The following is a 64,761-nucleotide window of genomic DNA, read 5'->3' on the forward strand; positions in this document are numbered from 1 at the left end:
ATAGACATATTATATGAAGTGTTTTTTAACTCAGAAGGAATAATAATATTTTAATTCTTTCATGGTTTGGACTCTACAAAACTTCACAATTTGATTAAAAAAATCTTATATATAGGGACAGAGGGAGTATATATATACATTAATACATACTCTTTTTGTTTAAAAATGTAAAGCATTTTTAACCAGATTTCATTCTCTAATAAAATAGTTGCTTGTCTTTAAATTAATCCTATTTGTTTATATTTATTTCTATTTAATAGAGTGTTTTATCTTAAAAATATAAAATTATTTATTCAATAGGGGCGCTTTTTAAAAATAATATTAATTATATTTTAAAAAAATTAAAAATATCTTATATTTTTTAATATTCAATCTTTTAAAAAATATTTATATTTTTAAGACATGCAATATATATTAAGGATGGGACCAGACATCCTTATACTCATACTGTCTTTGGTTCCATCTCAACACTATTTTTGTCCTGATACTGTTTTGTCCCGTCTCAAATTGTTTTAAGCTAGAAAAAACCCATCATCGTGCATTCAATATTTTACCATAACAATTTAAAAGAAAGTTGATATTAATATTTTTAAATTGAATAAAAAACTTTATTATTTCAATAAGGGTGAATAGGATAAACAATCTAATCGTTGTGATTTTAGGTTAACAATTTTGAGTTTGTCAAAATCATTCGGTTTAAAATGGTTCAAAACAAGTTGATAACTAAAATGGGTTATGAATCAAACCGAATCTCTTTTACATATTGATGGCAGTCCAACCGTCTGAATCGATTTAAGTCTCAAAACACTACTTGCGCGAGGTGGTTACCAAAGAGAATGGGGGTGGCCATAATTAGGAAGCCCATTGGGCATCCTTAGGGATGATCTAGACCATTCATTTTTTTTTAAATAATCTTTGTCATTGATTTAAAATTATTTTTTAATATTTTTATTTTATATTTATTAAAATAAAAATATATAAAAATTATAATATTAAATTTGAACTATTATTTTTGCTTGGTAAAGGATAAATATCATAGTATTTATCACCCCTGATAAGATCTGTATAGTTTAAATTTAAGCTTTTTACTTTTATTTTACATTTATTAAAATAAAAATATGTAAGAAAAATATAAAATTTTTTAATAAATCTATTTATCTTTAATCTAGCTAGCACAGATTTAATTTGAGTGACCTAATTTAATATTATTTCAATAAATTTTATAAATTAACTATCCAGATGTATTTTAGATAGTATAGATATAATTTAAAAAGTTTTGAAGAATTTATAATTTTAACTAATTAACCATCTAGATATGCTTTGGACTCCATATTTAATATTATAATATTATATAATTTTTATATATTTTTATTTTAATAAATATAATATAAAAATATTTAAAAATAGTTTTAAGTCACCAACAGATCATTTCAGAAAAAATAAATGGTCCAGATCATCCTTAAGGATGAAGTTGGCGAGCATTTAATGCACTTCCCAAGAATTATCATCCGAATAAAAATATGTATTTAAAAGTAAAAAAAAAAAAAAAAAACTTGATGCTATTGCTTGGGGTCAAGCCTGCAAATAGTTTCGAGTTTCACGTGTTTAGATACGGAAAATTATGTCATGATCCATAAATGCATGCCATTCCACAGGACTAGAGGCCTCTAATATATTCTTTTTTAATATTTTTTATAATATCTCAACATATTAATTTTTTTATTTTTTTATATCATTAACTTCTACATAAAATAAAAGATACTTATATATCTTGATATCTCAAAATAATAAAGATTTATATTTTTTAAGATTTTTTAAAAATAAAAGGATGTATTTGTGATATTTTTAAAAAAAATTATAAAAAATATAAATTTTCACCATTTTGAGATATCAAAATATCAAAGTGTCTCTTATTTTATGTAGAAGTTAATGATCCAAAGAAAATAAAAAATAAAATTAAAAAATTGAAACATTACAAAAGGTATTAGGAAAAGGCACATTAGAAGCCTTTAGCCTCAATTCACATGGGTTTGGCAATCTTGTTCTTTTCAATATCGAAAAAATGAAAAAAAAGGGAAAAATTTAATCAAAAGTTACATTATGCCGAAAGAGTAGAAAATGAAAATAAGGTTGATAAATTTATATAAATTATAAAATTAATTACCTCGTAGATCTATCATCTCAGTATCAACCTTAACAAATTAGGATTTGTAAATTCGATTTGGAAATGTGAACTTAAAATCTAAATCAAAATTAAAGAAAAAGAACAAAAAAACGAAAAATTGTATCATGAATGCTTTCATTTTTTACATTATCACACAACATTTTCGGTTCTTATTCATTTCTTTTTTTACGTTTTCACAACCAACTCCAAAGTTGCAGCATTTCATCAATGAAAGAAAGAGATGCGTCAATAAACTAATTAAAGTTCGTGAATCATGTTCTACGGACTGAACCAACATTCCTTACAATGACTTTGACTCCAAACATGTATTCGCAACATTTCACTAGACCAAAGAAAGAGATGTTGCCATTTGCCAATTTCATGAATAAACTTCTTGAATCATATTCTTCTAAGTGAACCAACCTTCTTCACAATGAATTTGACCGATTGATTTCCATCCTTTTTTTTCCTTGCATGCATGAATTTTTGTATTAAATGTAATCATGTTTAAGTAATAGTCAAAAACTAAATATGAGTATCTCTCTCAAGGCCCCAGCAAAAATTTAAATCTTAATTTATCATATTGTAAAATATTTATCTCTTCTATTAGATCAAACTCCTATAAGTGATTTACATCAAATTTACTTATTTTAAATGCGTATTGAATAAAATTGGGCTTTTGAACTTTGAAGGCCCAATTCATGTATGTTGGCCCTCTAAACTCATTTTGTAGGTCGAAAAAAGAGAGCAAATTATTATATTCTTAAAAAAAATGTACGTGTTTTTTATCTTAAGAAGGCTTAGAAAGAATGGGTCATTTTCGATTAGCCCCATTTCTCATGAAACTCTTCCCAACAGCAAGAAAGGCCTCCCTTACACTGCTCTTATCTTTTAACATCTTACAAATTGTACATTCAAACAGTGCATCTAATCGTTAAAGAAAATGTAAATAAAGAAAAATGATCATGAATGAAAACCCGAAGTGCTTTGGCATATGGTAATGTTAAGGAATAATATTGTGTTTGGATATCTAAAAAAAAAAGCAGAAGATTTACATAACTGCAACATTTACAATACATACCATCAACAAAAACATAAAATAGAATATATGCTATTACATACATTACATACAATACATGAATTCAACTATTTCAGCCCAGCATTGCAAGCTATTGATAAAAGAATTGCATCTTATTTGGCCAACTTTTTAAGGTGGGCTAGCGAGGTTTGAAAAACATAATGAAAATGAATTTGGCATTAATAGCCAAACAGATTAGGTGAATCTCCCAATCTGAGCCACATTTATTATTGGGAAATATGCTGAAACTCAAATAGATTGATCTTACTAACAGTTATACTTTAAAGAAACCTTGTAATGCTAGTTGATATGGAAAGGCATTGTGGAATCTACTGAGCCTATAACCTCTCACTTAGCCTGGCAGGTGGGTGATAAAGAACAAATTCCTCTGAGTCATTGTAAATGGTGGCTATCCTTTAATACTCATATAGTCAGAGACTTGCAATTAAACATTGTTTCTGATCTTATCATCAATTCATCCAAGCCTTAGAGAAAGACTAAGTAGAACTCTGAGTTGCTCAATGACTTATACATTCTTATTGTGATTGAGAATGTTCTCAAAACTCCAATCTCTTTACACCGGGTGCCTGGACACCCGGTGTAAAAAATGTTTTTTAAATTCATTTCTCCCTTCATTCATCAGTTCCCTCGTCTCCTCCTTCTCGCGCCCTCCCTCTCGTCTCCCCTTCGTCCGCCCACTCCCCCTCTCCCTCGTCTTCTCCCTCACCGGCCGCCTTCCCCCCCGTCTGCCCAGCCTTCCCACCCGTCCAGCGAACCCCCTCCCCCCCCTCCCCTCGCCGCCCACTCCCCCTCCCCCTCGGTCCGCCCAGCCCCCTCCCCCTCGTCCTGTCACTCCCCCTCCCCCTCGTCCCGCCGCCCGTCCCCCTCCCACTCCCCCTTCCTCGGCCTTCCCCCTCCCCCTCGTCCCGCCGCCCACTCCTCCTCCCCCTCTCCCCTTGCCCACCCCTTCACTCTCCCGCCCCCCTGCCCCTCTCCCTCCCTCTTGCCCCCCTCCACCACTCCTTCTCCCTCCCTCTCAGTGTTGAGCCGTTGCTGCAGCTGCCACCACCCAGATATGTGTTGAATATAAATTTTTAAATTTTATAATGTTTAAATTTAGTTTTTAATGATATTGATTGTTGCTGGGAGTGCTGTTAGTGGCTTCATAAAGCCTCAGGTTGTTGCATGTGATTCATTTATTTGGTTTAAAATTGTTAATTTTTTCGTGTAAAATTTTCTAAAACTTTTGGAAGTCCAATTTTTAGGGGAGACTCTGTCAAAATTTTTTTTAATTTATTCTTTCCTTTAATTTTTTTAAATTTAGTTTTTAATGATATTGATTGTTGCTGGGAGTGCTGTTAGTGGCTTCATAAGGCCTCAGGTTGTTGTATGTGATCATTTATTTGGTTTAAAATTGTCAATTTTCTCTTGTAAATTTTTTTTAAAAGTCTTGGGAGATCTAATTTTTAGGGGAGATTCTGCCGAAATTTTTTCAAATCTTAATTTAATTAGGAACTTACTTTTTTAAAATAGTTTGAAGATAATAACATTAGTTATATTCTTTAGGAGGTGACATATGGATCGTAGTTGGATGAATGCTAGACGAACGAGTGACGAGTATGATAATGGGGTGAAAGAATTTTTAGAATTTGCTAAGAAAAATGCTGTTGACAATAGTGAAAGGTTCTATTGTCCTTGTGTTAATTGTTTGAATGAGAGGAGACTAGGTGTTCCCAAAATAAGAGAGCACTTAGTTTGTGATGGGATTTGCAAAAATTATACAATATGGATTTGGCATGGTGAACGATTGAAAAATTATAGTAACACATCTCAATGTGTGGGAGTTGATAATCTTGATGATGAAGTAGAAATGAATGAAGATCGATTAGAGGACATGATCCGTGATGTTGGGGAAGAGGCTTTTGAACGAGCACATGTGTATGATAACTTGTGCACTGATGCAGAAAGCCTCTATACCTGGGGTGTACTGATTTTAGTTTGTTATCTGGGGTGTTAAAACTAGTTACCTTAAAGGCAAGAGCTGGGTGGAGTGATCAAAGTTTCACATGGTTGTTAGAGTTACTTCAAATAATGTTTCCGAAGGGCAATGTACTACCAAATCGTTATTATGATGCCAAGAAGATCTTGTGTCCAATGGGTATGAAGTATAAAAAAATACACGCATGTCCTAATGATTGTGTATTGTACAGAAAAGAGCTTGAAGGGGAGGAGAAGTGTCCGAAATGTGAGGCACTACGGTACAAAGAGAAGGGGGCTCCTACAAAAGTCTTATGGTATCTTCCAATTATACCAAGGTTCAAGCGTTTGTTTGCAAATACTAATGATGCAAAGAACTTGATGTGGCATGCAAATGAGAGGATATCTGATGGAAAACTTCGACATCCAGCCGATTCTCCTCAATGGAAGAAAATTGATCAATTGTTTCCCGAATTTGGCAATGAGCCAAGGAACTTGAGGCTTGGACTTTCTACCGATGGAATGAATCCTTATGTAGTCTTAGTAGTATACATAGTTCATGGCCTGTTCTTTTGGTGATTTACAATCTATCACCTAAGTTGTGCATGAAACGGAAGTACATGATGCTATCCATGTTGATTTCGGGACCAAAACAACCGGGAAATGATATTGATATTTACCTAAGACCTCTGATTGAAGATTTGAAAGTGTTGTGGGAGGTAGGTGTGGAAATGTTTGATGCAAATCAGAAGGAGAATTTTAAGTTACGTGCTATGATCTTTTGTACTATAAATGATTTTCCTGCATATGGAAATTTGTCTGGTTATAGCGTGAAAGGTCATAAAGCTTGTCCAATTTGTGAAGAAAGCACAAACTACCATCAACTTCAACATGAAAGGAAGACAGTCTACCTTGGCCATCGGAGGTTTCTTAGATGAGATCACCCATATCGTAGATTGAAGAAAGCTTTTCATGGTCACCAAGAACACAATGATGCTCCGGATGCTTTGACTGGGGATCAAGTATATGAACGTGTGAAAAACATTAATATTGTCTTCGGTAAAACTAAAAAGAATACTGGTGCAAAAAGCATATGGAAAAAAAGGTCTATCTTTTTTGACCTCCCATATTGGTGCAATCTTGAAGTAAGGCATTGTATTGATGTTATGCATGTGGAGAAAAATGTTTGTGATAGTATTATTGGAACGCTTCTGAACATACCAGGTAAGACTAAGGATGGTGTGAATGCAAGATTGGATTTGAAAGAAATGGGAATACGGGAAGACTTACACCCAAGACCAGAAGGTAAATGAACTTATTGTCCCCCAGCCTCTCATACATTGTGCAAATATGAGAAAACAAGTTTTTGTGAGTGTTTACATGGAATCAAAGTTCCTTCGGGGTATTCTTCAAATATTATGAAGCTTGTATCTGTGAAAGAGTTGAAACTGGTAGGCTTAAAATCTCATGATTGCCATGTCTTGATGCAACAACTATTACCTTTGGCTATTCGAGGCATATTGAAAGAAGATTTAAGACTTACAATAACCAGACTTTGTTTCTTTTTCAATGCTATATGCAGTAAAGTTATTGATCCCCATAAACTGAAGAGTTAGAACAAGAAGCTTGTACTATCTTGTGCCAACTTGAGATGCACTTTCTTCCTATATTTTTTAACATTATGGTTCACTTAATAGTGCATCTAGTAAGGGAGGTAAAATTGTGTGGCCCTGTTTATTTGCGATGGATGTACCCAGTTGAGAGATACATGAAAATACTGAAAGGGTATGTCAGAAATCCATTTCGACCCGAAGCATTAATAGTTGAGAAATATGTTACTGAAGAAGCTATGGAGTTTTGTTCTGATTACTTGTCAAGTACAGAATCAATTGGACTTCCTAAATCTTGTCATGAGAAAAGGCAATATGGTCAAGGCACACGTGGAGTATCAGTGAAGAGCATGAATCATGATGAATTACAAGAAGCACATTTATATATCTTGAATAATATTGATGAAGTTAAAGATTACATATCTTCTCATAAAGAACTTTTAAAGGCAAAAAATTATCGAATGAGAATGACAGAACAAAAGTTGTTGAAAGAGCATAATAGGACTTTTGTGAATTGGTTCAAGCAGAAAATTTTGAATGAAAGTGGTGTTTCTGAAACAGTTAAATGGTTGGCTGGAGGTCCTAACTTTGATGTTATATGTTGGAGTGCCTATGATATTAATAGGTATTCCTTTTATACAAAGTCTTTGGATGAGAAGAGTACGGTGCAAAATAGTAGAGTTATGATAATGGCTGAAGCCGTACACTTTTCTAGTTCAAAAGATATGAAACCTAAACTAGCATCCAGGACTTACTTTGGGGTTATTGAAGAGATTTGGGAGGTTGATTATACAAAATTTAGAGTTCCTGTTTTCAAATGCAAGTGGGTTGACGTCAATAGTATTCGTGGATAAGTTTGGATTTACAATGGTTGATCTTAAAAAACTAACTTTTGGAGATGAGCCATTTATTATGGCAGACCAAGCTAAACAAGTTTTCTATGTCACGGATCCAGCAAATAAAAATTGGTCAATAGCACTTAAAGGAAAAAGGATGATTGATAGTAATGACGATCATGAATCAAATTTTGATATTTCTGAAACTCCTAACTTCTCAAGTGGGCTACCAATTTTGGATGTGGTAGATGAAGTAGATGATGAACATGCCATAAGAAGTGATCACCATGAAGGGATATGGGAGAATATCCCTATATGAGTTTAGTTTTGAAATTAAAGTATGTTAATTTAGTTCAATTAAATTTATGTTGTGGGATTGTTTTTCTTAATTATCTTATCTTTGATTATTTTTTTAATTAATTTCATTTATTTGAATTAATAGGAATATGGAGAATCAAGGTGATGACACTCAGAGCCAATCAATTGGTGATGTTGCTCCTAGTGGGGAGCTAAGTCAGGGCACCCCTAGTGAGGAGCCGAGTCAGAGCCAGTCTGTGAGGAGGGGGAGACGTGGCACACGATTAAGAGATCTGACATTAAGTAGAGTGCTGGGCGTAGGTTACCAATTCAATTTGACTGGAGATGGAATCCGATAGGGCCACATAAAGCCAAGTTTGTTAGTTTTCTTGGCCTCCTCTCGCGTACCAAGCCTCCTATTGTGTTTGAGGACTGGCCTGATGTGCCAGAACGTGTGAAGGAACAGATTTAGGAAAGTATTCAGGTAAGTAATTAAAAATTAAAATTTTTTTATAGTTATATATTATTGGGCAATTATTGATTATTATCTTATGTCTTCATTGTAGCTCACATATGATGTTCCATCTAATCAAGATTGTCGACACAAATTGATTTCTTACTGTGGAACACGTTGGAGAAATTTTAAGACTGATCTTGCTAAAGATATATCTTTATCGAGGTGCCAGAGGGTCAGGCTCGTCCCAATCCTCTTGATACATACCAGTTCCTTGATGAAGATACTTGGAAAGAATTTGTCAGGATTCAGACTTCTGAAAAGGCTATAGTTTGTTAACTTTTAATTTATTTAAGTTTTATTTAGATTTACTTTAATTATAAATCTAAAATTCAATTTATTAACAGGAAAAACGAGCTAAAGGGCGAGAAATTGCTCGGCAGAATCAATGCCCCCACACCTGATCTCGTGGAGGTTATGCTAGAGCTGATGATATACTGATGGCAGAGAAATAAAAGAAAAGAGAAGAAGAAGCCAAGTCTGATCCTTCCATACTCCTTTCTCCACCATCACCTGTCTCTCGAGAGGAGAAATGGAGATATGGACATCAGTACAAGAAAGGAGGCTATACAAGTGAGACAGCACGGAGATTGCCGAGAGGATTGTAAGTAAAATTATTATTCCTTGTCCCTTTAAATTTCTATACAATTGTATATATTATTAATTAATATTGTTATTTTTATATTATAGGATACTCTTAAGGAGCAACAAGCCCAAGGAAGCTTCATTTCAGAGGGCAGAAATGATATCTTAACAGTTGCTACAGGCAAGCCAGAGCATCCGGGTCGTGTGAGGGGCGTTGGATATGGTGTGGGCATTAAGGACTACTTTGGAGCACCTGCACGTCCCAATTCAGGAGGTGTAGTGACTAGAAAGAGCTTGATACATTGATATCCACTGTGAGGCAACAGACTAAGGATGAGTTTGAAGCTTCATTTGAAGCTCGGCTTCTACAAATGAAAGAGCAAATGAAGGAGGAGATGATGAGCATGATGAGCTCACGACAGGAGACAACTGCTGAACCAGTTCATACATCTCCTGCATTTCATAGTACAAAAGGGAGTAATATTCTTGAGCATGTGTCAGAGGGTCCTTCTGGTGACAACATTGGTGAACCATGTGAGATATTTCTAGAAGATCCTGATAAACGCTTGGTTGCTCTTGGTAGCATCTATAGCTTGGGGTCAACCATCCACCACAAGCAAATTCAAGATGATCAAGTAAGAGTGGTGGTTGCAGATCCAAAAGTGCCAGATGCTTTGGTTCCATTCCCTACTGATGAGGTGAAGACTGTGGTTGAAGCTGTTGGCAATTTTATCCTATGGCCCAAGAGACTTGTGAATCTAGTTCAAGCTGTGGTACGAAATTTTATAAATTTTTATTATGTAGCAACTTCCTAATATATGTTTTTTATTAACTATTTCTTGTCTTTTTATTATGTAAAAGCTTTCCTCGTCGAATCTCCCAAAGCTTCCACAACCCTTGTTGACTCCGCATCAGCGAATGATTTTAATGGCGTATGATTTATCATTCGAGTTCAAGAGTTTAGAAATGGATCCGGAGGTTGTGGGCAAGAAAGACATGATAGTGAACAATTGAACGGGAAGATTTGGTTCGACTTCTGTCAAATAATCAGCTTACCACACCACACATTAAACTATTTATGATGTAAGTATATTTTTCTTTAATATAATTGCATTGTTGTAAGTAAACTTAATCATCAAGTTTAGTAAACTAATATAATTGCATTGTTGTAGGTATCTTCATCATTTGTGCATTACATCGGGCAAAGGTGATAAGTTTGGATTCCTTTGCCCTCATCACATGACAGAGAAAGGTAATACTCCAGAGTTAAGGGCCGCGTACCTCCAACAGAGAATATGTGAAGTCAAAAAGGACATTTTTATGGCTCCATATGTGCACTCGTAAGGATCAATTTATAATTAATAGTTTTTTAATATGGATTTACTTTAACTTGTATCATATTTAGCAGGGACCATTGGCAGTTATTTGTTCTTTCAATGAAGAGCAACACTGTTGTCTTTTTATGCTCCCTCCATTACAAACTTGGGAAAGAAATGAAGAAGACGATAGACTTGTAAGAATACTTTTACTAAACTATTTAATTTAATTTTTTTTGAATATTTTTATTAACTTGGTAATCTTGATCATAGGGCAATGAGAACATATCAAAATGTAGTCTTACAAAAGCATGGACATGAGCTCAAGGATCCCACATGGATTGAGCCAAAGGTGATGCTATACTTTATTAATATATTCAACCATTAAGATTTCTTACTAATTTTTTATGATTTGTTTTTATATAGAGTCATAGACAACCGATGAGGACGAACTTGTGCGGTCTATATATCATGAGGCACATGCTCAATATTATCACATTAGGCATGACCGAATTTACAAATTTTAGATGATATTTGAAATATTTTTAAAAATTTTTAAAAATATATATATTTTTAAAAATTTTATTTTATTATGTTATTTGAAATTGATTAATATGCCTACTTTATGAATTAAATTTTAGATGTTCGACAATTCGGATACATTTTCTGAAGCTGAAATTGAAGACATCCGCATACATTGGGCAACCTATTTTGTGGAGAACTTGTGAGGTTTTTTGTTACTTTTAGACATGTTTTAATTTTGATAGTTAACACAATTTAGATAATTATTAGTTTTCCTAATAGTTAAATAGTTTTGTATAGTTGATAAATACTTGATAAACAATTGTAAATCAATTGAGCTGTCTGATTTGGCAATTTTTATACGCAGGAATGGCAATTTTGATAATTTAGACAATTATTAGTTTTTTAATAGTTAAATAGCTTTGTATAGTTGATAAATACTTGATAAACAATTGTAAATTAATTGAGCTGTCTGATTTGGCAATTTCTATGCACAAGAATGGGTAAAATTGATAAAATAAATATAATATAAAAAAAATAAAATACTTTTTACACCGGTTATTACCACAACCGTTGTAGAATATAATATTTTTTACACCGGTTATGGTCATAACCGGTGTAAAAAGTTAACCTTTTACACCGGTTCTTATCCCAACTGGTGTAAAAAGTGCACCTTTTACACCGGTTGGGACTGGAACCGGTGTAAAAGGTGCACTTTTTACACCGGTTGGGATAAGAACCGGTGTAAAAAGTTAAAGTAAATTTTTTTAAAATTTTCTTGTATGTAACTTTTAACATCGGCTCTATAATCGATGTAAAAAATTTAATTTTTACATCGGGTTTATAACCGATGTAAAAAGAGGGACTTTTTACATTCCCTGGGACAACATCGTCTCGTTAACCGCTGTAAAAAGTCATTTTTAACCGCTGTAAAAAGTCATTTTTGTATTAGTGCCTATACTATTAAAGTTGGTTAAAACCTACTCCTTCAACCTCTTGTGTTGGCAAACCCTTTTTCAAATGCTAGCATTTGGTCATTTTTATGAAAACTATATCTTCCATACAAAATCCTCCTCAGAAGTTAGTTCACAAAGCCATTCCTACAGCTAATATTCTAAAAGCTCATCATATGCCTGTTTCTATCTCTTGTGCTTTTGGTTGTGACTGTGATGAAACTATGAATCACATTTTTTGTGATTTTCCTTTCTCTAAAGCTAGTTGGTTTGGTTCTATTCCTATTCATTCCATTATTATCTTAGAGATTATTTAATCAATTGTGTTTTGAATACTTCAAATTTGCAATTTAGAGAAAGTAAACTTGATATTCTAAAAGGGATCTTTTTCCTTCTTCATCAAATCTGGTTAAAGCAAAATTTAGCTCCTCATGACACTCTCAATCAATCCCCATCCCAAATTATTAGGGAATTTTTAGGGCACTTCGACTTCCTTAAGAATGCTTGCAATTGTAATTTTAAAATTGGCATCAAAACAAGGGTAGCAAGCAAAAACATTAAACCTTAGCATTCTCCACCTCTTGCTTATACTAAGCCAGTACTAAATCATCTTCTCACAAGATGTATCACACATGAATAGTGAAAAATCAAAAATCAAAATCACTAAGTATAAAAAATGATGACTAACTAATTGTGAAGCTCTTATCGCCCTTAGTGGAAAAACGTTGCGTAGAATTTTGATATGAAACTCCCATCATATGGACCCCTAATATTTTAACTTTCATAGCTGCACTCAATACTTTTTTAGATCCAAAATTATAGAGGTATTTCTCAACAATCGAATTATCAACTTGGAGATCTTCAGATATTTCATTATAAAGGTGCCTTTTTTCCATATGGAGACATAGGAACCATCAACAGCATCTCGCTTTATATTCTTCAATTGTTCAAGTATTTCATTTTTGTTTTTGTATAAGCAAAAGACTCAGTGACCTGCTAACTTCTTCTTTTCTTCTTCCCAACTCTGTTTACTTCCACTTGTAGGATGTTTTATTATTAATATTAGCATTTGATATTTTTACCAAGTAAAAAACTATTTTAGCCCAGCAGCCAAATATTCTACTTCAAAATGCAGTATAAGAATAAGCTAACTTCTGTATGCGTCGAAGATCATATTTTTCTGTTCAGGCCATCGTTCGAAGCTGCTAAGGCTTTTCCCTGTCTTGGCGCAGATGAGGCTACCGCTATTGAACCATTTGAGAATTGAAGACTTGAACTAAAGGAAAGCAGATTTTTTTTTTTTCCCCTTTCCTTTCATATTATTTATGCTATTCTTCCATTACATGTTAATAGACTTATTGCTTCCTCGTACCTTTGTTTTATAAACTTTGAATAAATTATTATTGTACATATTATTGGCAATATATATATATATATATATATGAATTATGGATAATTATATACTTATACTTATATATTAAAAACATTCATAATTATATTTTATTAGAAAAAACAATTTTAATAAGATAAGGGTAAAGTTGTCGATATATATTTATTTTCCCTCCCTTTTTCTTCTAAATCAAATAAAGTATCATCCCTTCTTTCATTAAAACCTCTCCTCTCAAAGTAAACAAACCCTAAAAAATAACTCTAACTCAAAAGCATAAACTGCATTAAAAAAAAAAAAACAAGAAGCGAGAAGTCAAACCAATAAAAGATAATTCTAATTACTCATCTATTCATGGCGAATTAAAATGCATGCATGTATATAATAGTGTCCTTCTAACAAAGGGATATCACAAGAATGAGCTTATGGGCTTAATTAGACATTACAACTTAGAGGCAATGCCTTTGGGGCATCTTGCTCTGCTATCAGAAGAGAATTTTGTTCCCATCAAACTCGCGGAAACATTGCACCCAATAATTAATGAAGATCTTTTGGATTTTTTTGTTTTTTGGCCTGATTTACGTTCAAGTTTTGGATTTGATGTAGAACCCCTTTGGATATACCTCCTTGTCAGGCCACCTTGATAAGACTTATTTAAAAAAAGAAAAAAAAAAGTCTCAAGTTTCCAGACATTTCTAAAGTAATCTGGAATTTCATCCATAAACGATCAAAGTAAATTTTGGAGCTTTGTAATGGGAATGCAACCTTTCTTTAATTTGTCTAATAGCAATTCAATCACCAAGAGACTTTTCAAAACTGATCTTAACCCTCTAGGTACATAAATACACACTACAAGAATCATTCTGGAGACTTCTCACCACATGTATCTACTAATGCCTTTTATCCTAATCTATCACTCGACTCATTTTCAATACTCACTTATAAATTCTCCCCAGCTTTGAGTCATGCATCTACAAATAATTCCTTTGACATTTCATGCATGTAGTTTGGGCAAAGCTGTGTTTCGTGAAGTCAACATTAAAACCATTGCAGGCATGAGAGCATCAAATGCAAGGATTAATTTGAATTTTAACTTTAATATGTGCTTGTATTTATCAATAGTTTTATTTAAACAAGATTTAAAATCTCCTAAAACCTCAATTTCTTAACCAAACATGCCCGATATTCCTTATTGTTAAGTCTGCTAATAATTCCAACTTTTCGCGTCTTTTCAACGGAAATTTGTTTCTGGATTCATAAATGCATGCAATTCTACATCATGTTTAGGTTCTTGTTCTTAATTCAATTTCCAAAAACCAAATTGAATTAGTGATCATTGATGGGATAGCTCAATAATATATATATATATATATAACAGTAGATGGAAAATTAGGAAAAAATAATAATCAAAGAATACATTGTAAAAGAATAGAAAATGAAAGTGGATAAATTTATATAAATTATAAATGAGAAAATTAATATATTTTGATATCTTCGGATAATTATTTGTGCATCACAAGAGTTTGATTTATGCAAATTTTTGTGAGATAATTATTATGTAGATAAAATTTTTTGCAAAACTTAAGCGTGTCCTTAAAACAGATTTTACATCTTAAGTGACAAAACTTAAGTGTTGTTCATTATATAAGACACTTGACGAAATTAAATGAAATATTTGTGATTTATATCTGAATCCATGCTTTTAAAAAAAAAACTCAATTCATTGAGAAGGGGAATTAATTATAAATTAACAATATTTGCAATTGATTGATATGATTGATTTTTATTTCAATTGATTTTGTTAGAGTGATCGTATTTGGATATTCTTTTCCTGAAATTGATTTTGGAAAAATTGAATATGTTTGGATAATTTAATCAGAATTAATTTTAAATGTTCAAATTAACATAAAGAATATTGTCTTTTAATATATAAATATTAATATAATTCTATATAAGAAAAATATATATTTTAGTCCCTGCACTTTACTCATGTTTTGCTATAAGTCTTTGTACTTTTTTTTGGTATTCTGAGTCTCTATACTTTTATTTTTTAATATTTTATATTCATCTAAAATCTCCACACTTTATTCATTTAGGGACTTAGAATATCAAAAAATGAAAGTGTAGAAATCTAAAATACCAAAAAAAAGTGCAAAGATCTACAGCAAAACACGAACAAAATGTAGGGACTAAAAGATATGTTTTTCCTTGTATATAAGATTATTAAATTTTTTAAATTCTATTTAACAAATAAAATATGTACAATAGTGATCAGTTAATATTTATATAATATTTAACAAATAGTATATGGTTAATGATGAAAATTATATTTGAAAATCATATTAAAAATAGAAGAATCTTTTATAAAAATTTAAATTATATTACATTATAATATTAATAAGATTTTTTTCATAACAATTTGCTATATATGTTTTGATTTCAAGATCCCATAATTTTATTTTTCCATGCGCAGCTTTGGAAAATCTTGTTTGGTAACATAAATGTGCTGTCCTTTGCTAGAGATCAAGGGTATCTTTGGTAGATTGAAAATTTTGACAAATAATAATCAACAGCCTGTTTGGATAGTGAGAAAAATTGATTATTGAGGCAAAATAATTGATTTTTTTGAAAAATTATCCAAATAGCGGCCAAAGTTGATAATTGACTATTGAGCCGGAATCACATTTTAAAATAAACTTTGAAAAGTTGTTTAAAGATTCAATTATGCTGTTAAATAATATATTTTATTTTTTAAATAAAGTTTAACAAATTTAATAATATTAAATATAACTTTATCAATAATTTAATTTGGAAAAGTAATATTTTTTAGGGTAATTTGTACAGCTAAAATTAATTTCAATATTCAAATAGATTGCGTTATAACATAATTAATTATAATTAAAGTCAACCATATTAGTCAATTATTTTCATAATCAATTATATCCAATTAAAATTTAAATAAACCCCAAGTCAAATGCAATAATTGATTATGAAAAGCAGCTATAGATTGCTTAAGGGCCTGTTTGAATTTCAGTTAGATATAATTAATTTTAAAAATAATTAATTAATATAATTGATTTTGATTATAATTGATTATACTATAATATAATTTGTTTGGATACTATTTTTCTGAAATTAATTTTAATAAAATTGAATACGTTTGGATAATTGAGCTAGAATCAATTTTTGCTATTTAAATTACCATAAATTACATTGATTTTGAAAATTAAATTATTAATAAATTTGTATCTAATATTATTAAATTTGTTAAATTTTATTTAAGAAGTAAAATGTATTATTCAAATTATATAATTATAAAATTTTAAATTATATTAATATTAACAATTTAATTTACGTAAATAAATAACTCAATATATCTTAGTTCAAATAAATTTAATAAAAGAAAAAGATTTAATTCTTAATTATCAAACATCAATTTTACAATAACTAATAAAGATGATAATATACAAGTTGATCTCTAATGACATCATGAATATGAGTCATATCTGATTAAGATGTTAAGCACTACCTTAAAATTTTGGCAAAATAAAAAATGTAGCAATATAATAAATGACCAAAATCACTCTCTGGACCTTTACAATAATTTTTGTAATGACTTTAAATTTTAAATTAAATTAAATTAATCTTTTTTCTATCAATTAAGATTTTATTAAAATTAATTTTATAGCAAGTGTTAAGTGAAAAAAGTTTACTATGAAAAAAAAAGAGCAAAGAAGAGAGTTTGATTTTATTTTTATTATCATAGAAAAATTTTCTGCCTTTATTATAATTTTTTTCTGGGCCTTTCTCATAATTTTTTCAAATACTTTTTGATCGGATTTTTTTTTTTTTTATTCTCTTTCCTTCTCATTCGCCAGAACAGACTCACAGAGTAAGGGGGAGGGAGGGTCTAGAATCAATAGCTCTGTGAGGCAGCTTAATCAAAAAATTGTTTAGCTACATAATCGATTACCTATGAATACTGGTGTTTGGGTAAATTCTTCACTAATCGATTTTTTTCCCAGAAAATAGATTAAAACTTCAATCCAAATAGGCAGTAAGTCAACAGAAAAATCAATTATAGAAAAAAAAATTGAGGTGTTTGCCTTTTTATTTTTCCCCCAGCAAAACCATGGTTTTGATGGGTAGAATTGATTATGCTGGCCTATCCAAATAGGCACTCTAATGAATCTGAACAAACGAGCCCCATGCTATGCACTGTTTGATGTCGCTGTAATTCACTCAAACATTTGGTCCCTCTAATGTGTTTGATATTTAAATCAGATGAATTAAGCAACATAGACAACAGCAATAAATTTATTTGAGATTTAGTCTCTCTGTTTTTTTTTTTTTCAAAATTCCCATATTAATTGTTTCAGATAGTAGTTACCTCTTGATGACGCTAACTTAATTAATGAGAGTAAAACATTAAAGTTTCAATTAAAATTGCGTTGAGCGATTTAATATGGGCTTTGAGCGATTGGAAGGATAATTAAAAAAAAAAAAAGGAACAGAGAAATGAGGTTGGATGAAATTAACATCTAGATATGAAGTAGTTCTTTGTTAAGAAAGTTTAGATTATTTAGATAAAATAAAACTTCTCATGATTCTTCATTAACAAAAATCATCTCTAGCAAATCATTAAAATAAAAAAACTATATTACTAATTAATTTGTATGCATGCCATGCCATGCCATGTTCTAATTGGGAAATATTTTAATGAAATTTAATATAATTATGTCGATATTTACTTATTTTTCATTAACTTGAGGAAAAACAACAATTAAAAAAAAAAATCAAATCCAACAGAAAAGTGATCCAAGCCCCAAACCCAGGTAGAGGTATACTGCCATAAAACTTGCATTACTGTTAGCGTACCCACGATACACAGTATTAATACATGATTAGTTTAAATATTTTTTTCACTGTAATTCTACATTAAAAATGGATGTGATTTATAAGAGACGAAGATATGCTTTTTCATTGTCTAAAGAAAAATATAAAATATAATGCTTTACAGGACAAGAGTGGGCCTCTCAAGGAAATACAATGTATGTGATCCTCTAAAATCCAAACATTTTTTGGATGGCCAAACATGTGCAGCTTCAAGTGAAAGAGGTTATGATTTATTAAACCAGAGATCTTGAGTTTGTAAGAAGGTAAAAACTGTTCTTTGAAAAACTACCTTTAATTTGACCTAACAATACTTGAATAGATAGCCATATAAAAATAGACATCCTTTGGAAGTCTTTGAAAAAAAAAAAAAGGAAAAGAAAGGAAACAGAAACAACTTATGCATGAGAAAAATAAAGAAGTTTGAAAATTCTTAAGTGGTTCTTCGGTCTTTGGATGGCTTAAGAAGAACAACTGAACAAGAATGGTTCTTCAAAATGAAGGAGAATGGGCCGTTTATATTAGCCCATTTCTCATTCATTTTGGGCCCAACATCTACAACGGCCCCCCCATACTTATCCTTATTTTTTAACATCGTACAAATTACTGTTTGACTTAAACATCCAATTATGCATCTAATCAAGAACCAACCCACGAAAGCGGGGAATAAAATAACTTGATAATTATTGTCAAAGGAAAAGAAAAAAATACATAAATATATTACACAGGACTACAGGATGCCCACCTAGTTAGCTCTGAAAAAGATTATATGCTTTCATAAGATCAAATGATTTATTATGTACATACAAGTAAAGATTAAGAAATTATTATTAAATTAAAGTCACAGAACTTGTTTGCTCTCATAAAACTAAGGAAGTTTAATGCATCCTTATTTTTACAATCAGAAAGTTACACTGTCGTACAGTATTTGAAAGTGAAAATGAACAAATAATTAACACAGTCAAATAACTGTATCAGACGAGTTCTTTGAAAAATAACAAGCATTAATAGTTAATGCAAATACTAATATATATATATATATAGAGAGAGAGAGAGAGAGTAAAATTTATAACAATCTATATCATTCATAAATCACAAATAACGCAGTCAATAAACATCAACACAAACAATTTTTCAATGAAATTCTAAAGCGCAAGTGCTCAAAAAGTGTTACAGTGAAATTCTGATCATCCACATTCATCTCCCCTAAGAAAAGAGATCAAGATCATTCATACTTCATGACAAAATCGATTGTTATAAGTGACAAGTTAGCATTTTCCGGTTTCAACAAAAGATAGAATTCAATAAAAAGGACCTACCAAACCCCAAAAGATACAACTACACATGATGAGCAATAACTCTTCTCTAGGTGATTCAAGTAGAGATTTCATCACAAATAGCATCGACATGTTATAGGTTATACATTATACATTGATATTTGAGATCAATATAAATGGAATGTAAATAGGTTGTACATAGCAAATAGGAACTCTCAGCAACTAAACTGTCACAGATTATACAGACAGTATATCCAATATACTATTTAACACCAGAAACCTTCCCCAATCCTGTCATTCTATAGATTAACAATGTGCCTTAGCGACATATGATCTTTCTAGGGAGGAGCTTTAGAGGTAAACTATTACAACGCTTGATTAACCTTAAATGCCAAACATATAAGGAAAAGATTCAAGATGCCTGCAAGCATAAAATTCTCGGGGGAAAAATTACAAGCATTTTATGCGTCTTTTGAAATGTAGGAATCAGAGTGACTTCCATAAATTGTTGCCAATTTGAGCCGGTTCTTTGTCAGGACAGAGTAACTAAATCTTAAATACCTAGGTATCACATGCAAGGTATCTAAAACAAAGAAAATTAAAGATACCAGTGGACCAAATTGTCCCCAGATCATTCCAGTGCCAATGACTTCTTACTCAAGAAGCCTAATACATAAATCAAACTGAAAGCAGAATATAGCACTTGAATAAGAGAACATTTCATTTCAAATAAGCAAGTGAAGAGGCTAGGTCAGGGTTAAGAAACACAAAATGGAAATCGCAAGTGCATGTAGGACTAAGCTCTCAAACTGAGAACATTGGATCTGTTCTCAACATTCTCATTCTCATTACATGATCAACTTCAGTATTCATCATCCACTTGTATCAGCTCAGCTGAAGCACTTACCTTCAACTCTCAAAATTAACATGGTTGTTCATAACAATATAACCATCAATTATAATTAAGATAAAACGCATTCCTTCTGTATCCTTTATCAATTATACTCTAATTAATCAGAAACCAGAAATACAATCTTCCATTGAGAAGAATTCGCAAGTTAATCATAAGCAATGTAAATAAATTTTATAACAGCTAACGAGTAAGAAGGGTAACAAAAAGAGTTCCATAATGGTATACTTGAAACAAAATCTGCTGAAGGACACAAGAATAAAAACCGTACAACATTACACGAATGTCCATCAAGCAGGATAATCTATAACCAAAGACACTTCTTTACTCGGCTTAAGCAGCCTTCTTAATTTTCTTAGCTTTTACTTTCACTTCTCCACTTCCCTTCTTCTTCTTCTTGCCAGAAACTTCATCCTTAGCAGGTAAATCATTTTCCTTCTTTCTCTTAGAAGACAACCCGTCTTTCTTACTTTCACCCTTGTCCTTGGCTGACTTCTTCAATTTTTTCTCACTATGCAGCTCACTGTGAACCCCTTTGTCAGTTTTTGATCCTTTCCTTTTCTTCTTATGCACTAGCGGTTCAATATTCATTTCATCATTCTCATCTTCTTCTTTAACACCCCCATCGTCCTCACCACCTGACTCATCTTGACTAAGTTCATGACCTATATTATCATCCATGTACCGAACTTCATGAATCCTCCCCTTCTTCTTACCAACTTTAAGATCCTTCTTAGGCTCTTTTTTCACAATATCTCCATCCTCTTCCTTGGCTTCCTCTTTGGTCTCAGCTCCTTCGATCTTCAATTTCATATCAGGGATTGCCTGATAAAGCGGCAATGCAACCGAACCCGTCAGTTTCAAATGAAACGACCGTATGGTCCCCCACCCTTTGGGCATGAGCTCCACGATCCCATTGATTGCAGCAGTCACATTGGCAACGATCTCGTCCCTTTCCATTGACATTTTGGCAACTCTCATCACACTACACGTACCTGTCCTGAGGAACAACAACCCCGACGAGCATGCCCTCTCAATCTGCTCCTTCCAATTTTTATGCTTCAAATCCACCGGCACAGGGATCTTCTTCTTCTTAAAGAAATGCTTACCCAATAGCCGTGGCAGCAGAGGAATCACCCCTTTATCTGCGAAAAACATGTGGTAAGAGCCACAGAGCTTCCGCTTAGCCTCGAAGGGACGATAATTAGACTGAAGCTTCGAAAGCTTAAGAACTTTGGAAACTGGAATATTCTCCGATTTGATCTTCTTCTGCGCGTCCTCTTTGGTGAGATTCGACTTGGGTCTATCATCAATGATCAAACAGTGCTCAGAGAATTCGGAGAGGAGGGAATGCGGAAGTGGGATCTTGTGGGCATTGACGCGAGACTTCGGAGGAAGTTTATTCAGGGTGAGGACGAGGTAGACGAATTCATCGTCTAGGTCAAATAGCTTGGGTTTCTCGACCTCGGACTTAGAATTCCTCCATTTCACGATAGCATCCACAGCTTGTTGCACTGTATTGGGGCTAACCCTATCGACAGCTGTGGAAGGTGCAGCTGCTGGAATCGCCACAGCCATGAGCAATGATGGTTCGAAAAGGAAGTTCGAGGGTTTAGAGGCAAAAGTCGAAGAAGACGGCGAACTTGAGAACATTTTAGGGTTTAATGAAAGAAATTGGGGTTTTGGGTTTTATGGTCAATTCGTGCAATTTATTATGGGCTTTGGGCTCATTCAGTTTTTTTAAGGGGCCGAAAATTGGATCGGTCTTGATGCCCAAAGAACCAACGAAAAAACAATACCAAGTCAATTTGTATTTTGTCCAATGAGCTTATGGAAGTTGGGCTGAACTTCGTTCTTTTGGGTACTCAAGTGATAATTGATATTATCAACATCAGATTCCAACATGCGCTTGTTTGAGTGATTAAAAGCTTAGACAGCTTAATCTAGAGTCTCATGTTTGAGTCTCAAAGCATGCAAGTGCCCTACTAAGTACATAAAGTGTGTCTCGCTAGTGTTATCTGCAAAATCATCACATTAAAGGCTCAACCTACATAAGGATCCAAATAAGGATCCAAAATAGTTTGGAATGGAGTGGGCTGGCAATGAACCCAGAATACCTACACTCTCCAGGATATTGGGTGGGAAACCAAAAAAAATATGAAACACCAAAGGTTGATCTAGTTGGCTTATAATCCAGGTTATAGGTTCAAATCTCATAATGATGTAAGGATCTTGTTAATGACTATAAGTAGGGGTGTTCATGATGCCTGATTACCCGATATGCCTGCCCGAACCAGATTATCTTTTGCCCAGCCCAGCCCAAAAAATAAAGCCTCAAATATTCTGTACATGTTTGGGCTAGGCAATGTGCGAATAAGGCCGGGCAGCGGGCAAGTCATGTAGCTCTGCCCATTTAGCCTAGCCTAATTTTCTATAATTTTTTCTTAATTTTTCTATTAATTTCTTGCAAACTTTTCTATGATTTCTTGTTAATTTTTTAGCAAACTTATACAATATTATTGTTAATTTTCTCATATTTTAGTTCCCATTTTGCTTAAAATTTTCATGTATGTTCTTGCAATTTTTTTATTTAGTTATGCATATTTTTTCTCTTCCATTCATGCAAGTTGGGAATTAGGAAGAGGCTTTTTGTGAATTGGAGCCTATTCTTTGAAATTGTTGTTTCTCGTATGATGCTCCAAGCTTTTGTTATTTTGAATTATATCTATTATTTTGGATTGAATTATGGATAATTTGATATTGTGCCAAGACTTGTGATAGTTTTAGATTTCAAGTTAGATGTTGAATTATAGATAATTGGATATTGTAGTTGTTATTGTAGATTCATGATTTATGATTTTATGAATGCTATTTTGAGTTGATGTATAGAGTTATTATTGTTGATTTGTGATAGTTTTATTTTGAAATGATGAGAAGGGTTGTGATTTTATGAGTAGAACAATTATTTGATGGGTTGGGCTACCCAAAGCTGCCTAACTAACTTTGCCCGGCCCAAACTAATAGGGCATTTTTGCTGGTAGGGTTGGGCATTGAGCTACATTTTGCAGCCCATTCATTCTTCGGGCTGGGTATCGAGTAGGGTACTGTCCAGCCCAACCCTACCCGTGTGCATCCTTAACTATAAGTATCTCTGTAATATCAAGTTTTAATGGAGTCATTTTTTATATTACTATTTGAGTGAGTTAAATTTAAATATTGTTGAATTTAATTGGAGGTAATTTTTAAAAACTTTTTTTTTTGCATTAACACAAACTTAAATTTAAAATTCCATGTTTGAGTGACCATATCCTCTATCATTGGGGTCAATTCCAGTTGGTGAGTAATGTCTCTAAATTATGAACAATGTGAGCCCTTTTGAACTTTGAGATTTTTGTTTAATTTTTATATTTTTTTATGAGAGAATAACAAATAGATTCATTTAAAATAAAAAAAATGATAATTTAATTTCACAAAATAAAACGATCACATTGAGATCCCAAAAATTTTTTTAAAAATTAATTTTTTCATGAAATTACTTCAATATCTTTTTGTGTGGGGTCCCTCTCCATTATAACGTAATTTCGATTTTTTTTAATAAAATTTTGCCATCATGTTCTCTCCACTATTTACCTTTTATCAGACTCACGCAGAGACATGAAAGGGGGGAAAGAAAAGAGAAGCCTTTGCATAGGGGTGTTTCTTTTTTTTTTTTAATAAAAATATTAAGATAATTTTACACATAAATTTACTTTTTTAAAAAAGTCTTTTAAAATTTTATTATGGTTATCACGTACATTTCGTGAGATAAAATTATTATTGTTTTAAAAAAATTTATCTGTCATTTCTCTCTTTTTCATTGACACAAAGCAATTCTATTTTTATTTATTTCATATTTATTCACCAAGTAAAATAAGATTCATATTTTGGAAAAATGAATAGTCTTTCGTTTCAAGGGAAAAAGGCAGATGGCCAATATCTATCGTCACATCAAACACAGTATTGTATTGAATGGGGGAGGTCCATGTGACCATGTATGATTCGTAGGTACCCTTATTGAACGCATTTTTTAAAAAATTATAAAATCAGCCCGGATTTTGATTAGCTATTTCAAGGACCACGTATACTTAAAATCTCAACAATAAAAATTAATAAGAATAATAATTAAATCCCAAAATATTAATTTAAGGACCGTCAGGTTTTTGACAAAAATTTTTTAAAAATAATTTGTAAATACAACTAGCTTTTTTAAATTAATGAAAAACTTACCATAATAATTATAAAGAATTTCTATATATTTTCAACCAAATCGGCCATCCAGCATTTTTTTTTTTTGGTATCGTTTATGTATAAATTCCATATTATCGCAACATTGATCCCCATATGCACATATGGACTCTATGCTAGACGCTAGTGAATGGAAAAAAGACAAACACGTATGATGACAAAAGCTAAGGTAGGTGAGAAATACAGATAAAAGCTTAATTCTAAAATTTAAAATTATAGAAATAAACTTTCAAATCTAGTCAAAGCAAACTTCATCAAAATTAAGGCCAACTATCGATGCTAAATAAAGTTAATAAAATCAAAGCTAATAACATAAAATCGTTTATAATATTGATTGACCGTCACCATTTAATTGAAAAAATATTTAATAATTACCTGGCATGTATAAATCTTTCTACAGACCTGACAAGTGTTCATTTCAAGATCACGGCTTGCTTTTTTGCATCCAATCAAGCATCCATGATTATGGCTAGTTTTACTTCACAAACTTCATTTGTTTTGTTGACATTGTTGTTATTTGCAGTGACATTCTATAAAAGTAACTGTTGCAATGACAAGGATCGAAGTTTACTGTTAATCTTCAAACAAGGCATTGTGGATCCTTGCAATGTCCTATCCTCTCTTGGTTCACTGAACAAGATTGTTGTAAATGGCGAGGAGTTGGGTGTGATCACAACACAGGCAGAGTCACAGCTCTCTTCCTGCAAAACGATAATGGTTCAGGTTCAGAATTCTTAAGAGGTGAAATCAACTTAGCTTCATTACTTACACTTGAATTTTTGGAGTTTCTGGTTTTGGCCTACAATGACTTTGAACGTTTAAGCACGCCATCTCTCGGTAATTCTATTGTTGCTCACAGTCACTTACCTGCAAACTTTTCAAAGCTTTCTGAATTGAGATTATCAAACAATATTCATCTTCACATCGATGATCTTCATTGGCTTTCTCAACTTTCTTCCCTGAAATCTCTCGATCTTAGTCGCACTCATCTTCCTATGGACACCAAGTGGGTTCAATCGTTGGCTTCGCTACCTCTGAAGACATTACATTTGCGAGATTGTCATTTGAACAGCTTCATCCTCTCTAACAAGAATGTCAATTTTAGCTCACTTTCATATCTTGATCTCAGTCTAAATGATTTTGGATATGGCCATATGGGTTGCCTGACTGGGTGTTCAATCTCAGCAAAGATTGCTACGGTCTTTATCTCAGACAATGCAACTTAAGAGGTTCAATTCCAGATTTTTCAGGCCATCGAGACTTGAATGCCTTAGATCTATCTAACAACAAACTTAAAGGATCACTGCCTGATTGGTTAGACCAACTTGACGACTTGCAAGGCCTTAATTTATCTACTAACTTGTTTCATGGCTCCTTTCCCTCCAATTTTGGAAACTTGTCAACTTCATCATATTTAGATGTTAGCTTCAATGATTTGAGTGGCACACTTCCAAAAAGCCTTGAGCAAACATCCTTTTTCCTTTTGGATTTGTCTCACAACTCATTTAGTGGAGATATCTCGAAGTTGCGATCAACAGGTTATTATGTATCTATGTCATTTAATAAATTCCAAGGACAGTTTCCCCGTATTTCGGGTAATGCCATTGTTCTAGATTTGGCTTACAACTCTTTCTCTGGATCTTTATCTTCTCTGCTACTATGTTACACAGAGAATGATACAAATTTACTTAACTATTTGGATATATCAAATAATTCTCCGACTGGAAAACTTCCAGATTGTTGGAGTAATTGGGCAAGATTGTCTAAGATATACTTAGGGATTAATATGTTTTTTGGTTGTAGTTCCTCCAACAATGGGTTCATCATTAGTTCAGCTAAGAGCACTATATTTGCATAATAATAGCTTCTTTGGAGATATTCCATGGACTTTCCAATATTGCACGTCTTTGGTTTTGATTAACCTTGAAGGAAACAATTTTTCTGGAAAAATACCAGAGTGGATTCATCAAAACATATCAGTTGTGAAATTGAAATCTAATCAATGCACAGGAAACATTCCTCCACAGCTATGTCGTCTCTCTAATTTAATTATATTGGATCTTGCAAATAACAAACTTTCTGAATTGATCCCTCCTTATTTCAACAACTTAACCAGCTTGGCTTCAAGACTTCTTCCTAATGCTATAATTGACCAATTTAATTATCTAACATCAGTTAACCTCTCAATTTAGGGGAGTTGAAAATATATAACCCTACATTTTATTAAGAAAAAATTAAAAAGTTAGGGGTCATGGTTCTTATTGATCCCCTCCTCTCTTCACCCCTAATAAGAAAGTTGATAGTAGCTAGCAAGTTGAAGGTAATGAGGATAATTTTTTGAAGTCAATGTATCTTGAAATGGGAGTTGAGTTTGCAATGGGATTTCGGATAGTTTGCTGTCTTTGTTTTTCAACAGAACATGGAGGCATACTTTTTCAATTCTTTAATTGCATGGTAGACTGAACTATGTTATCATGGCTATAAAACTTCAAAGATTCCACTAATTTGGAATAAACTTCATCTCAAGTGGGTTATGAAGGTTTTTCCCCTTTATTTAAATTCAAAGTTCTCTTTGGATTGTGAATATGTTTATTATGTAATGACATTTAAAATTGAGTTAGCAGTTAACTCATATCATTCATGTTCATATATTTCATAGCAATATGAGGCTTCTAATTGAAGCACTTTTTTGAGATTCCCAGTGGAATCTATTTGGTGAATTTGTCAACTTCGTCCAACATTCTCATGCTAATGTGTGATCAAATATATAAGAAACTTTATTAACAAATTTTTTCTCACCATATCAAAAAAATCTCCACTTCTGCATGATGTATAAACAAATTTAATTTAGAATCAATTTAATTCAATACTGGCGTTTTCTTAAAAAAGGGAAAAAAAAGAAGAAGAACATCAGTTAATTACTTGACATTTTACTCAAATTACTTAATGATTATCTTTCCAAAATAACTGTTATGGATTACCTGTATTTAAAGGCAGTGAGCACTTTGAATTGAATCCAATCATCTATTTGTCAGCTTGATCGGCCTTGGAAGTCAAAAATTTGGGCTGGGCCCAGTGAAAATTTTAAAAAAACATGTAACTTGCTTGTTACACGTGATTTGCTTTCATAGGAGAAAACAAGAAATATGAAATCAAACATTTTAGGGAAAATTGCACTAAAGGATCGCTGGAACACATTAATTACAAAAAAGGATTAGAGCATAAATTTACTCTGAAACCCTTGACATCTGATCTGACATGAAGATTGAAAGAGAAAATGCAGAGATAACCTTCCTGAATTTCATCTAATAAAAATATTGTTTTGACAAGTAACTATTATAATGGTTTTAAAAAGTACAAGTGTAGGAAACATTAAATGTAATGTTATTTGGATTAAATATAGCTGTGGGCCAAACCCACCTTAAGTTTTTATAAGAGAACTAGTTAATAAAAAAGAAAAAAAAACCACGGTATTCATAAAATTCTCTTAACGAAGGTCTTGCTTAAACAAAAATTTAAATTAATTTAAAATAGATTGGGTGAGTAATGAACCTAACATACTTAAATGCTTTAAGATACAAGATGTGAAAGCAGAAAAAAAAAATACATCACTTCAAAAAAAATGAAGAAGTGGAGGAACTTAGAAATTATGGTTCTATATATTATATAAATAGCCAAGTGTAACTCAAAAAATCTGACCATCATAAACAATATAGTAATTACAATGACACCACACCCACTAAACAGCACCAACTTTTTTTTTTATTTAATATAAACTGGATACTTCATTCAACCAATAAAAATTCCCACAATACAAATAACTCAAAACCAGAGAAACAACTTACCAACAGAACAAAAAACCAAAATCCACCACAAAAAAAAAAACAGCATCAAACTTTCACATCCCGAAACATTTGAATACTTGAAGTTGCAGTACTGGAGTTTGACACAGACATCATCGACCAAAAAGCCAGAGTAATTAAAGAGGGTGAAGATGATTAATTAAAGCTTAGCCAAATTCCATATAGATCACGGCATTCCAAAGATATCGAGTCCATGTAAATTATTTGTAGATGCCATTATTTTTGAACCCATTTTTTGAAATTATATAAAGTCAGCCCTGATTTTGATTAATAAACCTTTTAAAGGTCCAGATACGGAAAATCTTATCTTACTAATAAAAATTAGGGACAATGACAGCTGCATTTAATTTAACGACAGTTAGTTTCTGACAATTTTTTTAAGAAATAATTTACAAACTTAAGTAGCCAGTTTTTTAAGTTAATTAAAAAACTTATCATAATAATTATAAAGCATTTCTATATATTTTCAAACAAACTGGCTATCTAGCATTATTGTTTATTGTATTGTTTATATATAAATTCCCTATTATCGCTACATTGATCGCCATATGCACATATGGACTCTCTGTTAGTGAAGGACGGAAAAAAGACATCATGTATGATGACAAAACGCTAATGCCGGAAAAATATATAGATAAAAGGTTCGTTCTAAAAATTTAAGTTATAGAATAAACTTTTAAATTAGTCAAAGTAAACATCGTCTAAATTAAGACAAACTATAGAGATAAATAAATTTAATTTAATTAATCAGTATTTTTTTTGGCTGAATTAAAAAAGCACGTTCTTACAAATAAATAAAACCAAAGTAAATGACATAAAATCATTTATAATATTGAGCGGCACCATTTAATTTTTTTTTTAAATAATCAGTTGGCATTTATAATCTTTCTAGAGATCTAACAAGTCTTCATTATCCAGATCACGACTGATCATAGAACTCAAGAATTACAACCAAATTTCTTAATACTTGAGTGTAATTCGTAATTGAAATGTAAAGATAATACTGCTATAATTTAAATATATCAAATTATATATTAAAAAAGGATACATTTGTATTTATAAAAACATGAAATGTGATTTGTGAATTAAGAATTTTATTTATAAATTGTTGAAATTGCAGTTGTAAGTAAATAGTAAATATAACTTTAGTCTATTATTTATAGAATATGAAATATGATTTGTGAATTACAAATTTCTATTTGTAAATTATGATGTTGCAGTTGTAAGTTAAAGATAAATATGACTTCAATCTATTATTTATAAAAAATAAAATATAATTGTGAATTAAAATTTTTTACTATTATATTATGAAGTTAAAATTATAAGTGAATGGTAAATATGCCTTTAGTTTATTAGTTTTTTTTTTATATTCTAGTGTGTAGGGACATGAAAGTCTTTTCACCTAAAAGCTTAATTACATTCAGATCTTAATGGATAGTATCTTCTCAAATTCATGAAACCTGTTTGTAAATAAATTCCTTGTACAAAACCTATATGTAATTTTTCCTGTGTTACTGAAAGGTGGAAGAAACGTATACCATGACAAACGCTTGAGTAGTAATATATTATTTTCTTCAGGGCCACGAAAAGATAAAAGAAATTAGTTTCAAATATGTTGAATTATAAAATTATGGAAATTAAGATTTAAAATTGAGTCAAATTAATTATAGAGAAAAAACTAATTTAATCCATATGTTAAACTAGATGAAATCCACATTTAAAAAATAAACAAAAAGACATGACATTCTTAATTACATCATGACAATAACAACGATTTAGAAAATGAGACTTGCAAATAAATGCACGAAGACTTTGACAAGTCCTCTCTTCGTTCTTATAAATAAGATGTTTTTAATTGAATTTGGAACAGGGAGCGACCGCTTGAGAATTGGGAGAGGAGAGACAAGCAAGAGCAACGGAAGAATGTCATATTTTAACTTAAAACTTCAATGCTCAAGTTTATGAGTTCTTTCTCTTTATTGTATATTAGTTATTAAGCCCAATTTTATTCAATGTGAGACTTTCAACATCATCTTTCAGGACTTAATTTCAAAGTTTTGATGCACGGAGTTACAATGGGAATCCATAACTTCGTGGAGTTCCTCTTCAAAAGAAATGCACAATACATGAGAAAGCAAATATACTAAGCAAGTTGAAGGAAATAATGAAGATGACATTTTTTATTTTAAAGTCATCATATCTTGGAATGGGAGGTGAATTTGTAGTAGGATACTGGATAGTTTGCGGTTCTTTGTTTTTCAACAAAACATGGAGGCATAGTTAATTTTAATTTTTTAATGACATGGTAGACCGAATAATCTATGTTATTGTGCCTATAAGTATTCGAAGATTCTATTAATTAGTAATAAGCTTCAACTCAGGTCGGTAATCAAGGTTTTTTTCCCCCAGCCTTTATTTAAATTCAAAGTTCTCTGTGGATAGTGATATGTTTATTATGTGATGACATTTGAAATTGAATTAGCAATTAACTCATATCATTCCTGTTCATAATTCATAGTGACAGGTAGTTTTTGATTGAAGTACTTTTGAGACTCCCAAGCTGCAAATGCTTTATTGGTTTGGCTCTTTGATCGATGATGTCTGTGTCAAGCTCAAATGTTGTAACTTCAAGTATTCAAACGTTTTTGGATGTGAAAGTCAAGCCGGTGATGTTTTGTCGGGTGTGTTGTGTCATTTGTAATTACTATATTGTTTGTGTTGTTCAGATTTTATGAGATATAATTGGCTGTTTATATAATTTATAGAACCATAATTTTTGCAGTACTCCCCATGAATGGTAAATAAGACAGATCAAGTCAGTACATTCATGATCCATAAAAACAAATCACTTGACACCAGGGACTGGACGGATCTAGATTATGTTGTGTGTGTGTCAAAAGTGTGTGTGTCAAAAGTTTCACATTGCTTAAATGAAACACTCTTATAGTATATAAATACTAAGGAATGAAGTAGGCTAATAAAATGGGCTTGGATGAGAAGTGGGTTCGCGTGCATGAAAACAGGTCAACTCAAGACAATCACAGTTGAAATCAATAAAATTTTAGCTGTTTAAATTTAATTTGAAGCCTTGGCAGTTTCTGGACATTAAACCACTCCTGAAAACCAATTATGTGAGCTAATTTCTTAAACGCCCTTGTCTACCAATAGCTCCAGATTAATGGTGTTTTATATGTGTGTAATCGAAGCATTAATCCATTGATTATGAGCCAACATTCATGTCTCCATCTTCGGGCTATATATAGTCATAGGTGCGGACAAATCAATTCCCCAGCCTCTTGAGCTTTCAGGCAATTCTCTCCTCCTTCTAGCTTTTGCTGTATTGTTCATTTGAGTTTATTTTTAGTTTTGCTATTTTGATCCCTTGTTCCTGCAAGAAGTGCTTGTTAATCTTGAGGAACTGCCGGTCTGTAGTCCTAGTGTGCTAGAATAGTTCTTAAAGATAGTGTTTTTTCAAGCATGACTCAAGCAGCTCGTGGTTCACATCCATATTACCAATACCGCCAATAGATTATGCATATGGGGAGGCTAAATTCTAAATTAAAAAGTTATGGGGAGCTATGGAATTAATTTTCTCCTTATTTACAAGAAAATCAGTGCTAATTACAAATTAAGACCACCAACTAATTAATCTGGTTTCAGTTCTTTAAATTTCAGCTATTTTTCAAAGTGTTTTAACTAAGTCCAGCCAAAATTTTACACTTCCAAACCCCAACCAAGCAATAAACTTAAACAAGATCATTAACTAAATGAGTTAATTATATTGAAGGAAGCAACAACTAATTGGTCAACTTTCATAACAAAGGGAATTAGTTGTCATGACTTTAATTTGAGGAACCACAAATTAAATTAAATAAAACCGTTATTGATAATGAAAGAATTCTACAAAATTATTTGTAATAGTTCCAAAAATTATTTTCGGTCAATAATATTATTTAATGTTATTGTTGGAAGGCCACTTTCAGCAGCATAATTAAAGTCTCCATTAAAAACCATTTTTTAAAGTGTGCAAAAGTACAGAGTCTAATAAAATAAAATTTTAAATTTAATTTGTGTAAAACCACCAAATATAGAGTATAGAATATGTTCTTTTGATTGTTTATGGGGGTAAATAAAATTAGTGCACTTGAGGGAAATTGTGCGAGAGGTTGATTTCAATTTCAAACATTGATTGGCATTAACATTTCAAATATTATCAAATCTATTGTGGATTTAGTAGTTGGGAAGTTGCTGGGTTTGCATGATGAAGTTTAATTTCTTGAAAAGGATTGAAACTAGAGAAAAAATAAGCACCCCACAACTTTGGTAATTGCTTTTGAAAATAAAGTTTGACAAAGTTAGGGACATCATTTTCATCAAAGAAAATTGAGAACAAAAGATAAGGAAGGAAGCTCCTATGTTGGTTCCTTTCATTAATGAGCATACTATGCACATTCTCCCCATTTAGTGTGTGTATAAAAAAATTTTATGTAATCAAAAAAGCAACTTCACTCATGGACCTTGCTAGCTAGAGAAATAACAAGCCTTCACTTACTGAAACTCTTTTGAAACTCTTTCCTTTAACTTGTAATCAAGCAACCATCACGATTATGGTTGGTTTTGTGCCACAAACTTCAAATGTTTTGTTGATGTTGCTACTTGCAGTGACATTCAACAAAAGCTTCTGTTGCTATAAGAAGGATCAAAGTTTGTTGTTAATCTTCAAACAAGGCACTAAAGATCCTTCCAGCCGCCTCTCCTCATGGTCTACTCAGCAAGATTGTTGTTCACGAGAAGGAGTTGAGTGTTCTAGTGACACTGGCAAAGTCACAAGTCTTCTCCTGGAAAATGCACGTCAGAAGAGTCCAGAATCCTTGAGAGGTGAAATCAACTTATCTTCTTTACTTGAACTTGAATTTCTGGAATTCTTGGACTTGAGCTACAATGACTTTGAACGCTTAACCACGCCATCTATCAATACTTCTGTTGCAACTTATGGTCATTTGCTAGCAAATTTTTCTAAGCTTTTTGAACTGAGTTTATCATACAATGTTCATCTTTACATTGATAATTTTCAATGGCTTTCTCAACTTCCTTCGCTGACATATCTTGATCTCAATGGCATTCATCTTCGTAAAGAAATGAATTAGGTTCAACATTTTGCTTCATTACCTCTTGAGGAATTACATTTGGAAGATTGCTATTTGACAAGCTTCAATATTCCATCTGTTGAGAATGTCAATTTTAGCTCTCTGTCACTTCTTTCTCTTAGTCAAAATGATTTTAGATATGGATTACCTAAATGGTTGTTCAATCTTAGTAAGGCCTTATCCTATCTTCATCTCAAACAGTGCAATTTAAGCGGTCAAGTTCCAGATTTTTAGGTTATCAAAACCTGCATACCTTAGATTTGTCTATCAACAAACTCAAGGGATCAGTGCCAGACTGGTTAGGCCAACACGACCACTTACATCATCTTATTCTATCTAATAACTTGCTTGACAACATTTCTTCAAGTCTAGGAAGCTCACCAACTTTAACAGTTTTAGATCTTAGCTTCAATCACTTGGGTGGTACACTTCCAAAAAGCCTTGTAACAACCAACTTGCTTTTGGATTTGTCTCACAACTCAATTGGTGGAGATATCTCAAACTTGTTGCTAACCAATACATTCATATTTATGTCATTTAATAAGTTCAAAGGACAACTTCCTCGTATATCAACTACCGTCAATACCTTGGATTTGTCTCACAACTCTTTCTCTAGATCTTTGTCTTCTTTGTTGTGTTACAATGAGGATGAACAAGCTAGCAGCTTGGAGTACTTGGATATATCAAATAATTTTTTATCAAAAGAACTTCCCAATTGTTGGAACAATTATCCATACTTGTCTTATATATACTTAGGGAGTAATAAGTTATCTGGTGAAGTTCAACCAATTATGGGTTCATTAGTTGAGCTCAAGTTACTGGATTTAAATAACAATAGCTTTTATGGGGATATACCATGGACTCTCTAAAATTGCACATCTTTGTTGGTCATTAATCTAGAAAGAAACAATTTTTATAGGAATATACCAACATGGATGCCAAAAAGCATATCAGTTGTGAACTTGAGATCCAATCAATTTTCAGGCAACATTCCTTCACAGATATGCAGCCTCTCTAATTTGATTGTGTTAGATCTCTCGAATAATGAACTTTCAGGATCAATCCCTTATTGTCTATCTAATCTAACCAGCATGATTTCGGGACTTTCAAACACTTTTTTTCATGAAAATGATGCTGGGTGGTCTCCCATTGATAGATGGTTTTGAAATTCCACTTAAATTCAAAACTAATCTGCATACAAAGGGTCAGCAATTAGAGTATAGGGAAAACCTAAGACTTATGTAGATTATTGACCTTTCAGCTAACAAACTTCGTGGAGAAATTCCCGTCCAACTGTTTGGGCTTAAAGAGTTACAATCCTTGAACTTGTCCTACAATGATTTGCTAGGAGAGATATCAGAGAGAATTGGGGAGATGAAAAATATAGAGTCTCTTGACTTCTCCCATAACAATCTTCATGGGAATATTCCTCAGAGCATGTCTAGTCTATCTTTCTTAAGTCATTTGAATCTATCATACAATGATTTCAAAGGACAAATTCCACTAGCGACTCAACTTCAAAGTTTTGATGCATGGAGTAACATCGAGAATCCAGAGCTTTGTGGAGCTCCTCTTCAAAAGAATTGCATAGTACATGAGAAAGTAGACAATAGCCTGTAAGTTGAAGGAAACAATGAAGATGACACTTTTTTGAAGTCACTATATCGGAATGGGAGTTGGATTTGCAGTGGGATTTTGGATAATTTGTGGTTCTTTATTTTTCAACAGAGCGTGGAGGCATACTTATTTTTGGTTCTTTAATGGCATGGTAGACCGAATATATGTTATTGTGGCTATAAAGCTTTGAAGATTCCACTAATATTAGGAATAAGCTTCAACTCAGGTCAATTCTAAAGGTTTTTTCCGCTTTATTTGAAATTGAGTTAGCAGTTAACTCATATCATTCCTGTTCATATTTCATAGTAACAGGTAGTTTCTAATTGAAGTACTTTCGAGACTCCCAAGTTCCAAATGCTCTGCTAGTTTGGGTCTTTGGTCGATGATGTCTGTGTCAAGCTCTAGTGTTGCAAACTTTAAGTATTCAAATGTTTTGGGATGTGAAAATCCGGTGATGTTTTGTTGGGAGTGTTGTGTCACCGTAATTACAATATTGTTTGTGTACATTGTTCAGATTTTGTGAGCTTTATACTTGACTTGGCTATTTATATAATATATAGAACCATAATTTTTACAGTTCTCCCCATGAATGATAAATAAAACAGAGATCAGATCAGTAAATTCATGATCCATAAAGATAAATCACTTGACAACCAGGGACGGATCTAGATTATGCGTGCAGGGAGGCCAATTTCAATTTTTTTACAAAAAAAATATGGGGATGGAATTAATTTTCCCCTCATTTGCAAGACAAGTATTGCTAATTACAAGGAAAATTGAAACCACCAACTAATCTGGTTTCAATTTTTTCAAGTTTCAGCAATTTTTCAGAAATTTTTAACTTAGCCCAGCCCAAATTTTACACTTTCGTGCCCAATCAAGTAATTAACAAGAATAATGATCGAATTTCAAAGTTCATACATCTTTGAGATTTTTTAGCCAAAGAAGAAAAAAAAAAAAATCATTAAGCAATTGATTGGGGGAAAATGTCAGTAATCAACATACGTTTTCTTCTTTTATAAATCATGGGTTGGAGATTTTAAATGGGAACTAAAATATTTGTTAATATAATTTATTATATCCCTCTACTACTCCTTTATTATTATTAATTTTTTTTTTGGCAAAGCGATATATTGATTTCCTTTTCTTCCTATTAATCACCCGTCTTCTAGAAATTTAAGGGCCCAAAATTATACTTTAGTCCAAATAACATTACAATTAATATTTCACAAACTCATACTTTTTAAAACTATTATAATAGTTACTTGTCATTTTTTTATATGTATGCTTGTCAAAATAATATTTCCATTAGATGAAATCCAGGAAGGTTATTTCCATCTTTTCTCTTTCAATTTTCATGTCAGATCAGACGTTAGGAGCTTCAGAATAAATTTTGTTCTAGCTGTCCTTTAGTACAATTTTCCTTAAATGTTTGATTCCATATTTCTTGCTTTCTCGTGGTAAAAAATAAAATAAAATAAATATTTTCTTGCTTTCTCGTTTGAAAGCAAATCACATATAACAAGCAAGCTGCAGGTTTTCGGCTTTGAAGCTATTTTTAAAACTTTTCAATGGGCCCAGCCCAAATTTTCCACATCCAAACCCAATCAAGCCAACAAATAGATGATTGGATTCAGTCCAAAGTAACCAACAAATAAAAATTGAGTCCAACAAAATGAACTAATTTCTTATAATATAATAAATCAAAATTTAAAACTCTATTAAAAGAAGTGCTCACATTTAACGTTTACTTATACCTCAAATAAAATTACTTTTAATAAAAGGATACTAATAGATAACCAAAAAAAAAAAAGTTGAAGTACTCACTTCCTACAAATACAAGAAATCTATAATAATTATTTAAACAAGATAATCATTAAGTAATTCGAGTAAAATGTCAAGTAATTAACTTGTGTTGTGTTCTTGTTTCCCTTTTTAAGAAAACGTAGCATTAAATTAAATTGGTTCTAAATTAAATTTATTTATACATCATGCAGAAGTGGAGACTTTTTATCTGGTGAGAAATATATTAGTTAAAATATTTTCTTATATTCCTGATCATACATTAGCACGAGAATGTTGCGCGAAGTTGGCAAGTTCAGAATTTACCAAACAGATTCCACTGGGAATACAGATCCAGAAAAGCCAGAGTAAAAGATGATGAAGATGATCAATTAAAGCTTAGCCAAATTCCATATAGATCAAGGCATTCCAAAGATATTGAGTCCATGTAAATGATTTGTAGATTCCTTTTTTGACGCATCTTTTGAAATTATAAATTCATTCCTGATTTTGATTAACTTTTTAAAGGTTCAGCTGCCGAAAATCTTACAATACTAATAAAACTTAGGGCAAATAATTTGTAAAATATTAATTATTATTTTTTATATATAAAATAACAGTCGGTTTCTGACAAAATTTTTTTTTGAAAAATAATTTGTAAACATAAGCAGTTTTTTAATTTAATTAAAAACTTGTCATAATAATTATAAAGCATTTCTATATATTTTCCAAAAAAAAAAACCGGCCATCTAAAATTATTGTTTATTGTATTGTTTGTATTTAAATTCCATATAATCACACCATTGATCACCATATGCACACATGGCCTCTATGTCAGTGAAGGAAGGAAAAAAGACAATGTGTACGGCGACAAATGCTAAGGCCGGGGGAAAATACAGATAAAAGATGACTTCTAAAATTTTAAATTAAAGAAATAAGCTTTCAAATTTAGTCAACACAAACTTCATCCAAATTAAAACAAACTATAGAGATAAATAAAGTTAATTTAATCAGTATTTTTTGGCTTAATTAAAAAAAACACGTTCTTACAAATAAATATAAACAAAGCAAAGCACATAAAATCATATATAATATTGAACTGCACCACTTAACAAAATATTTAATAATTACATGACCTATATAAATCTTTCTAAAGACCAAACAAGCCTTCATTTCCAGATCACGGCTTGCTTTTTGCATCAAAACCTAGCATCCATGGTCATGGCTAGTTTCACTTCACAAATTTCATTAGCTTTGTTGATGTTGTTATTTGCAGTGACATTCGATAAAAGCAATTGTTGCAATGACAAGGATCGAATTTTACTGTTAATCTTCAAACAAGGGGTCATGGATCCTTCCAATCTCCTATCTTCATGGTCCACTAAACAAGATTGCTGTCAATGGCTAGGAGTTGAGTGTGATCGCAACACAAGCAGAGTCAAAACCCTTGTTCTGCCACCGCCAGACGGAAATCTAAATGGTTCAGAATTCTTGAGAGGTGAAATCAACTTATCTTCATTACTTGCACTTGAATTTCTGGAATCCTTGGACTTAAGCTACAATGACTTTGAACGTTTAAGCACACCGTCTATGAATAACTCTGATGTTGCTCACAGTCACTTACCTGCAAACTTTTCAAAGCTTTCTGAATTGAGCTTATCAAATAATATTCATCTTCACATTGATGATCTTCGTTGGCTTTCTCAACTTTCTTCCTTGACAACTCTCGATCTCGAAAGCGTTCATCTTCCCCTGGAAACAAGTTGGGTTCAATCATTGGCTTCGCTACCTCTGAAGCGATTATATTTGCGAGATTGTCATTTGAATAGCTTCATCTTATCTAGCAAGAATGTCAATTTTAGCTCAGTTTCAGTTCTTGATCTCAGTCTAAATGATTTTAGATATGGATTGCCTGACTGGTTGTTCAATCTCAGCAAAGATTGCGACCGTCTTTATCTCAAACAGTGCAACTTAAGAGGTCCAATTCCAGATTTTTCAGTTTATCGAAACCTGCTTTACTTAGATCTGTCTAGCAACAATCTCCAAAGAACAATACCTGATTGGTTAGGCCAACTTGAACATTTACATAGTCTTCATCTATCTAATAACTCGTTTCATGGCTTCTTTCCTTCTAATCTCGGAAACTCATCAGCTTTATCAAGTTTTGATATTAGCTTCAATAACTCGAGTGGGACACTTCCAAAGAGCCTTGAACAAACAGCCTTCATGCTTTTGGATCTGTCTCACAACTCATTTAATGGAGATATCTCAAAGTTGTTATTAAAAGGGTATTTTATATCCATGTCATTTAATAAATTTGAAGGACAGCTTCCCCGTATTTCATCTAATGTCATTGTTTTAGATTTGGCTCACAACTCTTTCTCTGGATCTTTATCTTCTCTACTATGTGACGCACAAAGTGGTAACAATTTTCTGTAATATTAGATATATCAAATAATTTTCTCACCGGAGAACTTCCAGACTGTTGGAGCAATTGGGCAAACTTGTCCTATATATACTTAGGGAGTAACATGTTTTCAGGTGGAGTTCCTCCAACAATGGGTTCATCATTACTTTTGCTAAGTACACTAGATTTACATAATAATGGCTTCTTTGGAGATATACCACAGAATTTCCAATATTGCATGTCTTTGGTATTGATTAATCTTGAAGGAAAAATATTTTCTGGAAAAATACCAGAGTGGACGCAACAAAACATGTCAGTTGTGAAATTGAGATCCAATCAATTCATTGGAAGCATTCCACCACAACTATGTAGCCTCTCTAATTTAATTGTATTTGGATCTTGCTGACAACCAGCTTTCTGGATTGATCCCTCCTTGTCTCAACAACTTAACTAGCTTTAATCACCAGAGCTAATGATCTAAGAGTAGAGGTCGGTCTCCCAATCTCTTATGAATACAGAGCTGGATTGTACACAAAGGGTCAGTTATTAGAGTATGAGAGAAGCCTAAAACTTGTGCGAAACATTGACCTTCCAGCTAACAAATTATCTGGTGAAATTCCTGTTCAATTATTGGACTTGCACAAATTACAATCCTTGAACTTGTCTCATAATTGATAGGAAAGATACCAGAGCAAATGGGAGGTTTGAAAGACCTAGAGTCTCTTGATTTCTCCCACAACAGACTTCATGGGAATATTCCTCAAAGTATGGCAAGTTTGTCTTTTCTAAGTTATTTGAATATGTCATACAACAATTTCAGGGGACAAATTCCATTGGGGACACAACTTTAAAGCTTTGAAGCTTGGAGCTACGCTGGTAATCCTGAACTTTGTGGAGCTCCTCTTCAAAATAACTGCACAATACAAGAAAATCCAAACAATACGAAGCAAGTTGAAGAAAACGATGATGACACTTTTTTGAAGTCGTTGTATCTTGGAATCGGACTTGGATTTGCTGTAGGTTTCTGGATAGTCTGTGGCTCTGTGCTCCTCATTGGAAAATGGAGGCATGCTTATTTTCGTTTCTTTACTGGCTTGGTTGATCGAATCTATGTTACTATGGCTATAAAGCTTCGAAGACTTCGCTAAATTGGGAATAAGTTCCAGGTAAGGCCAGATACACAGCACTTTTTTATTTAAATTCAAGGTTTTCTTTTTATAATATTTCTTGTTTCTAAGAAGAATTGTCATTATTGTGTCGATTTCCTTCCATTTGTTGCTTGATAAATCAAGTGCAAAACAATTTATATAATGCTATGATCAGTTAGAGTATTCGGCCCAAAAAAGTATGCGAAGATGAGTATAATTTTAACGAAATGAAACAAGGATCACTTGTATATTTTAAAAAATATGCAAATACAAACAAGTAATTTAGAATAAGACCATTTTAACTTAAATTAAGACTTATCAAATTATATATTTAGCAATTTAAGATGGTCCAAATTAATTTTACATTTGATTGTTCCATTGTTTTTTTTTTAGAGCTACGTTTGACTAAGTGAATTTGAAAGATTATATAATTAATAAATAGTAAAGTAATAATTTTTTATTCTATTTCTTCTGCTTTTTATTTTTAAAGTTTTGACTTTCAACCATATGGAGAGAGAAACAATTTTTATTTTAAAGTTTTCATCTAATATAATTTGACATTTAAAATATAATTTAAGATAGCTAGGGAGCAAGGTACTAGTATCAAGATTCAAGGCCATAGATAAATTTCTTTTGAGCTATATCTTATAATTTATGAGCGATTTTGCATTTAATCATGTGATATGCGAGTTGGAGTATGCCAATTGAATTTGGTGGTGATGTGTGCTATATGTATAGATATGTTTTTGAAGTGGTAAAAAATGGTGAAAGTCATAATTTATTATTTTGTATATGTCTATAATTTATTTATATTTACCTTTTAAGCTATCTTTATTTTCTTTATAAATTTTAATTCAGTCATTCATTTAATAATTTTTGTTTATTTTTATTTTCCAAACGATCCTTTATTTTGCACTTCATCATATGGTACCGAATAAAAGAAACGATTTATACATAATTTTTTTTATATTTTTGTTATTAGACTTCACATTCAAAATATGACAAGTGTATCATTCCCCAAGAATAATAAAAATCTATTTTTTTAATATAATTGTGCATAGTTATATGACCCAGAATTAAACAACAAACTTATATCATGTCATTTTGAAATATTACTCATATATTTGTCATTCATGTTTTAATTAAACAAAAACATAGCATTAAAATATGCATATATTGGAGACATCAAATATTTTTAATTATTAATATTGCGGCACTGATTGTGATATCGATGTTCATACTTATGTGGTGACAGCTCTAGAGGTATGTACAAATAACATAATGTATAGTACGTGTGTATATTTGAAACTCAGGAATTTTTATCCAATTACTTTGATGTATCCTATTATTTTCATTTCATAAATTGAAGTATTGTTCAATTATTCATTCAAATTAAATGCTCCAAAGCCAACTCTAATATGACTTTTTTCAATCACATAATTTGTCATTTATGTGCCAATAGGTAGTTGATTGAAGGGCTTTCATATGTTCTAGAAGTATCACTGGTTACCCTCTTTAATTGATGGAAGCTTGGATCGTGTTTCAATGTGGCAGCTTCCTTTTAAGTACTCAAATGTTATAGGCTGTGGAAGTTTGGGATCAAGTTTTGTAATTTGTGTGTTTGCCATTCTTTTTGAAGAATGATTATCTAATTGAATTAAATTCCAACACTGTCGGCCTAATTGAAAATCTCTACTCTTAACAACGTGTCTTTCATTCTAATTACCATATCGTTTGTGTTGTGATACATACTAGGTGAAATACATTTGATTTGGCTGCTTATATGAATTTGTTGTGTGTTTAAAATTACGTTGGCATGAATAATCAAAACCACTTTTTTTTTTTTTTTGCAACAAGAAAATAATTTCATTCAAACCAGCAACAAAACAAGAAGCAGCAACAGAGTCTCAGTAACAGCAAACGACAGCAGCAAGAAAAACCAGCAACAGCCAAAGGAAAACAACTAAAATAAAAAACAAAACAAAGGAACCCAAACCAAGGACAACGATTTCCAGCCAGAGAGAGCACAAAGAACACCCAATAGTTCAAGCACTTATCCCAGAAGGCAGCCAAACACACCAACCAACAGCAACCATCTGAAGTCTTGAGATTCACTCATAACAACGAAGGCTAAGAGCTTTGCCAAGATTAACATAATCTACTAGAGCCAAGTAAATCCCTTCTGGACAAAAAGAAACACTAAGCATAGCTTGCACCAGTGGAGAGACAGATCCTTCCATAACCCTTACAACTCTTTCAACAAAAGCAAAAATAATTCGCTTATATCCCTGAGGAACCCACCTCAAGCCATCCTTAATTTTTCCACCAAAAATACCAAGTGGATTACCCAAAATACAACAAAGATGGAGCTGGACCAGATAATCAACATTACCCCTATCTGAAAGAGCTGCCACATAGATACACCAGAAAGTAGAAGCAAAAGGCTCCAACAAGAATAAAGATTAGAAACCATTACATACCAAGTCATACAAGGGTAGACCAAGAAAGCCATCTCCAACATAGCCACCTCTAGAATGAAACAAGAACCCGCATGCACCAAGCAATCAGTCCACCAATAAACCAAATTAACATTCTCAATACAAAACAAATCAAGGCTTCCATCTAGATCAATAATACATTCCCAGAATATGATCACAAAGAATATAAAATAAATGGAAACAAAAACATTATACCACCAGGAAACGAGATCATAGCTTTGAGTAAATGGATGCACTAATCTCAATAAAGTGATTCCCAAATAATACTCCCTTCCAACCAACTCTGGTCTCGTCCCCTGCCAATCACTGATGTCTTCATCATGCCAGGCGAGGAATCCGATTTCATCAATTGATTAAACCGAAGACTGATCCACATTGCTTCAAATCAAATCATACCTTTCAAAGCCCAACTCCTCCTCAGATTTGGCCAGTACTGCTTCGGGCAGCACCTATTGTAGATCATCTTCCCTTCCAGAGCACTCAAGGAACCACCATAGTCTCTTTGCACCGAGCCAAAACCAATCGAAGAAACCATTCTACATTTGTTGTTAGCCAAACACCTTCAATTCACATCTCCCAATTTCAAGACCCGTTCCCAAATCTCCATCCTCTCGCCCTGAATTCCTCCACACCCATACCCTAATCCACACAGACACCAACCCACATCTCCATGACAGCCACCCGCTCACGCTCGCCATGAAACAAAGAGAAGAACAAACCCGCCGATCGCAAGAGAAACTCTCCAAGATGAGGGAGGGGGGACCCGGCACAGCACGCCTCCGCAAGGGTGAAGAAAACTCCAAGAGAGAAAAGGAGATGATAGTGAGGAATATCACAATTTATTAATCAAAAGCACGTTTTATTAAAAGAAATTCAAAAGTTTCTTCGATCAAAACCACATTTGAACACTTTAAACGTGTTTGTAAACATGTACTTGGTATACAAATGTCCAATTTTTAGACACTTTTGAAACATCTTATTATCATCGATCTCATAAACTATTCAATATATATGATCATGATTTGTAGTAGAGTAAAGCGATAAAAATATTGATCAAATAAAAGAGCATTCAATATTTTAAAGTTAAAAAAAAGACAAAAATATCATTATATTATTAAAATTAGTGTAAAAATAATCAAACCATTAACTTACCCTAATATTCATTAATTTTCGGTGTTAAATACTGATTATGTTTGTCATAATATTTGTTGACGTAGACTAAAAAAAAGATAAAAATATTCACAAAGTCATCAATTAGAAATATCCAGTAGTTTAAAGTGAAAAAAAATAAAAATATTTATAATATTATTTTAATAGGTGTAATTATGATTAATCTATCAAAATTTATGCCATATGATTTTCTTCTATCGTCATGTATTTCATCTTGTCTACAAAACTTAAACTTTAACATAATAAAATAAGTTGTATGCGATTAAAGATTGAAAATAAAAAGGTTGGCAAAGAATCCAAACACTTCATGCAAGATGTTGTCCCTACTTGTAATGCCTTGGTGGCTATGCACACCTACTACTTTGCCAATTCCTTCATGTTGCTTTGTGTTGTGACAGTGAACTCTATATTGAGATCATTTTTTTTGTTTATTATAAGAAGCAAAGATACAATAAAGAAATCTAATTAAGAGAAACAAGTTCAACTAATCTGGGAGAGTAAGCACTTAAAAAAAAACCTATTCCAAGCATCTAAAGCTGAAGAATGTATTGAGATCAGTTACGGAGTCATTTGCTGCGTAATTGGGATCCAAGTTTTCTATAAATCTTCAATTGTCAGTTTAAAACGAATTAAAATTTGTTAATTATTATTTTAAAATGTCTAAACTTCCCAAATATAGTTTTAAGTGTCTAACTTGAATGTAGCTCCTATTATTTCTTTGAAGTTGTTCCTGTTTCGACTAGCATTTGAGATTTATGGTCCAAATTTAAGTTTTTTTTAAATAGTTAAAGTATCAGTTATTAATTAAAAGAGCCAAACTTAGAATATTATTTTTATTTCACAATTTTTTTACATAAAAATTTAAAATTAAATATTTTTTTTGTTTTTGTGTTCTCATTGAGTTAGCATTGAACTCACATAATTCATGTTCATTTTTCAAAATAACACGTCCGAGAAAAGGTATTCAAATTCAAAAGCGATGGGAACTCAGGACACTTGAGACAAAGTTGGTTCAATTATCTTTGCTACTTGCATGTTTATTTGCTGGCATAATGTCGTCAACGATTGTTTTTTTGGGCATCTTGATCAAACATAGAAACGAGTTTAGAAAAATTTGTTCTCTTTTCACATGATGATTAAGTTCATTCAACTAATATTTTCATGCATGCATGTTGTTTTCTGGAGACTTGCAAAGTTATTTGAATTGTTTTCAGTCCTAAGCTGTTTCAAAAATATTACTCCCTTCATTAAAAAATATAAAGCATTTTGTAAGAAGTTGGATGTTAAAAAATATACGGCATTTTTAATTTTTTGAGGTATAATCATTACCTTTTTTTTTTCAAAAATGTCCCTATTGATAATGACTTTATATTTATTGTAGGGTGTTTAATAGGAGTAAATATAAAAAAATAGGGTTAGTTGAAAAGTAGGTAACTACTTTATTGAGGGATAAAATTTGATTAAAAATACTTTACAATTTTAAACAAAGAGAGTATTTGATTATTATATTCTATTTACTTCCTATCATAAACTTCTAATAAACTGATTTTTTATTATTATAAAGAAGACTATGCATCAAAGGACAGAGCATTCACCAAATCCATTGCACAGAAATTGCTTGAGGAGAAGTAATTAATTCAAAAAGAAATTGGAACTCAAGACTCTAGAGCCGAAGTTAGTTCAACCATTTTTTTTAGTAATTTAATTCAGCTTAAGGACAAAGCTTTTGATGCAAAATTGTCAAGGGGGAAAACCTTCCTTTTTTTTAATTAATTTAGTAAAGGATGAACCAATATAAAATACACTCATTTCTTAGCAACTTCTTGAGAAAGGGATTCAAATTAAAAATATTATGCTGGGAACTCAAGTCACTAGAGATAAAGTTAATTTGAATCCTTTTCTCAAGAAGTTGCTAAGAAATGAGTGTATATTATATTTGTAACACACCAAAATTTTTTTTTAAAATAATTTAACTCAACCATAGTTGGGTTACAGCCACCCAACACATTTTTATATCAATAATTTCAATATAATATATTTTATAATTGGCTTCAACTCACACACTATAACATTTCATATAAATTTTTACCTCCCACATGCCATTAGGCTAAATCACATTTGTCCATCCTTATACTCCCAACAAGTAAACTAAATCACATTTGTCCATCCTTATACTCCCAACAAGTAAAATAAGCAATTTAATAAATTTTCAACACAAGCCAGTTATTTGACCTTATAATCATGCCATTTTAATCAATCCAAAATAAACTAAATATTAAAATTACAGTCATCCAAATTGTACCAAAAATAGAAATAGTTTGAAAGGCATGATTACATTTATATATTCATATAATTGACAATAAACAAAAACACCTAATATTGGCAATATAACACATTATAAATCATAAATTAAATACCCAAAAGAGACAGTAGATCTATACCACTAAGCCTCTGGGACTCCTCCACGTGTCACTCGTGGCTCTTCTCCTGAAAATTTGTTAACCACATAATGAGACTCAAAAGTCCCAGTAACCAAAGCCAATTTATGATAGTGTATACAAACAGTTAAGTGTGTGCTTACTAAGTGAGAATTAAAAATAATATAATTCCAACAAATATAAGAATATTACAATATACACAAACAACCATCCTTATATCCCTCCATTAACCTCGAGCCGTAGCCCTCACTCAGTGCTAAATTATCCGGCCAAAGGTAGATTAGCCCGAGCCCTTACAAACCACCTATTGAGTTCCAATAGGGGCGTACCACGTGGCACATAAATACAACAACAATAGCAAGTCTCCCAACACCTCCCACAATAATCAAACAAATTCATAATAATATTGCACAATTATATAATATTACAAAATTTATAATTTTCTCAATAATCACCCAATTAACATGAAGTAACACTAATCATAAATTAAAAGCATGGTTACCTTGTGGCTTTTTCAATAAATTATTCCTTAAAATTTCTCTCTCACCACAATCTTCACCAGTAATACAATCTACAAATAACATATCATTTATAAATATTAGTTTCAATTTTTGAAACTAATAAAATAATTCTAATAATAGAATTAAAAATATAACATAATTCCTAATCTCAATCTTAATACAAATCTATAGTTAATACTATTAAGTAAAATTTTTAACTTCTCTTTTAATTATCAATAAACATTAATAATCTAAAAATCAACTTCTAAACTAATTTTTATTATCAAAATTTTCTTTTTATTTCATAAATTCGTACCTAAAATACCCAAAAATTAAAAATTAAGTCTCTAGCTTAGAATCATAATCCTATAGCCATAATAATTCATTTCTCATCCCAAATAATCATCTAAACCTCAATAAATTAACATATATTTTCAGATCTAGTCTAGAATTTGATCCATAAGCCACAGATTCAAAGATCATCAATAAATTTATACTCTAGAACATTTATTATACTACTGGCAACCTCAAAAATCATATTTATTCAACATAAATTCATCCCTCTTCTAGATCTTAAATTTTCTACCACTACAAACTCAGAAACCAAAGAAGAAGGATGACTAAGAAAAAATTTTAGAACACTTACTTAGTCTTGAAAAACTTAAAATCACACCCTAAATATTCTATTAAAAACTCTTACCTTAAAACCAGGCACCGGTGAACTTAGCTCACAGATGCTCTCTCTCTACCTCAGCTCACGCACGAAAGAAGAAATGAAGAAATGAAGGAACAGGTGAGTTTTTATAAAAATTCAGTGGGTCCCACACATTTTTTTTATTCTTTTCTCTCTCTTCTTTCTTTCTTTCTTTCTTTCTTTTTTATTATTTTATTTTACTATTGATGCGCAGCGGCCGAAAGTTTTCTTGTTTTTCTCCTTTCTTGTTTTTACACCTTTTCTTTTGTTTTTTTTTATAATAATAATAATAATTTAATAATATTTTTTTATTATTTTTATTATTTCTTTTTATTTATTATTTTTTTTAGAATTATATCCTAAGTTAGATTTAATAATAATTTTCTACTAATTTATTTACCTCTAAATATTTTTTAAAATTTCTATTAACCCAAATTAACTATTAAAATTTAAATTGAGATGTTACAATATTGGTGAAAATTCAATTATTATTTTTTAATTGTAATTAAATTGTAAGTTTACTTGTTGGCATTATTTAAAAGCAATGGACCAGCAAGTTAAAGTAGACTCTAACTTAGTGTATTTTGGGGGGAAAGACTTTACAAGCGTGAGATAGAAGCAATTCATGGACAAAGCATATATAATTAAAATTTACAAAAATGAATATATATATATATATATATGAGGGAAAATAAAAAAAAACGAAAATATTTTTTGTATAAATTTGATTTTTTATATAAATATATAGTTACATTCTTCTTATATATTAATAGATAGAAATCAATTTCGTAATGAATATATTTTATTAATTTTCAGTCAAATATATTGAAAGCATGTGAATAGGAAAAGAGGAGCTGGCTAAAATAAAGTTAAAAAATGTGTTGGAAATTAAAAACTTGTAAAGTATAACACCACTTCCCCAGTGGCTTGCTACCATCCCATACCCTAATTAATTTGCAATTTTCAAGACATGAATTTGCGAATAAAATTCGTTAATTTATTAAAAAAAAAGGAGAAATAACTTATCAAACATATCATCACTTTCAGTAATTTACTGTTTTCATACAAAAATTTGAAAACCTCAAATCACTAATTTCCAAGTGAGATTCGTTAATTTGTAACAGAAAATTGAGAATGTAACTTGTCAAATATCACTACTTCTTGTAGTTTGTTATTCTCATTCCTTGATTTATGCAATTCAACGACAAATAATTTGCAAGTTACATTCCTATTGTCATATAAGAACAATGACTGGGCATTTAACTTTGGATTGAGATTACTTCAAAGTCTGAACTGTTTATTTCAATGGTCACTAACCGCAGTAACAAATTAAGGACATGGAACCGTGTCTTTTTGTTGACTTTTTCGTTGGCCTCATTTGAATTATAGAACAATTTGTCGCCTAAAACAAGGATTAAATTACTCCTGTCGGTGTAGAATTTGTTTTTCTTTTTTGATAATAACATCTCTCTTCCCTGCAACATTTGCAAAGGGTATTAGTCTCTAGTTTTAATAAAATTATAATCATGTAATGTACTGACAGATAAATAGCAAAACATCAACTTCTCCGACGGATATTTACCTTGCGGGAGCAACCCTTTTCGAAAGTACTTGCTTTGTAATCAAACGACCATCACCGACATGCTTAATTTGTCATCACAAATGTCAGTTCTTGTGTTGATGCTGCTATGTGCTGTCACATTCCATAGAAGCTTCTGCTGCCATGACAGCGATCGAACTCTGCTCTTACTCTTCAAACAAGGCGTTGTTGATCCTTCCAACCGCCTCTCCTCTTGGTCTTCTACGAACCAACATTGCTGTGAATGGCAAGGTGTTATTTGTGATCCCTACACCAGCAGGGTCCAACAGCTTGATCTGCACAACTATAACTATATGGAAAGTGGCTCAGAATCCTTGAAAGGTGAAATCAACTTATCTTCTTTACTTGCACTTGAATTTCTAGAAGAATTGGACTTGAGCCGCAATGACTTTGAACGAATAAACACACCATCTATCAATACTTCTGTTGTTTCTCGTACTCATTTACCTGCAAATATTTCTCTGCTCCATCACCTGGACTTATCACAGAACATGCATAATCTTCGCGTTGATAATCTTCATTATTGGCTCTTGCAACTTCCTTCCCTCACATATCTGGATCTCAGTGGCATTCATCTTCCTTGTGAAATGAAATGGATTCAATCATTAGCTTTGTTACCTCTGGAGGCCTTATATTTGCGTGATTGTAATTTGACCAGCTCCATTCTATCTATGGAACATGCCAATTTTAGCTCACTTTTATATATTGATCTCAGTCTAAATGATTTTACATATGGACTACCTAATTGGTTGTTCAATCTTAGCAATGACCTCTCCAATCTTCAACTCGGTCACTGCAGTTTGAGAGGTCCATTTCCAGATATTTCAGGCTATCGAAAGCTGCAGAACTTAGATCTATCTAGCAACAAACTCAAAGGATCAATACCTGATTGGCTTGGCCAGCGTGATGGATTGATTGGCCTTGATCTTTCTAATAATTCGTTTCAAAGTTCCATTCCTTCAAACCTCTTAAATGCATCATCTTTAGCAATTTTAAATATTAGCTTCAATGACTTGAGTGGTACACTTCCGAAAAACCTTGACCTTGACCAAAGGCACTTTGAAATTTTGGATTTGTCTCACAACTCAATTAGTGGGGATATATCGAACATGTTGCTGGATGGTGGGTATATATTGATGTCATTTAATAAATTTAAAGGACGGCTTCCTCGAATATCAGAGCATGTCATAGCTTTGGAGTTAGCTCACAACTCTTTTTCAGGATCCTTATCTTCTTTATTGTGTGACCCCGATCCACGTAACAAGTACATGTTGGTGTATTTGGACATATCAAATAATTATCTGGTTGAAGAACTTCCAGAATGTTGGAGCAGTTGGGCATCTTTGTCTTATATATACCTAGGGAATAATCAGATGGTTGGTCAAGTTCCTCCAAGGATGGGTTCATCGTTTTATCATCTGAGAGCACTAGATCTGCATAATAATGGCTTTTCTGGTCATGTACCTTGGACTTTTTGTCATTGCACATCTTTGGTGTTCATCAATTTAGAAGGAAACAACTTTTCCGGAAATATACCATCATGGCCGCAAAATATATCAGTTGTGAAGCTGAGATCCAATCAATTTACAGGCACCTTTCCTCCCCAGCTCTGTAGTCTCTCTGCTTTGATTGTATTGGATCTTGCAAATAACAAACTTTCAGGATCAATCCCTCATTGTCTGCTCAATATAACCCTTATGATTTCAAGCCGATTTCTTGAAAATGCTTTAAGCAAACAAGATCAACTTGTATCAACTGGCTTTCCATCTCCACAAGAATTCAAAATTTATTTGCAGACAAAGGGTCAACAATTACAGTATGATAAAAATTTGAAGCTCGTGCGAAGTATTGATCTATCAATGAACAAATTCACGGGAGAAATTCCTATCCAATTGTTCAAGCTCACTCAATTACAATCATTGAACTTATCGTACAATTATTTGACTGGAGAGATACCGGAGCAGATTGGAGAGATGAAAGATTTAGAGTCTCTTGATTTCTCCCATAACAATCTTCATGGGAACATTCCTCACAGTATGTCTGGTCTATCTTTTCTAAGTGTTTTGAATCTTTCATACAACCATTTTAGTGGACGAATTCCACTGGGAACTCAGCTTCAGGGTTTTGATGCATGGAGTTATATTGGAAATCTTGAGCTTTGCGGAGCTCCTCTTCCAAATAACTGCACAGTACCAGAAAAATAGATAATATAAAACAAGTTGAAGGAAATGATGATGATGGCTTTTTGAGGTCATTGTATCTTGGGATGGGAGTTGGATTTGCGGTGGGATTCTGGATAGTTTGTGGTTCTCTGTTCCTAAACAGAACATGGAGGCACACTTATTTTCGATTCATTTATGGTGTGGTAGATCGAATCTATGTCTTTGTGGCCATAAAGCTTCAAAAATTCCACTGAATCGGAATATGAGGTAACACCAGGTCAGTTAAGAAGTTAAAAAATAAAAAATATATATACTTTGGTATTTATGTAGCGATTTATATGCAACAGTTAATTGATATTATTCTTGTTTGTTTTTCGTTATAATAGTCAGTTGATTGAAGGACTTTTTACACTGGCATACATCCCCAAAGCTTTGCTAGTTAAGCTCTTTGATCGATGGAAGTCAGGCTATTAAAGTGTTGTCATGTTGAAGGGGGAAAAAAAAGTATGATGATGTTTTGTAGGATGTGTGTATGTCATTGTGATTACTATATTTAATTTGTGTTGTTCAGATTTTGTGAAGTAAAATGCTTGATTTGGCCGTTTGTATGAATTTGGTGTGTCCAATAATTATGAGAAGGTGATGTCATATTTTATTTAATCTCCCAGTGTCTATCTTGAGCCAATAAATTCTGATTCATATCAAAGTTGTCACAATGCTTGTTATATGGATGTCAGCAGGCGGTTGATCAGACTTGAGAAAGCTAAAACCATTTATCTAAATCAGAGAACGGATCAATGCAGTTATGATCTTGGGATAAAAAAAGTTTTCAAGTAATTAGAAAAAGTCATATTTGGCCAAAAAAAAAGTAACTAGAAAAAAATGTTTAGTAATTGACATACTTACTTCGATCATATTTATAAGTCACTTCTATCTATTTCATTAAAACTAAAAAACAATTAAATCTTATTATCTATATTTTAAAATTTAGTAAGTTTCTGTCTCCCTCTTATAAGGGCAAAAAAAAAATTTTTTAAATAATTTTTTCTAGTATATAACATGGGCAGTAAAAGTAAAGATGTACACAGAAAATAAAAAAAATCCTCTGTAAATATATAGAAAAGCAAAGTTTGTCAAAGGAAACAAATTAAAATAATTATAACATGTTGTGGCCTATTAAAAATAGACCATATATTAATGAATACAATATGAGAGTTGCATTCCATTAAGCAAAAAAAATTATAAAAAAAAATAATGCCAGAAACAAGTAAAAAAAAACAAAGAGAAAAATTTCTCCCTAATTTCGTAAACAAATGGCATTTTCTAGCTAGTTTGCTAGTGTAATTTATAATGTTAGTGAATCATCCCAATGCATTATGCTTGCTCAGCCTTGAGAAAAGTGATTCAGACGCAATGGCAACTCAAGACTTTTGAGACAAAGTTAATTAATTCAATTATTTTTACTGATTGTATATATGCTTACTTGTTTGCGTAATTATGTCGTTAATTTTTTTTTTTTTTCCTTCAGCGTGTTCTTTACTTCCTTTCGCTTTCCAATTACGCGTGCATGCATATATCTCGATCAAAGAGAGAAAGATAGAAAAACTTTTGAAATATTTGTTCTCTTGTAACGTCATGATGAAGTTCATTCAACTTCTATTTTCATGCACTTAGTTTTCTGGACACTTGCAAAGCTATTTGAATTATTTTCAGCCCTACTCTGAAAAATATTATTTGATTATTATATTCTACTTGCTTCGTATCATAACTTCTGACGAACGGATTTCTTATTATTTGGCCAACTTCTTTTCATTTGAAGATAGCATTAACCAATTAGCGATGCAAAGGAAATAAATAAATAAATACATAATTACCTAATTACGTATCATTTTATTTTCAACAGAGTTTGGATTGAATAATCAGATATTATACAATTAGATGTTAATCACTTATAATATTTCCTTTATTAAGAGGAAAGCACCTCTGCCAACAGATGTTGATCTAGTGGAGAGGGTTGTATTTACTTGATTAAATACGCGAGAGGTGTTAAATTCAAATTCACGTGAATGTAAAACACAGTTTTAGGAGACCTAATCTTAATTTGGTTGGACAATACTATAATATAATCCAGTAGTATTTATGCAATGGAAATTAGTTTTCATATATAAAGTAAAAGAAGTGATTTGGCCAACATAAAACAGTTAATTATAAAATATTGAATGTTTATAAAAATAAAATAAAATATAGAACCGAAATAAGAGTTGATTCCAATAATTTTTGAGCTCCATGATAATGTTAGACTTAGAACATAAAAATATCTTCATAGCTAATCACATCTAATGCTAATTACTCAAATCAACCCACACCCAATACCTTTGATTTCTTTTGTACTTTGAAGCATTCAAAAATTTCATCGTGTCATGTGGAAATTTAAATTAAATTTAATAGGCTCCATTAAGGCTGTACTTGTAATTATAAAGAAGACTATGCATCAAATTAAGGACGGAGTATTCACTAAGTCCATTGCACAGAAATTGCTTGAGGAGAAGTAATTCAAAAAGCAATGGGAACTCTAGACTCTTGAGTCAAAGTTAGTTCAATTATTTTTTACTATTTGTATGTTTACTGCCGGGTAGCATTATAGTTTATGCCAAATACAGAACTAATATTCAGCTAAAGGATATATAGCCTTTGATGCAGCTACAATTGTCAAGGGGGCAAATCTCCCTTTTTCTTTAATTAATTTTGTAAATGATACACCAACTATACACTCATTTCATAGCAACTTCTTGAGAAAGGGCTTCAAATTAAAAATATTAGGATCGGAACTCAAGTCACTGGAGATAAAGTTAATTCAAATATTATTTTTTAATCGTAATTAAATTGTAACTTTACTTGTTCGCATTATTTAAAAGCAATGGACCAGCAAGGAAAGTAGACTCCAACTGGAGTGTTTTAGGGGGAAGACTTTACATGCGTGAGATTGAAGCAATTCATGGACAAGCATAATCTAAATTTACATAAATGAATATATATATATATATATATATATTTGCTCTCCATTGTGGAGAAGGATTTTTGTTTCTTCAAAAAATGATTTAGGAAAAAAATTTTCTCATTTATTGGTACGAGATGTCCGGCACTCTTTGGAGGAAAGTGCAAGAACAAAAATATATTTTAACTTAAAAATAAATATTAATAACTATTCTAATTTAAAAAATGACTATTCTTTTTTTTTTTCTAGCAATGACCAAAATAGAATAAATAATTATAATTTTTCTTGCGCATATTGATTGTTTAAGGGGATTTTTGCTCCTTTGAAAATAATTTACAAAAAAAAATACTCATTTTTTAATACAAGGTGTCAAACGCTCCTTGAAAAAAAGTATAAGACTTTAATCATTTTGGTAAATTTCCCAAATATTTTAGTGAATCATGAAATTTTTGACAGATATGATGTTGAAGTGTGTTGTTCTCATCATGATGTTCATGATTTGCAAAATATGGTACAGGGACATGTAATTTCACAAAGACCCATTCTGACATGAAGAACCAGTCAAGAAACTAAACTTAGCAGTAGTGAAACTAAATGTTGCAAATTGCAATTGCATGGAGTGGACAAGAATAATTTTATGCCAGATAACTAAGAGAATTTTTTTTTAAAAAGACTTGATTTAATTTATTTCGCAAACAAAGATTGAGAAAAAGACAAGACTTGAAAAGTATATATATAATGACTTTGTTGGTATCAAGTAATTGGAGATGTTGATTAATTAACTTTTGTTTTCCATCTCCTTTCCGTTTTTGTTTTTAGAAAATATTTCTATTAAGTTAAATTGGTTATAAATTAAATTTGTTTACACATGATGCAGAAGTGGAGATTTTAAATGGAGACAAAAATATTTGGTAATATAAAAAGGATGAAGAAAATTAATTGGTGCACCTTCAAAATGACCTTCTTGCCCCTGGTGGCTTAGCCAAATTCTTTTTCTTTTTTTTTTTAATACAGGCTTAGCCAAATTCCATATGAACCAGGTCATACTAGAGATAGACGTAGAGTCGTTTCAGCCCAAGGCTCAAGCATGGACCTGGACCACAGTACTGCACCGTTTCTCACAAGTAAAGAATTGGGGGGAAAACCCCAAAAAAAAAAAAAAAAGTCGATAATTACACGTACATTGACTTGGTATTAATTTATTCCTCAAGCAAAGACTTGACAAATGATAATTGATAATGACATGGCTGGCAATTATTTCACAGCCAGAGTCTGGGCCAGAAAAACAAACTTGAAAGACTTATGACAATGACAATGAATTGATAATTTATTTCCGTGGTTAAAAAAAAAGGCAAGAAATTGAAACATTTCTTATATGGAGTGGAATTTTTTTATATTTTGAAAAAATAAAAAAAATATCTTAAATTTTGCAACAATAGATCTGCAAAAGGGAAAATATTAAAGCGGATAAAACATATATCACTGAGTAAATTTTGAAATAATCTGCTGGGATAAAATGTTGCGTTAGTGTAGAAAGGACTTCGATTGAGTGCGATTTGGGGGGACGACTTTTCCGGCGTGAATGGAGTGGAAGCAATTAATAGACCAGCATAAATCTAATTTTATGTCACTTAATATTGATTAAATTTAAGGAAAAGTAAAAAAAAGATGGCAAAATTATGAATAAATCCTATATAGTATACTTATTTATAAATAAGTCTCATAAAATTTAAAAACTATAGCCAAAACTCTTGAGACTTAAGTGTAATTTATGATTGGGATATAAGAACAATATTGTCTTGGTTATTTTGCTTTTGCTTAGAACCACAAATTCACATTTGTAAGTAAAATTTTATAATTTACCAATCAAATTTTTTATTTCATACTTGATATAATATAGAGTTTTTATAAAGTTAATTATGCGTACTTGAGTTATAATTACATGGCATGAATTATGAATTTTATATCTCAATTAAACCAATTATAGCCTTAAATAGAGATTATATTATATGAAGTATTAAAAAAGAAATTTGATTTGTAAATTATGAAATTTTATTTGTAAATTGTGGAGCTACAGTTATAAATAAAAGTTAAATTAACAAGGATAATGTTATCCTTGTATCCCAACTACAAATTATAAGATTTGGTTGTAGTTTTTAAATTTTACGAGATTTATTTGTAAATAAGTTTATTGTATGAGACTTATTAGTAATTTTTTCAAAAAATTTTATGTGCATAAGTTTGACATTTTAAAAATATATATATAATTAACATTCATTTTTGTTTATTTTTCTCGAATGCATAAATATGTTAATAATAGAATAAACAAAATTTCGTAATGAATACATCTTATTAATTCCCACTTACATTCATACATATACATATACAGATATATATTGGAAGGCATGTTTGAAAAAAAAAAAAAAGGAGCGAGCAAAAATGGAGTTGAAAAAGAGTTGAGAGGCCAAATTTCAGTTTAATTTCAGGGAATTAATAGAAAATTTTACATTTTTTTTACAATTATGTGTAATTTCATAATACTTTAACTTGATCTTGATTTTAAATTAATTGACTACTTATTACTGAAGTGATCCCAACTTTCTGGAATTTTGAAATTAAAACCCAATAATAGTTTAAAGGGATATTCTTCCTATTGCCCCCATTTGCAAGGCATTAGTCTCTAGTTTTTACAAAATTAAAAAAAAAAAACAAAAATTGTAGTCGCGGAAATAGTCAAAAAAAAAAAAAAAGGAAAAAAAGAAAAGAACTCCACGCGCAGATATAAAGCTTGGGGGAGAAATAACAAGTCTTCACTTGCAGAAAGCCCTTTCTAAAGTACTTGCTTTGTAATCAACATGCTTAGTTTCTCATCACAAATCTCAGTTCTTGTGTTGATGCTGCTATGTGCTGTCACATTCCATAGAAGCTTTTGCTGCCATGACAGGGATCGAACTCTGCTCTTAATCTTCAAACAAGGCGTTGTTGATCCTTCCAAACGCCTCTCCTCTTGGTCTTCCACGAACGAAGATTGCTGTTCATGGCAAGGTGTTATTTGTAATTTCAACACCAGCAGGGTCCAAACTCTTGATCTGGGCAACTTAAATAAAAATGGTTCAGAATCCTTGGGAGGTGAAATCAACTTATCTTCACTACTTGCACTTGAATTTCTTGATTGGTTGCAATTGGGCCACAATGACTTTGAACGCATAAGCACGCCGTCTATCAATACTTCTATTGCAACTCATAGTCATTTTCCTGCAAATTTTTCTCTGCTTTCTTTTATGGACTTATCATACAACGTGCATCTTCGCATTGATAATCTTCATTGGCTCTCTAAACTTCCTTTCCTAAAAATTCTCTATCTCAGTGGTGTTCATCTTCCTAGTGGAACGAAATGGGTTCACTCATTGGCTTTGCTACCTCTAAAGGGATTATATTTGAATGACTGTAATTTGAACAGCTCTATCCTATCTCTTGAACATGCAAATTTTAGCTCACTTTCAAGTCTTGATCTTGGTTTAAATGATTTTACATGTGGACTACCTAATTGGTTGTTCAATCTTAGCAAAGACCTCTACGATCTTCACCTTAATCAATGCAATTTGAGAGGTCCAGTTCCAGATTTTTCAGGCTATCGAAATCTGCAGATCTTATATCTATCTAACAACAAACTCAACGGACTGATACCTGATTGGCTTGGCAAGCATCTTAGATTATGTGACCTTGATCTATCTATTAACTCGTTTCACGGTTCCATTCCTTCTAATCTCGCAAACATGTCATCATTATCATATTTAAATATTAGCTTCAACAACTTGAGCGGTGCACTTCCAAAAAACATTGATCAAATCACCTTCTTTATTTTGGATGTGTCTCACAATTCAATTAGTGGAGATATATCGAAATTGAAGCTACAAGGTGGTATATTTATGTCATTTAATAAATTCAAAGGACAACTTCCTCAAGTACCGTATTATGGAGTAGAAGTTTTGGATTTAGCTCACAACTCTTTTTCAGGATCTTTATCTTCATTGTGTGGTCACATTGAGAATGGTGCCCTGCCTCAGTTGAAGTATTTGGACCTCTCAGATAATTATCTCACTGGAGAACTTCCAAATTGTTTGAACAATTGGACAGATTTGTCTTATATATACTTAGGGAATAACCAGCTGGTTGGTCAACTTCCTCCAATGATAGGTTCATTTTTAGATAAACTAAGGGCGCTGGATCTACATAACAATGGCTTTTCTGGTCAAGTCCCTTGGACTATTCATAATTGCACGTCTTTGGTCTTGATTAATTTGGAAGGAAATCACTTTTCTGGAAGTATACCAACATGGATGCCGCAAATGTGTCAATTGTGAAACTGAGATCCAATCAATTTACAGGCAGCATTCCTCCACAGCTATGTTGTCTCTCTTCTTTGATTGTATTGGATCTTGCAAATAACAAACTTTCAGGATCAATCCCTCATTGCCTATTCATAACAAGTTTTTTAATTTTAGAATTTTTTGATGATATTATAACCGGTGGTGGAGAGGGTTCTGTTCAATACCTCCAATCTTTACGTGAATTCAGAATTGATCTGCAGACAAAGGATCAACAATTAGAGTATGAGAAATTCTGAACCTCGTGCGAGGTATTGACCTATCAGCTAACAAACTGTCAGGAGAAATTCCTGTACAGTTAGTTATTCAAGATAACCAAGTTACAATTCTTGAACTTGTCTTATAATTATCTGGTAGGAGAGATACCAGAGCAGGTAGGAGAGATGAAAGATATAGAATCTCTTGATTTCTCCCATAACAATCTTCATGGGAACATTCCTCAAAGCATGTCTGGTCTATCTTTTCTAAGTGTTTTGAATCTGTCATATAACCATTTCGGGGGACAAATTCCCCTAGGGACTCAACTTCAGAGTTTTGATGCATGGAGTTACACTGGGAATCCTGAACTTTGTGGAGCTCCTCTTCAAAATAATTGCACAGTACCAAAAAAAACCAAACGATACAAAGCATGTCGAAGGAAATGACGATGATACTTTTTGAGGTCATTGTATCTTGGGATGGGAGTTGGATTTGCGGTGGGATTCTGGGTCATTTGTGGTTCTCTATTCTTGAACAGAGCATGGAGGCACACTTATTTTCAATTCCTCTATGGTGTGATAGATCAAATCTATGTCTTCGTGGCCATAAAGCTTCGAAGATTTGGCTGAACAGAAATAATTAGAGACAGCACTAGGTCAGTTAAGAATTTTTTTGCTCCAATAAAATTTAAAGTTTTCTTTGTAATAATTTTCATTTCTTAGCCTATTCATCAATGCCATAATGAATTCCTTTTCTTTTTTATGCCCAATATATCAGATGCATAATACAAGGGAATTCTCTGGTTACGCAATGAAACGACTCCCATGAATCTTTAACAAACCAATAGGATGCACAATTAGTTTCAACTGTTTTGAACTAATTAAAATTTTTGATTCTCTATTTTAAAAATTTTAGGCTCACCAAATCTCAAGTGTCCAAATTAAATTTATACTCCTTTTACATATTTAATAGAAATTGCTGTTTCATTAAACTGTAGCATTGAAATTGATAGTCCAAATTTTATGCTTCTATAGTCCGTTGTCATTCAAGAAGGGGAAAAAAAACACTTCTTGTTATATAAGATTATTTTTATCTTGCTAAAGGTTTCAAATAAAAAAATTAAAATTATATATGCTTTGTTTTTAATGTACTGATATTATTCATATTTGTTTTCTGGAGCAAAACTACACCCCCCAAGCTTCGCTAGTTATGCTCTTCGATCAGTGGAAGTTAAGGTCAAGCTCTAGCGTGGTTGCTTCAAGTGTGCAGATGCTATTGGGCTATTAAAGTGTGGTGTTGTTGATGACCAAATAAAAGATTGTGATAATGTTTTGTGGTTGTGTTTGTCATCATGTCTGTGTTGTTCAGATTACTTGATTTGGTGTGTCCGGTTATCATGAAGTGGTGTCGATGTATTTTAGTTAATCTCTCCAATGTTGTTTGTGGAACATGAGATTTGAAATTTATGTTAAAGTGTGATGTTCTCGTCATAATGTTTCTTCTTGTAGAATGTTTAATATGAGTCTTTAAGATAAACTAATTCTAAATTAGCTTTGTTTATACATCATCAACTGGAGATTAATTAACATGGTATATATATGTGTTAGTGTAATTTATTACATTCAAGAGTATTGCACAAAGTTGGCATCATGTATTGAGGATGCATTGTGAGAATTTTTATGAAGAATAAAAACCATTCAAGGGAAAATAATCACCTTGGCCTAATTTCACATAGACCCATTCTGACATGGAAGAGCTCTGTCAATAAACTTAGCATAGTAATGAATAACTAAACGTTGCAATTTCATGGATTGACAAGAAGAATTTTGCACCAGATAACTAGGAAATTTTTCAACCAAGATACAAAATTATATTCCTAATTACGATCACAACATAAAGATAACCAGATAGGCAGTCATAGAACATGACTTAATAAAAACCTGAAGAAATAGATAAGAGGTGATATCCTAGGCAACTTATACCTTCATTTTCCTTCAGTTTAATCTCAATCTGTCACATCGACACCATTATTATTGGAGCTAATTAAGGGGCCATTCTAAACACAGACAAAAAAGTAATCTCAATTTTGCAAATTTTGTCATTAAATCTGAACTTGGAAAGCATATCATACAGCGACGTAACACTTGTGATGGAGGAAATATTCCTTTTTTACGTCATAGCAAGTTCCTTGAGAAAAAGTGAGTTAAAAGTAATGCATGGGAACTTAGACTCTTGAAACAAGGTTCAATTATTTTAGTTGCAACCCTGTCACGAACTCCGATCCTGATAGGCAAAATTACAGAAAATACTAGGAAAACTATAATATTCAAAAGGAAAAATTCACTAGCCAAGGCTTAAAGCAGCAGCTGGTTCGGCTAAATCCAATTACAACTGAAATATGAACGCATCAACAACTAAATGCAAAAGAAACAGAAGAGAAGCAGAGTAGAAAGGCCAGAGAGAAGAGAAGCAGACTCAAGGAAGGAGATGATTCACAAAGCTCTTCAATGCCTCCATCATGCTCTAATTTCTCCCTAAATATTCTCAAAATACCAAGCCCATCAACATTGGATGGCCCATTCGTATTATTCCAAGCCCAAAAATCCATTTGCTGCCTCTATCATTCCTATTGGGTCCATTCACGACAAACCCTCTTCTAAATATTTTAAAAATTAAACTTGAGTTTTAGTTAGATCTAAATTGTTAAAAAATTTTAACTCGTATCTTAATAATATAATAAATAAATAAATAATTTTTAAATGAACTTGCCCTTAATTAAGGTTTCGCTCTGTCATCGGAAGAGAGCATGGTATAAGCAAGGTGACAGACAACACAATAACGAACTAATAAGGTGATTTGAACTCACTGGGCAAGGGGCTGTGTGAATACATAAATCTTTGTATAGGTCTTTTTGGAAGAATTAATTAATTTTGACACGTTTGAATATAACCTAGTTAAATGATATATAAAAAAATGTAACTTGATAAAGTTCTTTTAAATTTATTTACGAGATTAAAGACTACCTTAAAAATAACAAATTATTGGGCTCTTATTCTTCACCAACCTGCTGTCATCAAATTTGGTGTTGGCTGAGAAATTTACACGGGTCGTAAAACTAATATAAATATAGTTTGTTTTCATTCTTTTAAAATTATAAGACATTTTTAATTAATTTAGACCTTTGGATGTGTTAGTTAATATTATTTAAAATTATACATTCTTTTCACGTTTACCTTAATTTTATATGGTATCTTAATTATAAATCATATTAGTTATACTCCCTAATTAATAATATTTTTGAAAAAAATTTATCAATTACACGAAAGACCTAGCATATATTGCTTTATATTTTTTTTACACCGCCTTTTAAAAAGTATTTTTATGCTGAACTGAGAAAGTACCTAATTTCTTCTATGTTGGTGGGGCTGTGATTATACCCATGCATGTCATGGCAATTTCTTAAGAAAAGTGATTCAAATGCAATATGGGAACTCAAGATTCTTGAGGCAAAGTTAGTTCAATTATATTATATTATATTTTTACTGATTGTATGTTTACGCGTTTGCATAATTATAATATTATGCACTAAACATTGTTTATTTCCTCAGCGTATTCTTCACTTCCTTTTGCTTTCCAATTACGCGTGCATGCAGTGTATCTTGATCAAAGAGACAAAGATAGAAACAACTTCTGAGAAAATAATTTTTTTTCTAAACTCCTTTACAAAGAGAGATCACAGACTGACTGACTGACACTCTACTTCAAATAAATAAATAAATAAATAAGTTCATTCAACTAATACTATCATGTACCAATCAGTTATTTAAATGATGAGGGTATTACTCATGCTAATTTTAATTAATTTCTTTATCCTTTTAATTAATGAATGGATTTTTTTCATTTGAAGAAAGCATAAACTAATTAACCATGGGAGGAAATGAATAAATAAATAATTACGTCTCACTTTTCAATAGAGTTTGGATTTAATAATCAGAAGTATACAATTAAATGTTAATCAATAAAGTAGTATTGAGCAATGGAAAATAGTTTTCATATATAAAGTAAAAGAAGTGATTTGGTAAATATATAACAGTTAATTATAAAATGTTGAACTGAAAAAGAGTTGACTCCAATAATTTTTTAGCTTCATGATATGTTAGACTTACAACTTAAAATCCCTTCATAATTAATCAACCACATCTAATACTAATTCAATTCATCCCACATCTAACATATACCTTTGTTTTCTGTAACACTTTAAGGCATTCAAAAACTTAATTGTAGAAATTTAAAATGAAAATAATTAAGGATATCCGGAATGTTGGCAGTATCTTCCAATCCAATATTTCAAATGACTGAGCATTTCACTATATCCATTAACAGTTCATAGTAATTGCTTGAGGAGAAGTAATTCAAAAAGCAATGGGAACTCTAGACTCTTGACAAAACTTAATTCAATTATTTTACAATTTTTGTGTTTACTTGTTGGCATGATATCGTTCAAGATTGTTTTCTTTATAATATTTTACTTACTTTTGCTTTAACTTGTTATTTACTTCCTTCTCATTGTCTCATATTCCATAATTTCTTACGGAATATTTATTTGTGGAGACGAACTTTTTGGAGATTCGTTTGCATGTGCTCAACATATATACTTTGCGTGGCCAACGGAGGCTAATTTCACAGCTCATTAGCAGATTAAATAAGATCGGTTTCATAATTTATAAGTTATTATTTTTTCCAATGAAAAACATTGAATCACTGAGCATCAACATCGCAGTTTTGTTTAATTAAGCCAAACACAACCGAAAACAAAGATCAAACAAACTTAATTAACACTAAAATGTACAATATAATGGAGCTATTATTTGTAACTATGAAACCTCAAAACTTCATGGATTTTAAGGTTAATTTTCTTCCTTCCTTTTTCTTTATTTAGTAAATGATGCAGTAAAAAGTTAAAACATTCCAAGAAGACTAAAAGTGAGGCTCCAACTATACTCATTTCCTAGAAACTTCTTGAGAAAAGGGATAGGATTCAGTTTAAAAGCAATATATGGGAACTCAAGACTCTTGAGACAAAGTTAATTCATTTGTGATTATAAAAAATGTTAACTCATTTATTTTATTATTTGTAAGTTTACTTATCGCATTATTCAAAAGCAATGGACAAGCAAAAGTAGACTTCGACTGAATGTGATTTGGGCGAAAGATTTGAGCAAGATCAGTGAAGTTTTTTTTTCAAAAAAAAAAAAAGTTTTGGGAGGCCATATTTTAATTTACGTGAATTTATATGCAAGCTTTATATTTTTTGTGAGTTATATGTAATTTTACTAGTAGTTTAAGCAAGGGCTAAATTTTCTTGAAGCTTACTTTTAGGAATATTGAAGACCAATCACTTGAAATTATTAATTAGAATACCTAACTTTTTTAAGGAATTTGAGGATTTGAATCCTCTCCATATTTTCTAATGCATCTCCCTCCACAATATCATCCGTCAATTTAAGTATGTATTTTAGGCCAAAAAAATTCAGGTATGTGTTTCATTTAA

The 64,761-nt window shown here is 31.8% G+C and overlaps 5 protein-coding genes and 2 pseudogenes across 6 annotated transcripts; 6 read left to right on the plus strand and 1 right to left on the minus strand.

Annotated features, from left to right (window-relative positions):
* Positions 1 to 20,467: 20,467 nt before the first annotated feature.
* On the minus strand, positions 20,468 to 22,008 carry LOC129318549 (uncharacterized). The gene has a single exon (XM_054963389.1). The coding sequence runs from the start codon at positions 21,970 to 21,972 to the stop codon at positions 20,653 to 20,655; it is 1,320 nt and encodes a 439-aa protein (XP_054819364.1). The 5' UTR covers positions 21,973 to 22,008; the 3' UTR covers positions 20,468 to 20,652.
* A 2,276-nt stretch (positions 22,009 to 24,284) lies between these two features.
* Positions 24,285 to 26,461, plus strand: LOC129317234 (receptor-like protein 14). The gene is made up of 4 exons (XM_054961602.1): positions 24,285 to 24,336; positions 25,127 to 25,326; positions 25,389 to 25,609; positions 25,789 to 26,461. The coding sequence occupies exons 1-4, from the start codon at positions 24,285 to 24,287 to the stop codon at positions 26,459 to 26,461; spliced, it is 1,146 nt and encodes a 381-aa protein (XP_054817577.1).
* Positions 26,462 to 33,073: 6,612 nt separating this feature from the next.
* On the plus strand, positions 33,074 to 35,432 carry LOC129317235 (receptor-like protein EIX2; annotated as a pseudogene).
* Positions 35,433 to 38,203: 2,771 nt separating this feature from the next.
* On the plus strand, positions 38,204 to 42,237 carry LOC129318688 (receptor-like protein EIX1). 2 transcript variants are annotated; one of them, XR_008595290.1, is made up of 3 exons: positions 38,204 to 38,510; positions 40,240 to 40,585; positions 42,030 to 42,237. XR_008595290.1 is itself a non-coding variant. In XM_054963588.1 (2 exons), exons 1-2 carry the CDS (start codon positions 38,228 to 38,230, stop codon positions 40,398 to 40,400), a joined length of 444 nt encoding a protein of 147 aa, XP_054819563.1. In that variant the 5' UTR covers positions 38,204 to 38,227; the 3' UTR covers positions 40,401 to 40,808. The 2 variants fall into 2 exon arrangements, 1 of the variants encoding a protein (XP_054819563.1); XM_054963588.1 differs by lacking the exon at positions 42,030 to 42,237 and having other exon boundaries at positions 40,240 to 40,808.
* A 7,271-nt stretch (positions 42,238 to 49,508) lies between these two features.
* LOC129317236 (receptor-like protein EIX1) lies at positions 49,509 to 50,713 on the plus strand. The gene is made up of 2 exons (XM_054961603.1): positions 49,509 to 50,593; positions 50,689 to 50,713. Exons 1-2 carry the CDS (start codon positions 49,509 to 49,511, stop codon positions 50,711 to 50,713), a joined length of 1,110 nt encoding a protein of 369 aa, XP_054817578.1.
* LOC129317626 (receptor-like protein EIX2) lies at positions 50,661 to 52,260 on the plus strand (annotated as a pseudogene).
* A 5,202-nt stretch (positions 52,261 to 57,462) lies between these two features.
* On the plus strand, positions 57,463 to 60,678 carry LOC129317026 (leucine-rich repeat receptor-like serine/threonine-protein kinase SKM1). The gene is made up of 2 exons (XM_054961333.1): positions 57,463 to 59,865; positions 60,390 to 60,678. The coding sequence occupies exon 1, from the start codon at positions 57,480 to 57,482 to the stop codon at positions 58,986 to 58,988; it is 1,509 nt and encodes a 502-aa protein (XP_054817308.1). The 5' UTR covers positions 57,463 to 57,479; the 3' UTR covers positions 58,989 to 59,865; positions 60,390 to 60,678.
* Positions 60,679 to 64,761: the final 4,083 nt, after the last annotated feature.

This window comes from Prosopis cineraria, unplaced genomic scaffold (assembly GCF_029017545.1).
Source record: "Prosopis cineraria cultivar Desert tree isolate PC_DT_omini unplaced genomic scaffold, ASM2901754v1 PC8, whole genome shotgun sequence".
Classification (NCBI taxonomy): domain Eukaryota; kingdom Viridiplantae; phylum Streptophyta; class Magnoliopsida; order Fabales; family Fabaceae; genus Prosopis; species Prosopis cineraria.

Bases quoted from the DNA above. Each gene is read 5' to 3' on its own strand.
- LOC129318549 (XM_054963389.1), bottom strand. From the start codon at position 21,972: ATGTTCTCAAGTTCGCCGTCTTCTTCGACTTTTGCCTCTAAACCCTCG.
- LOC129317234 (XM_054961602.1), top strand. From the start codon at position 24,285: ATGGCCAATATCTATCGTCACATCAAACACAGTATTGTATTGAATGGG. The intron at 24,337-25,126 runs GTCCATGTGACC...TGTTATTTGCAG, and splicing joins TATTGTATTGAATGGGGGAG to TGACATTCTATAAAAGTAAC. The intron at 25,610-25,788 runs GTGGGTTCAATC...GTTCAATCTCAG, and splicing joins CATCTTCCTATGGACACCAA to CAAAGATTGCTACGGTCTTT.
- LOC129318688 (XM_054963588.1), top strand. From the start codon at position 38,228: ATGGTCATGGCTAGTTTCACTTCACAAATTTCATTAGCTTTGTTGATG. The intron at 38,511-40,239 runs GTGAAATCAACT...CAACAATTTCAG, and splicing joins TGGTTCAGAATTCTTGAGAG to GGGACAAATTCCATTGGGGA.
- LOC129317236 (XM_054961603.1), top strand. From the start codon at position 49,509: ATGCTTAATTTGTCATCACAAATGTCAGTTCTTGTGTTGATGCTGCTA. The intron at 50,594-50,688 runs GTATATATTGAT...ACTCTTTTTCAG, and splicing joins AACATGTTGCTGGATGGTGG to GATCCTTATCTTCTTTATTG.
- LOC129317026 (XM_054961333.1), top strand. From the start codon at position 57,480: ATGCTTAGTTTCTCATCACAAATCTCAGTTCTTGTGTTGATGCTGCTA.